The sequence below is a fragment of the Nicotiana tabacum genome, chromosome 10 (genome assembly GCF_000715075.1).
Source record: "Nicotiana tabacum cultivar K326 chromosome 10, ASM71507v2, whole genome shotgun sequence".
In the NCBI taxonomy this organism is placed as follows: Eukaryota; Viridiplantae; Streptophyta; class Magnoliopsida; order Solanales; family Solanaceae; genus Nicotiana; species Nicotiana tabacum.
The window spans coordinates 110,640,211-110,712,299 of record NC_134089.1 but is presented as its reverse complement, the minus strand read 5'-3'; the positions used below and the strand labels follow the sequence as shown (position 1 = coordinate 110,712,299).

At 38.7% G+C, this 72,089-nt stretch overlaps 1 long non-coding RNA gene across 1 annotated transcript; it reads left to right on the top strand.

Moving 5' to 3' along the window:
- The first annotated feature begins 22,396 nt into the window (after positions 1 to 22,396).
- LOC107767742 (uncharacterized) lies at positions 22,397 to 35,794 on the top strand. Its single transcript, XR_001643965.2, has 4 exons — positions 22,397 to 22,714; positions 23,566 to 23,698; positions 24,111 to 24,212; positions 35,560 to 35,794. It is a non-coding gene; the product is annotated as an uncharacterized LOC107767742 (long non-coding RNA).
- Positions 35,795 to 72,089: the final 36,295 nt, after the last annotated feature.

The window sequence follows — 72,089 nt, the reverse complement described above, 5'->3', positions numbered from 1 at the left end:
ACCTGGATGCTGAAATACAAAGAAGAAAATGGAAGCAGCAAGTCAGCAACAGACTCAGATGACAGCAATGATCACAACTATAAGCGATGAACAGCAGCAGTAGCAGCCAATAACAGCAACGACAAAGCAACACAGCAAAATGGCAATCCCAGGCAGAATAGACCAAAACAGTAATCCGATGATACAGTACTCATTGTTGATTCTTTCAAATACTCGAGGGAAAATCCTAAATCTTGACAGAATCAATATCAAACTAGATGCTGAACTTCAAACAAAAGAATGAGGAAAGAAGCAGTGTTTTCAGTTCCAGGCAAACAAAGATTTCTTTTCTAATCTCCCTCTCTGATTTCTGAAAATCTTTTGTCTCTTTTTTTTCAATTCTCTGAATCTATATCTGGTCCCTCTAATGGAGGTTCTGCCTCTTTTATAGCCTAGCATCAGACCTTTACAGTCTGTTAAACACATCAGAACCCCCCCCCCTTTTCTGCTGTTTTTCCACTCATCTTTTAAAAGTAGAACCCTCCCATCATATTCCCTGACAACCGCTTTTAATCCATTTATTAAACTAAACAAAGGTATGGGCAGGCTGGAAATGGTCTGACAGCCCATGCTGTCCCATTTGCTCTAATTATTAAAGCACTATAGTGCACATGCTATCAATTCAGAACTCAAGCTGAACTGAAACCACAAACTAAACTATAAATGTTTCTGATTCAAATCGAACAAACACAGACAACACTCAGTTTCTAATTTGACTCAAACAAAGTTTCAGCAGGAAATAAATCAAATTGTTATCATTCAAACACCTAAAACTATTCATGACACGTATCGAATCGACTATACGAATTATAACATATACAATCAACAACCAAGGATTGGAATCAAACAGTATTGAACAAGGGGTTCAGATTGCACTGTCAAAACAAAGATGACCTTGGGAACTAATTAATCGACCAATTTCAAATTCAATCGACTATACAATTTACACACACACACATTATCAGTGAATGAAGAAGGACTTGACCAAATACAGAGGTCCGGGCAAGGTGGACAGGACACAGTCGACAAACAATTCAAAAATAAAATCAACTAAACATTTTGGGGCAATAAACAAACATTTAACTACAACAAAAACTCATGAACTGATAAAAGAAAAGCAAAAATACCTGAAATCTTGAAAAATCAGCAAACCCTAGCTCGGATTTGAATCGATCTTTCTTAGGGTTGAACGGACTTTAATCGAAGTGTTCTCAACTGAGAACACTTCGATTAAGGTCCATTAGACCCTAATCATTTGGCTCAAACGGACACAGATCAGACATGAGGACTCCTAGGGTTCCTAAAGGTAGATTTGGGATTTATGCTTCCCTGGTTAGATTCGGACCAAACCAAACATGGTTTGGTCACGAGGGAGGTCAGAGGAGGGCCTGGTATAAACCTGGGGTGGTTTGGTGTGGATCGAGTCTTTGTTCGAATCTTCAAAGGAAGATTCGAGACCCTAGGAGTTGATTCGAGGCAGAGAGACAACAGATCCATGTTCAGGGTGGTGAGGCGGTCCTATGGTGTTAAGGTGGGGGTCACCGGCGTCCATGCCGCCGGGTTTTTGGTGAGGGGAAAGGGGGGCGGCTCTAGGGTTCCGGGGTTTGGGTCTATGAAGGGGATGAGGACGAAGGAGGGGTATTTGGATAGGGGTGGGGTATGAGTGGAAAGCTTATATATGGGGTGGATGGCTTGATCTCAGCCGTTAGATCAATCGAGATCAACGGCCTGGATCTGAAGGTTTAAATGAAACGGTGTCGTTTGGCTTAGTAAGGGTCAAGGTTGGTTCGGGTAGAATGGGTCGGGTTTGTTTGTGGATATGGGGGATGTGATCTTGGCCGTTGATCATTCTGAGATCAACGGCCCAGATCAGGCATGACCCAAACGACGTCGTTGGGATACCCCTGGGGCCGAACTGATCTGGACCGGATAATTTGGTTTGGGCTTGTTTTTTATTTGATTTGGACTGGCCCAATCCGAAAATCTCTTTTCCTCTTTAATCTCTTAATTAAATTAAACAATACTAATAAAGACATTAAACAACAATTAATCACACAATTAACAAAAAATAACATCACTTTATATTTTTTACACACGACACATATTATTTTTTTCTATATTTTGTTTGATAAAAATACAAAAGGGGAAGATCACAAATAACTACCAAAAATGCTATGTAAAATCCGAAAAATTGTACAGCAAGACCAATTGCTATTATTTTTGTTTCTTTTGGAGTGACTGTCGCGAAAACAAAAATCACGTGCTCACAACTACTCTTTTTTCTTAAATCCACTATGTTAATCTCTTCTTCCCAATCTTTTAAAGATGTTCACACTTTTCTTAACTCTTATTTCTTTAACCTCACCCCGGCCATGGTTAAACACTTATACACTTCTTAATTGTTTTCGGGTTTTACTTAACCAGTTTCTCTTAGGAATTTACAGGTTAATCCATCATAATTGTTAAGAAATTGGGAAGCTAACCATATACTAAGAGTGATATCTAATTATCGATCATATGAACATGAAACATAAAATTATACAGAATAACAAAATTTTTTAAAATAAACAGGGGTAATATCTAGCAGAAACATAATTTAGATAAAGATGAGTAACTTACATGCTTATAGGAGAGAGTTTTCCCTTTCGGAAAACCCGAAAACGTCTACTGAGCTTTGGGAATTAAAAACGATCACACATAAGCATAAGGACTTATTTATTTTACAAGCTTAGAGGAGGAACTACTAAGGTATTCATAAGGAAATATTTTACAAAGTATTTTGGAAGGGGGTTGATGATGAAAAGGTTGGTTGGATGGGTTTTCTTTAGAGTGTTTTTCTTCTTCTTGCATCTTGTTTTTCTTCTGCTTTCTTCTCCTTTTTGTAGCTAAATTTTGGAACGGATTTGAAAAATGGATTCCAAACTCTTCCGAAATCTATCTTGTCCAGCCTTGCAGGGTACTTCATTGGGCCCCATCTTCACATGGCTTTGTCGGAGATTCCTTCCGTGTTTGTAACTTTTTCTTCCACTCAAAATTTTAACTTGTCTTTTAGCGCAACTAACATTACCTTTTGTCACATCTTCTCTACTTTATGTCACTTGTCAGTTTTATCTTTTAGCACAACTAGCATTTCTTCCTGTCACATCTTTTTTACCTTCTTGTTTTTCTCATTGGTACGCTAACATTATTGCTCTGTATACCAGCCTTGTTACTTTTCCTTTGTCTTTGGTGTTCTTTAATTGCTGTTTAACTGGGACTTTATTTTTATGTGTCTAAATTATGTATATATATTGAATCAAAACTCATTTCTGGCTCATCTTCATATGGATCTTGAGCATCTTGATAATTTAGGTTATCTTCATAGCTATCATCTTCTCCTGAACTTTGGGTCCTTTTTGGATTTGGACTTGGATTTGGACTTGGACTTGGATTGTTAACCATGTATTTGTCTTGTTCTTCCTTTTCTTGAAAAAAATTTTCTAATGTTTGTTTGATTATATTTTCTATTTTTTCATTTTTTTTCTTTTTTGAAATTATACCCTTCTTTTTTAACGCTTCTCCCTGTGTTAATGTTCTGGGTAGTCTTCTTCCCAATGGACCTTCATCTTCACTTTTTCGCAAAGTGACAACCATAAACGGATTTGATATGTCTTTACCGGTTACCGTTTGAACCGGACTAGCTGTATCATTATCCGATACAGTGGATCTTGCTGCATTCATTGGGGAATGCACACCCTTCTCATCCATTTTTGTTTGAGATGGAGAACTTTGTTTTGGGCTGTTCATCTCTGTGTCTTGCTGAGAAATAACTTGAGTCTGGGATAATTCAAATCTCAACGCTTGTACCCTGTGTTCTAATACCTTTACCTGCTCCATAAGCTTTGTCTTCTCTTGTGTCAGGGTTTCATTTTTCTGGTTTATTCGTTTAAAGGCTTCTGTCATTGATGAGCAATGATCACAGAATATTATCTTCTCATTGTCTTTTCAGATGTTGTATTGAGGGGTTTTTTCTGGGTTTTGTCTGAGTGCTGGGGAGATATAGTAGTTTGGTCCTAGTATTCCTCTTGCGTAATTTAATGCTTCAGTAAATCATTAAAACCTTTGAAAAGTGGTTTTTCTATATCCTTAATGGAATCTAGTACTTCTAACCATGTCTGAAAAATACCATTTGTCTTACCATGTATAACCACGTAATACTTAAATCTTTTGTCTTGGTTTTTATCTGTAAAATATTATCCGAAGGCATTAAGAGACGCTATAAAATATTTAGTATCTTTCTTGTTATATGCTATCCATAAGTTATCAATTAAACACCGTTGATGTCTGTCTATGACACATTCTAGTAGGACTCTAAATGACATGTTTGATGGTGGAAAAAATATTAAATTATGTTTTTCAAAATTTATTCTTTCCATATTAGTCTGTTCTCCCAAAGGATGTGGCTTAAAATGAAGATTACCTAATACTGTCTGCAAGTATCTGTCTGAGGGTGAGGCTTGAATGCCATTCCCTTTGTCTTCAGTCTTGGAAACTGTTGGTCTCATGATGTACATGTAAAATACTTGTTTATTAATTGACAGTAATTTTAAGCCTACTTAACTGATCTGCTAAATTATTATCTTTTCCTTTAATATGTTCAAAAACCAGATTATATATTGATATACTATTAATAAAATTTAACCATCTTCTTCTACTACTATTCTTTGCGTTTATCTTCTGGTGAAATTTAACTATGGCTTCACAATCAATTCTAATTATTACTTCTTGTTTATTTAATGTATATAATTTAAAATTATTTAATCCGTAGATTACAACTAATATCTCTGCATCTATACTACTCATATTTTCTTTTTCTTTATATTTATCACTTTGATAAGCACATATTTTTTCTGTGCTCTTATCACTATATTTATTTGGTTTTGCTTTTAGAACTGCTCCCCATCCTTCAAAACTACCGCCTGTTTCTATTATCAAGTAGTCTATTTCTAGTGGCATATTTAAATCAGGAATATTTTTTATTCTTTCTTTAATATTTTGTACTAATTTAATATCTTTTGTGTTAAAATGTTTTTGTCCTGTAGATCCTGTCTTAGTATATAATGGTCCTGCTATTTTTCCTAAGTCTTTTATAAAATTTCTCGCATAATTTACTATACCCAATAACTTTTGTAGTTCTTTGGTATTATCTAATTTATCTGGCATTTCTAGGGCCTTTTTAACTATATGGGGTTGTAATTTAATTTTTCCATCCCCTAAGATTACTCCTAGAAAATTTATATAATTTTTACATAGTTCCATCTTCTTTTTACTAATTATTATTCCATTATCAACAATAATCTAAATATTGTCTGTAAATGTCCTAAATGTTCTTTAATATCTTTACTAAATACTAATATACCATCTACATATACTAAAACAAATCTCTTATATTCTCCAAATATACTATCCATTTTTCGTTGAAAAATTGGTGGATCCACTATTCTTCACATTCTTTCGTGAAGAATGTTTTGTTGGCAAACAATACCGATCTCAATTCCCGAAAGGCAAATCATGGCAAGCAAAGTATGTATATATAAATTTATATATATAGACCCTCTGATCTCTTTATTGGAAGAAGAGAATACTACACTAAATATAAATTTTCGATAAGGGAGAATACTGTAACTTATAACACTAGGATAATGTATATAAATTCATGAGTATGAACTTCTCTTTATGTCTCGTGATTAACGCATGTAGTTACAAGATCATGCCAAAATGAAGGAAGGGTATGGCCTTAACATACCTTATCACAATCTTGCCAATAACCACGTTGAACTTGTCTCTTCTCACCATAATCTACAACAACGATAATAATACTATCATTAAGTTACGAAAGGTACAACTATCGCATGATGAACGACAAACGTATTTTATAGTAAAACGGGCAACATCTCCACTATAATCTTTACTTCCTCCCAATTCGAGATCACACAAACAACGCAAGAACACAACAAAAACAACATATATACATTATTTTCCAACCTTATACACACCATAAAATACTACAAAATAGCCCAACATGCCCCTATCTCTTCATACATAAAACGACCACCTTAGTAATGTCAAACAGACCGAAAATATTACGACGAATGACTGACCCACCACCCTGCATTTATGTGGTATTTTTCCACACCCTTTCTCCTTCAAAACTCCCTAAAACATTAGCAAAACACGGAATCCAACAACAACACGAAACATCCCACAAAATAGTCTGTTACAAGTTGAATAACTCGAACTCAAGGCTTCCGATCACCGTCACATGAGTTCTTACAATTACAGAACGACTTTTCATACATTTCCAGAAGAAAAAAATGAATAAAAGAGAGCAGTAAACTTACCTTATTTGTTGAATATCTCAGCTCCTATCTTGGTTCTTCAAACTCAAGATTTTCCTCTAACTAGAACTTGAAAAGGAGAGAAAATCAATAGGGCTTGTGTTCAATTTTTGGGAGGATTTTTTCAGGGGCTTATGTCTGGTTATTTTGCTATATAATGAATGTTATATTTGCAGGAGATAAGACCTTAAAAGGGCTCTTTGGCCGACCCAAAATAGCCCCGTTTTGGACAAATTTAATTCTCTCATTTAAGCAAGCAGGTGACACACCTACTTGTCACCTAGCAGCCTGCGCAGTCTTGCAAAAATGCATATATATCTCTACTCCTATGTCGTATAGACAAACGATTTAATGTGATAGAAAATAGACTCATAGTTCTTCAATTTGATGGGTGGATCACCCGTAACTCTAAGTATATTGGAAGAAAATCGCAGTGACATTTGACCCAAATTTTAGTAAAACTTATGAACGTAACTTGTGATGACTTTCATCGACTTTTGTTCCGCAACTCGCTTGACTTCAAAACATAACACATCAATATTATGATATTAAAATAAATCTTAATGTAACCCTCTTATCATGTTAATAGCCCTAGTCTTACCCCAAAGATACGGGTTATAACATTTCCTACTTGTCGACTTACGACGAAACATTATTTTCTTCAATTCATTTAGCTTCTGAACCTTCCAACCCTCATTGTACTTGATGTTTATGATCTTAATTATTTGTAACCTCCAAGGTAACATGATAACTTACTCGATATACTTTCAATTATGATCTCATTTTTGGTCTTACATTATTTGCTTACGACACACTTTTACGTACGAAAATATGGGGTGTAACATGGTAAAATATATTATGTGACTTTTATTGATAATTTTTCTAGATATACTAAGTTGTATTTGCTTAGAAATAAAGATGATGCTTTTAATACTTTTATTTTTTACTCCCTCTGTTCCAATTTTTGTGAACCTATTTGACTGAGCACGGAGTTTAAGAAAAAATGAAGACTTTTTGAATTTGTGGTCCTAAACAAGTCAAAAAGGGGCCCAGAGTATTTGTGTGGTTATAAAAGCTTCTCATTAAGGGTAGAATTGTAAGTTTAAGCTAAATTGTTATCAAATTTAGAAAGGGGTCATTCTTTTTGGAACGGACCAAAAAGAAAATAGGTTCACATAAATTGAAACAGAGGGAGTATAAAACTGAGGTTAAAAATCAACTTCATAGAAAAATCATGAGAATTATATCCGATAGAGGTGGAGAATATTTATCTTTAAATATTTCTTATGAGAAGAATGGAATAATTCATGAAGCAACTCCCCGTTATTCGTGTGAGTCAAATGGAGTAGCTGAAACAAAAAAAATAGAACATTGAAAGAGATGATGAACTCCATGTTAGTTAGTTCTTATGCTCCTGATAATTTGTGGGGTGAAGTTATATTATCTGCATTTCACTTCCAAAATAGAATACCACTTAGAAGAACTGACAAAACTCTGCATGAATTGTGGAAGGGTTATAAACCTAACTTGAAATATTTAAAAGTGTGGGGATGCCTTGCTAAAGTTCTTTTTCCTGAACCTAAAAAGAGAAAAATAGGTTCTAAAACTATTGATTACATCCTTATTGGATTTGCTTAACATAGTGTTGCATACAGATTTCTTATTTTAAAAAGTGATGTGCTTGATTGCAATACTGTAATTGAAACAAAGAATGCTGAGTTTTTTGAATATATTTATCCATTGTCTAATAAATTTTATCATACACATGTTAAAACAAATAATGAAATTACCTCTAACGAGGAACTGAGAAGGAGCAAACGGCCTAGGAAGAAATATTTTTCTTGTGGAAATGAATTTCAAACCTTTCTTGTTGGTAATGAATCATCAAATTAATTTGAAGCCATATTTCTTCATAAGCTGATTATTGGAAAGAGGTAATAAAAGTTAAAATTGATTCTATCATGAAAAATAATATATAAATTTTAACTGATTTACCTCCTGGTGCAAAACCTATTGGTTATAAATGGATTTTCAAAAAGAAATTTAATCATGATGGATCCTTAGATAAATATAAAGCCCGGTTAGTAGCAAATGAATTTTCTCAAAAACAAAATATAGATTATTTTGGTATATTTGCACCCGTGACTAGAATTTATTCTATTCGAGTTTTAATTGCTTTAGCTTCAATTCATAAGCTTTTTATCCATCAAATGGATGTCAAAACGGCTTTTTTAAATGGCGATTTAGAAGAAGAAATTTATATGGTTCAACCTGAAGGCTGTGTCATTCCTGGATAAGAAAATAAAGTTTGTAAATTAATTAAATCTATTTATAGCCTTAAACAAGCTCCTAAGCAGTGATATGAAAATTTTAAATAAGTCTTACTAAGGGACGATTCTTTTTTAGTGGAGGTGAATAAACGTGTTTATACTAAAGTGGTAGAGAATGGTTATGTTATAATATGCCTGTATATTGATGACATGCGTAGATTTGGTACAAGTTTAAATATTGTGCGAAGTATTAAATTATTTCTGTCTGCTAATTTTGATATGAAAGATCTGGGTGAAGTAAATACAATATTAGGAGTTAAAGTTATAAGAAGTGAAGATGACATAATCAAAAGAATATTATGTTGGGAGACTTCTTAAGAAGTTCGAATATTTTAATATCACATATGTGACCCTTTTGATGCTAACTCTCAATTGAAAAAGAATAATGGTCACCCAATTGCTTAGTCTAAATATGCTCAGATTATTGAAAGTCAGATGCATTTAATGAATTTTACAAGGCCTGATATATCCTATGCTTTATGACATCATGTCTTATTGGTTCATAAAAATATTATATTTCACCAGTAATTCTATGAGTTAAGTTTTATTGGTCTAAGTTTGGTTAATAGTACTATAGATACCAAACCCAATACATTTGGACCATGCAAATCCAGCAAGTCAATTCTTCCATTCCTCTATCCTTCTCCTATAAATTTTGAAAATATGTGGGGATTGTGGGAGTATTTTCAAAATTTTAAAATACTCACGTGTCTTTCCATTTTGCAATGTCCTATCTATTTCCAAGTGGCTTCTTGCATGAAGCCTTAAAGCCAAGTGTTGAAGGGCTTCGACAAGTAGCTATGCAAATCTACCATGTGTCTTTATGCATGGAAGACTGGGTACACTTGTTAATATTAAAGCCAAGGGACTAATATATTTGGAAAAGTGTTAAAAGACTCTTCACACTTGTCATACATGTTATCTCCCTAATTACATGTAAATAAGTTATGAATTATCCATCATACTCACTCAATTCTCAACGTGCTTCTTCCTTCTTTATAGTTAGCTAATAATTACTTTCTTCCCACAATCATTACCTATTATTATCAATTATTCTATCCAATTTTCTAAACCACTAGATTTATTATTTAATTTTGCTGATTCATGTTTCCTCTAAATAAATAGAGGTAAGCTTGTTTAATCCTGAACAAATATTTCACATTGCTAAAATAGTTTCTTAAGGCAATGTTCAGCACAACTCAAGCCAATTCGTGTATCTGCTCACAAATAATATTATTGCAGTATTATCATTATTTCCTCATGTTATTTTCCTACAAATATCACTTTGAAATTTGAGCAGTTATTCGATCTTATGAATGTCGAGCTTCACTACTACGAAAAAGTCGTATATGACGGGGGAGAAATGGTGGATCACTTATACACCATGGTAAAAGCAAGGACGATATTTAATCGAATATTGTCGCTAATAGTCCGTTCTATACATGATGGCTTAATTCTATCGAGTTACATTATTTTTTTAAATTTGATTGAGGTTGCATGATTGAGTGAGTAAATAATCACAAAAATTTTCCCACATCAAATTAAATGATATATTTACTTTCTCATCAATTCTAATTTTTCTTTCCTCTATGTTTACTCATTTTTTCTTCATGCTTTTGATAATTTCACTTTCTACTTTCAACTTAGATTCTTTGAATTAGCTTTTTTAGTCATATTTGATTGATCCATACATCAGAAAGCAAGTTCTTTTGTGTCTTTTTTTTAACTAAGAAATTCTCTAGGGTAGTGGCACAAAATTCGAAGTAGATGGACAATGAGCCCACCCCATTACCCTTTTCCACTTAATTATCCTGTTTCTGTGAGAGATTCAAAATAGTGATGTGAGCCTAATCTCATCATGCGTTTCGCTCTTACCACAAGTCCAAAGTCGCATGGGTTTCTTTTTTGTCTCATTATGATATGAGATTTTACGAAAATTTAAAGGGCTTTTAATATATATTGGCTTTAGACCATATTCTTTGAGCTGCCCCTGAAACTTCCACCTGATATTGACAAGCAATGTAACAACTAACAACTACTACAAAATATTTCTAATTTTACCTTTAATGTCTTAAATTTATAATCATAAAAATTGTCTATGGCATATTTTGTACGACATATTTTAAGACTCTTTATATTTTTTCTTAAAGTACATGACAGTGAAATTAACACCCCTCAAATAAAATGGGGAGGAAGGGGTATATAACAAACACTATGTGTATCTCTACAAGAAATCTAGTATATATCCAAAAACATTTATATAGTGACAATATTGGAGATAAATATCGGGGGAAAATTATTTATTTCTTGACTTTTTAAATAAAATTTCGTTAAACATTGAATTTTGATGAAAAATGTAAAAAAATGTTTTGACTTCTAACATTAACGTTATATTATTAGTTGGCAATTAATGCCACTTACAGCTTGTTTGGTGTCACGACCCAATTTCCGAACCCGATCGTGATGACACCTCTCGCGAAGACAAGGCCAGCCAAAACAAACGAAACACCTCTTTTAACAATTAACATAAACAAGACTAAAACATGATTAATATAGCCATAATTGCGGAAATAGCGATAATAACAAAAGGAAAACCATCCCGACACAGCCCAAACTGGGGTGTCACAAGTCATGAGCAACTAAGAAATTCGGATACAAGTCTAATGAACACTAATTCCGATACAATAGTTCTAAAAACATGAAAATGATAAGATAAGGGAGGCACGGGGCTGCGAACGCCAACATCTACCTCGTAGTCTCCGAATCACTGCCTGAACTGGGAGAATCACCACTTAGGAGCGGACTCTGCGATGCCTGAATCTGCACACATAGTCCAGGGAGTAATGTGAGTACTCCGACTCAGTGAGTAATAATTATAAATAATGGCTGAAAGTATGAAAACACGTAAAGGCACAAAGCAATTCCATATCAAGCAGTAAAATCACTTAAAGCAGTAAATCAGTAAAGAAATCAAATGATATTCCTGTTTAAAACAAGTAAAACAGGTAATTTAACAGGTAAATAACAAGTAGAAAATCCGCCCCTCGGGCACAGTATCAATCGCTCAGAACAGTATCTGCCCCTCGGGCTCACTCTCAGTACAGTATCAACCCCTCGGGCTCAATATCAATCACTCATAATAGTATCAGCCCCTCGGGCTCACTCTCAGATCATAATGGGTACCCGCGTTTACTGTGGGTGTGCAGACTCCAGAGGGGCCCCTTACGGCCCAAGCGCTATATCAAGCCACCTCGTGGCATCATCTCTCGACACTCGGCCTCACATCACTCGGCACTCGGAATCACATCACTCAAGCCACCCCGTGGCATATGAAGTATCTCAGGCCCTCGGCCTCATATCACTCAGCATGTCCTCACATATGACCCTCGGCCTCACTCAGTCCAAAAATCATCACAAGCCCCTCGGGCATTAGTAAAACAGTAATTCTCAGCCCAAAACATCTTTTAAAAATATCATTTAAGTTTCAAATATGGGTAAAAGTGGTTGAGTTTGTAAAACAGTAAATATCAATAGGACTGAGTTCAAGTAATAAATCAATATAGTGAGGAAATAGTGATAAAAATCCCTGGAGGGTTCAAATAGTTGGCGCGAAGCCCAATCATGGGAATCAGCCCAAATCATGATGATAACAAACAAGTTTCAGTCAAATACGCGATAAAATCATCAATTGGGACGGACCAAGTCACAATCTCCAGTAGTAAAAAACCCCACGCTCATCATCCACCGCGTGTCTCACCTCAATATAGCACTACGATGTGCAATCCGGGGTTTCAAACCCTCAGGACATCATTTACAATCACTACTTACCTCAAGCCGGCCAAAATTCTAGCTCGCTATGTCCTTGCCTCTCAAATCGCCTCCTCGCGCGTCGAATCTGACCAAAACCACAACGAATACGTCACAATAGGCTAAGGGAACAATACCCAATCGAAAACAATCGAAAACATATCAAAAATCCCGAAATTGACAAAACCCGAGCCCCGGACTCACTTCTCGAAACTTAAAAATTTTCACATAAATGAGTTCCTTATCTCTCCCCGAGCCTATACATATCAAGAACTCTAAAATCCGAGCTCAAATGGCCCATCAAATCCCAATTTAAAATTTCCACTTTCCAAGCCCTAGTTCTTCTCCCTTTTTTTTTGCTAAGTTTTCATGGATTTTCAGGTAAATTTCACAATTAAATCATATTTTTAGTTCATAGAACTTACCTCCAATCAACACTCTTTGAAACCCTCTTCAATTTCTCCCAAATAGCTCTCAAAATGCCCAACAATGGAGGAAAATACGACTTAGCTCGCGGAGGAAATGTTTTAAAAACTATTCTACCCAGCTCTTATTTCTTCTATGCGAACGTGAGGGCCTTCTCACGTTCGCGGTGCACAAAATTTCCCTTGACCAATTTTACCCTTCGCGAATGCGGTGCCCTATACGCGAACGTGAAGCTCTGGACCTCTGACCCTACGCGAACGTGACACTCGTCACGCGAACGCGATGCACACTCCACGGACCTTCCGCGAACGCGAAGCACAAAGACTCAGGGACCCAACTTTCTTCTACGCGAACGCGGGCTCCTCACCGCGAACGTGAAGCTCCAGAACTTTACCTTCCGCGAACGCGGACCTGTCTTCACGAACGCGAAGGCCAAATCAAGCTTGCACCTGCTGCTGTATTTTCTGCAATATTTTCCAAGTTTAAAACTTCCCGTTAGCCATCCGAAATCACCCCGAGGCCCCCGAGACCTCAACCAAAAGTGCCAACCCATCCTAAAACATCATCCAAACTCGCTCCAATCATCAAAATACCTCAAACAACACTAAAACCATCAATTCGCATCGAATTCAAGCCTAAGTTCTTCAAAAACTTCTGAAACACGCATTCAATCAAAAACCTAACCAAATCTCCTCTGAATGACTTGAAATTTTTCACACACATCCCAAATCATCTAAACAAGCTACTGCAACTCTTGGAATTCCATTTCGACCCTCGGGTCAAAATCTCACCTACCAACCGAAAATCGGCGAAATACTAACTTCGCCAAAACAAGCTAATTTCTACACCGGACCTCCAAAACCACTCCCGATCACGCTTGTAAGTCACAAATCATCCCCCGAAACTAACCGAAACACCGAAAATTGCATCCGAGCCCTCTAACCCATAAGTCAACATCCGGTTGACTTTTCCAAACCAAACCTTCCTTAAAGAGACTAAGTGTCTCATTTCCTACGAAAACCTCTCCAAACCAACTCGATCACATAAGACACGGATAATGAAGCATAAGGAAGCTGAAAATGGGAGAAACGAAGCGGTAACTCATGAGACGACGAGTCGGGTCGTCACATTTGGACTGTGGTGTTTTTTACATGTTATATTGTATCATATCGTTACTTTAATTTTTGTTTTAATTTTTACTTAAATTTTATTGTATCATTTTAAATCGGTTGTTACGTAACGACAAAAAGTGTCAATTTATGGAACAACAAATTTGGTGTGGTTGCGTCGTTTTCTTATTTTTTTCCTCTCATTTTGTCCTTTTTTATTATTAAACAATCCCTTTTTTATCCTTTACCCTACCTTTTTATATAATAATATTACCTCGTACCTTATTTTTTCTTTATAATATTGCAAGTTTATTGTTCATATTATTGGTGCATGACATTATGAAACGACGGTAAACAATATAATTTATTCAAACATTATATACATCAAAATAATATTGTACAATACAATACAATATTGTACGATACATTATGAAACGATATATAACAACGATTCAAACAAGCCGTTAGAAGAAACGATCGTAATTTTCTTACATTTATTTTATGACCAGTCCTAATACTCAAACAAAACGTATCCACTGCAGTGATTTAAAATGTTTGAGATCCTACGACTTGGAATTGAGTTTTTTTCTTCAAGTTTATCGGTTAGATCATAACACTTTTTGCTTACTGGCTTTTGAATAGATTATTTATACTTATTAAGTGAATTTCTTAACACAAATATAAGGCTATTATCAAGAGACAATGAAACTTTAGGTCGGCTAAGGGTGTTTTTTGTTCGAGTACATAGAACTTTTTTTAAAAATAAAATAAATGTTGCTGGATTTTTTTGTTCTCTTATTGCTTCATCGAAAAAACGGATTGCTAGTGCATCAATGGATTTCTTCTCTTGCAACTGCTTGTTTACTTTTTTCTTTTACTGCGATGGTGTCCGGACCATCTTGGCGGCACCTCGTCTATTTCATCCTTACTTGCTACCTCCCTCTAGCAAAAGTACCGGGTAATTTTGCTTAGTAAGGTTTAGGCAGACTGAAAAAAGTCACCTAGTGTTCTTATCTTCACTAGAATTGAACCTGTCCGGACCAACACCTTGCGTGCACCTCTACTATTCCATCGGTTCTTGTTACCTCCCATCAGGTACCGAGTAACTCTATCCACCAATATTTAGGCAGATGAAAAGAAGTCACCTAGTGTTTTTGTCACCACTGGAAATTGAACTTGAGATGTCATGTACTGTCTTTACTTACGGTTGTCTTTCAATATTGGCTTAGCTTCAGACTGAAAATTCTTGTTTTTGAGTGGTTAGACTCATAGGTATAATATGCTTTGATTTCTTGGTTAGTTGATGTGTTTCACTTTCTCAAGCACATTTTTGCTATTTTGGCTATATTTGTGATCAAACCACTGTCTATTTTGGCCTCTGGCCTGCAAATTCATCTAGTGATCTGTTGATTTGGTGTTACTTTACTGGAATCTTCTTGATATCATTTTGGTTGAGATTCAGGTATTTCTTTATGAGGTGTCTCCTAGTCATCTATTTGCCGTATGAGACGTCTCTTAATCATTGTAGGTAAATTCTCAAGGCTACTTAGGGTTCAATATCAATAGCCAGAGGGTCACTTTTAGATGTACAATCACGACCTCCATTCTCCTCTCTATTAATTTGTTGACCCGCGACGATTTAGCAAATTAAGCAAGTTCAACTAGATGGAGACGAATTTCAGGAGCACCACAAGAAGTCTGAAACTTGTAAAAACAAAGTATATGGGGCTGGTTGATTTTGAGACTGGCTATATTCCAGATTGGTTCTTGGTGGAAGTCCTATCAAGATTGCCTTTGAAACGTGTTTTTAGGTTCAAATGTGTATCAAAGCAGTGGCTTTCGCTTATTTCGGCCCCTTCTTTTGTCAACTTGTACATTTCTCGAGTTTCTTTGTTACATAAGCCACGACCGTGACCGTTCTTAGTCACCGCCTGCATATTAAGGGCACAAAGCTCACTTATGATCCCCATTAATGCTTGAGCTGCAGAAGAAAATGATCTGATTGAGCTCCCGAGTTTCGCACGTCATCTTCATTTCCCTCGTACGGACGAATTGTGCATACGGAGAATTACGTCAATCACATGACAGATTATCACATCTATAACCCTATCACACAGCAGTGTGTTGCCCTTCCTGTATGACCCAAAATATATTGAAACTTTTTTGATTAAATCAATTAAAAAGATGGAGTAAATCTCAGCCAAATATAATAAACGCTAGAATGAAAGACATAAGAGATGAATAAGATAAATAATATTTATTGATCTCGTGGAACCGAATGATTAAGCATGAAAAAATGATCACCTAGAATGTAGAAAGATATTACAATGGGTGCTCTTAGTCAAAAGTCCTTCCCCCATACAAGGGTTTCTACTCACTATATATAAGGGACAATCCCCTCCTGAACCCCAAAAGACATGTCATAGAGAATATTTGATAGTTTATTCCTACTGCCTCCTGTTGGGCCTATACTACTGCAAAGGTCGTGCGTCCTTTAGCCGCTGTCGATCGTCGCCGTCTTCAACAGCCACAAGACGTCGTGTCGTGAAGACCTCGTCTCGTGTCGTGTTCGACAGTAGCCGTGGTCGTCCAAATTTGGACCTATATAGTTAGTTTCTCCGCTTGTCGATGTTGCGGCTTGGTGCGTCCTCGATAGGCGGACATCGCCTATACCTGTGTAGAAATTTGGTTTTACGAATCGCCATGGTTTGGCTAACAACGAAAGGTTAGTGTGCCCAACGATACCCTGGGTGGTGTGTCTTATTGGGAAATGACGTCACTTCCACGTGCGTCATCATTATGCGTGTTTTTGAGACAGAGGCTGATAGTTTGTCGCTTCGATTTCGGTGCCATTTTGCAGCCTTCCGCTCCAATTCTGGCGCCACCCAATCCTATAAATAGGTGGAGGGTTTGTTTTTTCGTAAACCTTGACCATTTCGTCTATAGTTATTCTTTCTCGTCCCTCCCGTGTTTGCTTCACCCATTTCTTTGCTTTCTCTCTTCCATTCTCCGTTAGTAATTAGCTTTTTGTATTGTATTAACATATCTTCCGCCATAGAGATGCCTAGAACATACCGATCTCGTGAGGGGGTTTCTGACGCCACCCCATTATTCATGGCGCTTCCCTATGGTGGTGAGGACATGACGGTGGAGGAAGGGGATAGCTTTCCCACCGTGGAGGAGTTACTGTCGAGGTGCCCCATGTCTCGAAGTGACTTTCTTAAAGATCCCCCTTCTACTCCCGCCTCAGTATTCTCTGAAACTGAGCAAGTCCATATCAATTCCCTTCGTGCAAAATATAACATTCCGCTCATATTGAGATGGTTCCAGCGGGAAGGGACTTTCGTGGAAGTCCATAGACCGGGGTACTGTGCTTTTTATGAGTACCCCTTCGTGATTGGTCATTCTTTCCCCCTTCTCCCATTGGCAGAAGAATTTTGTCAATTTTATCAGGTTTTTTCGGCGCAACTTTCCCCGTACACGCTCAAAATACTCCTATTGTTGACAAAATACGCGGAGTTGGCAGGGTGCGAAGTAATCGTTCACCACCTCCTACACTTGTTTTCACCTAGCTTTCATAGGGGTACTATAGTGTATCTGAGGCACCATGGGACAAAAGGCTGGTGGTCGGAACCTATGACTGGGAGAGTCGTAAATTTTGGCATAAGTACTTATTCTCCAGAACTAAACACATCGCGTCTGACCTCACTAGATTCCCGGAGCGGTGGAACGAGAATCGTAAGTGTCACCACTCATTTACTCTTTCTTTTCTACTTCATTCACCTTAGTGTTTATTTGTTGTTCTCCTTTGCAGCTATGGGGTGCCCACCCCATCCTATTGCAAGTATAAGGGATTGGGTAGCCCGTCTTCTGCCCCATACAGCGGAGACTCGAGACTGGCCCACTTTCGTGAAACGTTTTGGGCCGAAAGTTTCATTTGGCAAGTGTCTCCCATCACTCTTCGGCTATATAACATTGTCTATTGATATGACTCTTTATGATGACAGGTCGCAGAGTTTCTAGGTGGAGGGCCCCAGTCCCTGCATTTCATCAGGTTGTCACCTCCGTATGAATGCAATTCACTTTGGATGAGTCTGCCCGAGAGGGTCGTGCTCAGTTGGTGCAGGCGAGGGACCCCTCTGGGGATATGGTTGTGAGGGGGAAGATCCTTTCTTTACCAATCCATCATCTCGTGGATGAGTCCTCTAATAGGGACGAATCTTCGTTCAAAAAAAAGATGAGGATAGAGCTCGAGAAGAGTGTGTTCGTTGATACCGGTAAGAGTAGGATGGGTGCATCAGAGACGGCACTGGTACCCATGTTTATGGCCGATGCCATCTTGGCAGGGAGGTCTCCCCAAACAGAAGTGGTTTATCAAGGAGGGGGTATGCCCGCTCCGCTGAGGGTGGCGCATCATCCATTGTCAGCGGGGGTTTACGCGCTAAAGGCGATGGCTTGGGCTTTGACGTCGACCCAGGGGATGTTCAAGAGTTTTTGGAGCGTCATACTCGCGTAAAGGTCAGAATGGAGGGTTTTTACTGACATATAGTCGTTCGTGGGGACTACGACTTGCTGTCAGACTGTGATTAGGTGGCATCCGCTTTTCCCCCTTTGTGTGCTGCCCTGAGAGCGAGGTACTTAAAGCGATGAGTGATTTAGAGTAATCTTGGAGTGTTTCTGGCATGGCTCTACAGGTAACTGTCTTTTCTTTTTATTTCGTCGTTGGATCTGCGTTACTATTTTGGCTCATTTGTTCTAACTTTACCTCTCGTGCTAGACCCTCATCATGGAGATCGATTGTAAGCATGACCATCTATGGAAAGATGTCTTCCAAGTACCAAGAATATCGCACCAAGCATCGGGCGATGGCCGACATCTACAATCAAGATCGCGACTTCCAATTGTTCCGCAAAGGGCTCAAGTAGAGGGAGGATCAACTGGCGCGTAAGGTCGAGGAGTTAATAGAACGAGATGAGGACCTGATGAAGGCCGTTGTCTGTAGCAGTGACCTTGAGGCATCCATCAAAGCCAGGGAAGATGAGCTCAAGCTAAGTAGGGGAGTAGTGGTCGAAAATGCCAACCTTCAAGCAAAGGTAGCCAGTTTAACTGCCGAACTGGATATGAAGACGGCTGAGGTCGATGAACTTATGGGTAAGTTGAGTGTGAATGCTGATAGATTGGCCCGTGCTGAGAGGGAGAGGGCGACTGCCATCTCTGAGGTGGCGGTTTCACAAGATGCCCTCCGTGTTTGTAGGTTAGAGCGAACTAAGGAGATGGAGATGTCTGCGCTTAAGACATCGAAACTTGAGGGGCGTATTCAAGGGTTGGAGGCATAACTATCCGCATTGAACAAGCAAGTGGATTCTTTGAAAGCGTAGGACGTACGACGACAGTCACAACCTTTTACATCTTATGCTTCTACTGATCACGTTGTGCCTCGACATTTATATGAGTTGTGGGTTTACGCCGAGACTCAGCTTGATGTGTACAAGGCTCTTCATATTGATGGGAGGGCATCTCAAACGCATCTTCGGGATGTACGCGCCAAGGCTCGTGCAACTCGTAAGTCATGCAGGTATGATCATCTCTTGTCTGATAGAGATGATACTAATTCTGATGATGCGAACAGACTCGCCTCCGACTCTTGGTACGAAGATGTGTATGCCACTGGAAATGATGTGTAGTATTTGTTTTGTACTTACTTTTTGCTTCGCAATTTTTGTAAGCGCATATTTGAGCCCTTTGTAAAGACAAATATTTGTAACATATTACTGTAAATGAAGGTCGTTTTGCTCGCATATCTCTGAGTTGTTCCTTTCTTTGGTTTGTTTGACGATGACTTCTACCGCAGTCACATCACTCCGACGCTTTGTTGAAATTCTAAACTTATTGTATTGAGTTTAGTCGATCTCTTTTCGTTAGCAACGACCTTAGCCATGGGGATATTACATTCGAGTTGGTGCCGAAATAATGCCCCGTCGTGGTTTGAATGAAGTCGAACTATTTTTTCTGACGGTGGCCTTAACCATTGGGGTGTTACTTTAGAGTTGGTGCCGAAGTAATGCCTTGTCGTGGTTTGAATGAAGTCGAACTATTTTTTCCGGCGGTGGCCTTGACCATTGGGATGTTACTTTCGAGCTGGTGCCGAAGTAATATCCCATAGTGGTTCGAGTGATATTGAACTCATTTTTTGTCGATGGCCTTAGACATTGAGATGTTACTTTCGAGATGGCACTGAAGTAATATCCCGTCATGGTTCGAGTGATGTCGAACTCATTTTTTCGATGGCCTTAGCCATTGGGATGTCACTTTTGAGTTGGCGCCGAAGTAATATCCCGTAGTGGTTCGAGTGATGTCGAACTTATTTTGTGTCAATGGCCTTAGCCATTGGGATGTTACTTTCGAACTGGCGCCGAAGTAATATCCCGTTGTGGTTCGAGTGATATCGAACTCGTTTTTTGTCAATGGCCTTAGTCATTGGGATGTTACGTTCGAGCTGGCGCTGAAGTAATATCCTATCGTGGTTCGAGTGATATCGAACTCATTTTTTGTCGATGTCCTTAGCCATTGGGATGTTACTTTCGAGCTGTCGTTGAAGTAATATCCCGTCGTGGTTCGAGTGATGTTGAACTCATTTTTTTGTTGATGGCCTTAGCCATTGGGATGTTACTTTCGAGCTGGCACCGAAGTAATATCCCATCATGATGGTGGCATTCTATTTTATTTGTTGGAATATCGTGGATGCCAGTTTCATTCATACATTGGAGACGCGTGTTGATTTCGTATACATAATGGAGTGATTTTATTCATATGTCGGATATACATGTCGATTTCGTACATATAATGGAGATTCTTTATGTCTAGTCCCTTCATTGCTCGGTCTGGAGATGTAATCGGTAGGAAGGGCAATGAATAATACTTCGCACCTCGAGATGTACCCCTTGTTGCTTCATTGAAAACCTCCACAAGAAAACCCGATTGGGACAAAACCCGGGTAAGGGAAAAAGAGTACAACTCGGGCGGCGCCTTTTATCAGAAGTGGAAGTACTTGAGGTGGGCGACATTCCAGTTATTTTGTAATAGTTTTCCTTCAATTGTTTCTAGTTGGAATGCTCCTTTACTTGCTGCTGCTGTGATTTTGTACGGCCTGTCCCAATTTGTTCTCAATTTTCCTTCATTCGGGTCCTTCGCTGCTTGCGTTTTGGCCTTTAGTATATAGTCGCCGACTTTGAGTAGTCGTTCTTTGGCCTTTTTGTTATAGTACTTTTCTGCTTGTTATTTTTGGGCCACCATTCTTATGTGTGCCATATCCCTTCGTTCTTCGACCTCATCCAGGTCTTGTAACCTGCTTTTGTCGTTGCTTGATCCACTCTCATTGAAGTATCTCAGGCTAGGTTCCCCGACCTCAACAGGTATGACTGCATTGGTGCCGTAGACCAGTGAATACAGCGTCTCACCTGTGCTGGTCTTCGGCGCTGTGGGGTAGGCCCATAACACCTTTGGTAGCAGTTCCGGCCATAGGCCTTTTGCATCTTCGAGCTTTTTCTTTAATATGGATAATATTGTTTTATTGGAGGATTCCGCTTGACCGTTGTCGGCAGGATGATATGGCGTGGAGAGTATCCGTTTGATATGCCATTTTTCGAAAAACTCAGTCGTCTTTTTCCTGACAAACTGGGGTCCGTTGTCGCAACTGATTTCTTTGGGGATGCCGAAGCGGCATATGATGTTTTTCCAGATGAACGTGATGACTTCTTGTTCACGTATTTGAGCGAACGCACCTGCTTCCACCCATTTGGAAAAATAGTCAGTTAAAACCAAAATGAAGCGTATCTTACCTCGCCTTGCTGGGAGGGGCCCGATGATATCCATCCCCCATTTTATAAACACCCATGGAGAGGTGATGGAATGTAGGAGTTCCCCCGCCTGGTGTATCATAGAGGCGTATTTCTGGCATTGCTCACATTTCTTGACGTACTTCGCGGCCTCTTTTTTCATAGTGGGCCAGTAGTATCCTGCACAAATAAGACACCTAATGAGGGCCCGGTTGTCGGTATGGGCGCCGCAGTGGCCTTCGTGTACCTCTTCGAGCACACACCTTATCTGATTGGGTACGAGGCATTTGGCTAACGGGCCACCTAACGTTCTTTTGTAAAGGTCCACTACAAAAAAACAGGTAAATTGCGGAGGTTTATTTGCGGAGGGTATAAGTAACCTCCGCAATTTGCATAAATTTGCGACACTTTGTTATCCCCACAAAATTATACAATTTAAGGGGGTTATAAAATTCCGCAACCCTTAAAAAAAAACGCCCAATTTATTTCACACTCCCTCCTTTTTTCCCCCAAACCTAAAAACATCCGCCTTAATACTCCGCCTAATCGACTCCCCCTTAACTCTCTCTCCGCCTAACAGAGAAAAAGAAGAAGAAATTAAGTCCAAAATCACGTTAGATTGAAATCCAACGTTAACAGCAAACTGCTTCATAGATTGAAATCCAAAATCAATTCACGTTGAAATCCCTTAACACTTCCGCCTAATTGAAATCTCCCTAAATCTCCTTCCAGGTACTGCTGAAGTATCATCCATCTTCAAAGTTGGTTCTGATTCTCATCGTGTACAGAAGGTAAGCTTATTTCGAGATTCATTTCTTTTAATTGTTTTCTCACTATATGGGTTGTTCTTCGGCTTCTCTGGTATTGGGTATTGTTTTTTTCTTCTTAGTTTTTGAAATTTATTTTGAAGAACATGAGTAACATCTGTTAATTTATTTTTGGATAAGCTTTTATTTTTAGGAAGTTTTGCACTACTGTTTTTTTCGAAATATTTTTATTTAGTCTGAAATTTTTGCTAAACCAACATGCAATATAAAAAAGTCTCCTGAATAGAGATAACTATATTTGATTTTCCTATTGAAATGATTGACATAATTAAGAACTATAGAAATTGCAGGTGGTTATTGAGAGACCTCTTGAGTATAGAAATTACTAATCCAGCTAAAGTAACGATAAATACTAGGTAATAAAATAGATACTTCAGTATGTCATACTTCTGCAAAATAAGTCGAACACCTAATGGATTAAGAATTAGATAAAAGTCTTTCTAAGAGAATTCACATCGATTCATCAATTTAGGTAATAAACTTTGGAGTTTCAACAACTTCAAGAAATTCAATTGCAAAAGCTATTATTTAAAATGTAATTAGAATCAATTATTGTATATTTAACATAACTTTGTGTTTATACTAAGTGAGAAGGATCTCTCACGGATCAGACCTTTTGACATTTACCACTTGAATTCATAGACCATAAATCCATTGTTAATACTGGTTTTGGTCGGAGATGCCTAAGTCATACTTTAACGACTGCTTTAATAACATTATAAAGGTATAAGCTCTATATCTTTATAACTATATTTTTATTTTGTCTTTTGTTTTTTGTATATAAAAGATAAACTAACCAAAATTTATTTTTGAAGTCTCATTTCTGTTTTATGACCATTGAGGAAGTTGCACGGGAACCAAAGATGAGATTAAGGATAATGTTTCGGTAGTATTTCTCGGGATTAATGGACTTCCTTTGTGAACTACCGTTATAAAGAAGAAACTCAGGTATTTTTCTGAAATGTCACATTGAAATGCATAAAAATGTGATTATTCATTTATATAATTGATTGAAATGTATCTTATTGTTAGAACATGTGTAAAGACAAGAGGGGTTGCTCTGATGGTAAGCAACCTCCACTTCCAACCAAGAGGTTGTGAGTTTGAGTCACCCCAAGAGCATGGTAGGGAGTTGTTGTTGTTGTTTTGTTGTTGGAACATGTGTAAAAGAAATGCTGAAAATTGAAAAAAAACAAACAGTTCCACACACCAATGGCTCCAAACCTAATTCAGAAGAAGGGCTGAAATGGCGAAAGATGTCACATTATTTACCTTACTTTACTATTTAAATTTTAGATATTGTATCTATTTCTTTTTATTTAGTTAAACTATTCTGACTTATTTTTGTTTTCATACATAGATGACTGAGACAGGGAGAAAGCCTGGACGAGCACAACTTTATCTTGCTACACATTCGAGAAAAGATGGATCATATGTAAATGAGGAGGCGTAAGAAATATGTGTAAGTTACATTCATGATTGTTTCTGTTAATGTGCATCCTCTTTGTGCCAAATTATTTGTTAAGAAAAGGGATCATTTGTTTGGTTGAAAATCTTTCTTCTGCATGTTTACTGAAAATGGGGAAAAGTGAAAGAAGTTTTGATGTGTATTGTGTTTAGGAAAAGAAATGAGCTAGTTGTGAGTGAAAGTACAGTGGATGAGTCTGAAATTTCTCCAAATGAGGTTGTTGGTAAGATGCTAGGCAAAGAGCATCCTGGTAGGGTGAGATGTTTGGGATTAGGAGCTACTCCAAGCATGTCACGACCCAAAATCAAACTAGTCGTGATGGCACCTAACCCATCCCGCTAGGTAAGCCAACTCATCAAGTCCAATACAAATATAACATACTGAGGAAAAATAAATGATCTCTTATACACCTCCCAAGGACCGGTAGTACAAATCATGAGCTTCTAAGAGTAGAATTTACACAACTGATATGAAACATATGCATCTTCTATTAGAAAAGCTACATAAACAGAGTTTAATGAATCTAAGGCTATCATGAACAAGAGACAGCTACAACACGGATGTCGGTACATTTTCCAAGTTAGCTCCCATCGAACATAGCAACGTCGACATTCGAAATCTGTACGCAATGTGCAGGAAGTGTAGTATGAGTACAACCGACCCCATATACTCAAAAAGTAACAAACCTAAACTTAGGTTGAAAGTAGTGACGAGCTTGTACTAAGGTCATAGTCCACACCAATATCCAGTAATACTTCACAACAATATTCAAATGCAGCACAAAAGACAATTTAATAATAAAATGCTCAGCTCATTCACAGTTCATGAAAAATAAACCTTTTCTTTTCAAGTATAACAGTAAAACTGAATTTTTTTCACTGAAATTACCAAAATATAAGTAAGTCTAAAAACTGTGAATTTTTCCATAAAACCATTCAATAAGTAAAACAAGTAATTAACATGTAAGTAAACAAATAGAAATTCGCCCCTCGGGAACAATATCAACAAATCCGCCCCTCGGGCAACATCTTAGAACAGTACCATCCCCTCAGGCTCAATATCAAAATAGTACCAGCCCCTCGGACTCAATATCAGAACAGCACCAGCCCATCGGGCTCAATATCAGAATAGTACCAGCCCCTCGGGCTCAATATCAGAACAGTACCAGCACCTCGGGCTTAATATCAGAACAGTACCAGCCCCTCGGGCTCAATATCAGAACAGTACCAGCCCCTCGGGCTCAATATCACATCACAATGGGTACCCGCGCTCACTGGGGATGTACAGACTCCGGGGGAGGGGGCCTTACGGCCCAAGCAATATCAAGCCATCTCGCGACATCACATCTAGGCCCTCGGACTCATATCAATCAAGCCACCTCGAGGCGTATATATATGTATCTCAGGCCCTCGGCCTCATATCAATCAAGTCACCTTGTGGCGTATATATATGTATCTCAGGCCCTCGGCCTCATATCAGTACCAGTGTATCCTCACAAATTGGCCATCGACCTCATATCAGTACCAGTGTATCCTCACAAATTGTCCCTCGGCCTCATATCAGTACCAGTGTATCCTCACAAATTGGCCCTCGGCCTTACTCAGTCCGAAAATCATCACAAGCCCCTCGGGCAATAGTAAAACAGTATTTCTCAACCCAAAACATCATTTAAAATCTCATTTAAGTCTCAAAACTAAGTAAAAATGGCTGAATAGTAAAACAGTAGAAAACAACGGGACTGAGTTCAAATAATAATTCAAAATAGTGAGGAAATGGTAATAAAAATCCCCGAAAGGTTTAAATAGTTGGCTCGAAGCCCAAATATGGCGTTCAGCCCAAAATAAAGATGATATGATGTGTCAATAAATAATAATTGAGGTTGTGATATGAATGCATGAATGTGACTGAGTATGGTATATCAATGAATTCAATGAGATGACAGCAAGAAACGATCACTATGGGTCCCAACAATATCGGCATAAAGCCTAAACATGATATCTAGCATGATGTACAACTCAATTTACTTATCACATGGTGAAAACATAGATATCAACAAGGTAGGACCACTGCACAGTGTCCTGGAAATAACAAAGTCACCATTCACAGGGTGCACGCCCACACGTCCGTCACCTAGCATGTGCGTCACCTCAACATCCATCACACAATTCGGGGTTTATACCCTCAGCACTAAGTTTAAAAGAGTTAATTATCTTGAACAAGCCGACTTCAATGCCGAGCAAGATAAAAGTACTCCAGAAATTCCATTATATGCGTATCAACCTTTGAACGCCTTCCAATCTCCTCAATTCCAAGCCAAACGATTCAAAACTAGTCAAACAACGTATAAATTAATCAAAACATACTCCAATTCTTACAATTTAACAATTTATGAAAATTTCCAACACCGTTCAAAAATTTGATAGTGGGGTCCACGTCTCAAAATCCGACGAAACTTACAATATCTGATAACCTATTAGATTACGAGTCCAACCATACTAATTTTACTCAAATCCGACTCCGAATCGATGTTCAAATCTTGAAAATTAATTTTATGGAATTTTATAAAATTCCTCCATTTCTCTTGAAATATCAATAATCTAACCCCAAAAATAAAGATTAATTCATGGAATATAATCACAATGGAGTTAAGAACACTTACCCCAAGTTTTGTGGTGAAGTTTGCCTCTAAAAATCGCCCAAACCGAGCTCCATAGCTCCAAATGTGTAAAATGGCCGAAACCCCCGTTTTATAGCATTTTACCATTCGGGCGCCACAGGTGGCGCCGGGCGCTCGTCGTAATTCATCGTATGAAGCTATTCAAGACTTCAAATAGTAGAAAGGAGCATAAGTGCCCAAAACAACCGGTTGGGTCGTTACATTCTCCCCCACTTAAACATACGTCCGTCCTCAAACGTGCTAAGAATTGTTCCTAATCTTTTAAATTTCCATTCCATCTTATCACACACATATCTGGGGGTGATCGCATGTCACCCTATTGAATATAGGCCTAAAGACATCATATAACAGAAAGTCACTAATTTAACATTAGTCCATATACCTTGGAATCCAATTTCCACATCAAATAAATAAATTGTAAATCTTTTGAAGACCAAAATATCACATCTACACTTTGTATAAATCTTAACATGTTGTATTAAGCCTTAGCCATAACTCCAGATGCAATCATATGACATGCCACATAACCCACATACTCGCAGTAGTTTCTAATCATCGTAGCTACTTAAATACAAACCTGATACCGGTATTAAACCATATATTAAACAACACCTCATTACAAAACCTTTGTAAACTGTCAGCAATGAAAGAAACATGCGGAATAACCTAACCACCAAATAGATCAACATATCATAGAGCTTTTCCTCTTTCAACAACCACAACTATAATCACTTTCTAAGCCAACTTTCGATATCATCCTCCCACATATATCGTAATCAAATTCGATAGTACACATTCTAGGTCTGATGACCTTATATTATTAAACACCACTATTCCACATACAGTCCACACTAATATAACTCAAGACTGCACTATCCAGGTACCCAAAAGGGAAAGTATCTCAAGGAAGAGAACTATTTTGCAAGTTCAATAAGCACCACCACAACCACAATGCTATGAGCTCATCATTCGTACTAGAACCAAGACACACAAACCAAATAACAATAACCAGCTCTTCTAGAACTCACATTAACATCAACCGCAAGAGCAACTAGTACACAATCCACCTAGCATAGTCACAGGCCTCCAATCCAAGCATATCATACAGGAGTAATCCAGCAAGTACACACGTATATGTCAAATGAAATAAGATTCTCATGCTCCTAAATTGGCATAAATAACACGCTGCACTGTAGGCGTGAGTCAATTGCATTATCACAGCTCAAAATCGGCAAGTTAACACAAAATTAGTAACTACCAAGTTTATTCAGGAAATTAGCCTCATTGTAACCTCAAGTATAGACCAGATAGTTCTCAACAAAGGTACAAATTATGAGAACCATTATAAATTCAAGCTTAAAAGTCAACTCTAGGCATACCATAGCCTAAGCACATTCTCGAGCATGAATAATTGCCCCGATGTTCGCTCATAGGTTCAAGCCTCGCATATATGCGCACTCATAGTGCATAGTTATCACAATCAATTAGTGCAACTAGTGCCTCCACTGAGTTTAAATAAAATACTCACCTCAAACATTCCACAATCCCGAAATAGTATACTTTTTGAGAACTCCCAGTCCCCAAATTCATAAATCACATAAATCACCGTAACTGATCACAACCTCAACACTCAAATGACTAACACATCCATCAAGCACGATCATCCCATGATAAATATTTTCAAAACTCTCCCGTGCCATATAGAAATAATTTGTATATCAGTAGTCTATCAACCAAGTGAGTACTACAATACTAATGAGACATCTGTAAGTCAAAACACAATGTCCCTTCTGAAATGTACACCTTTTCTCGTGAAATACTAGGTTGTAATAACATTGATCTAAATATCTTAAATTGGACATGCTGTCCAAAATTTGTGTGTTTTCTTCAAAACTAAACTGGCACCTTATACATGAAACTCTCAATCCCACAAGACACACCACCTCTATTAGACCATTATACGAAAAGTACGAGCATTTCATATCAACTCTGAGTCACCAGTAGAATACATACCCGATTAGTTAGAAATATTCCATTTGATCCCTTCCAGAAGAAAATCACAATACACCATGTGTTCCTCACACCGATAGAAAATATCCGCCTCAAACATTTTGAAATCTGTTTGCACATAACCAAGATATCAAAAATGAATTCTTCTAACTCGACCAAGCCACATAGGTTACCAAACCCAAGAATATTGCCACCAAAACATCTGTAAAGCATCACTACATCATTATTATAGGAAAGAACTGATCATATTCATTATCGTGTTGATCCAACTTACTACCAAGCTATTTTATTTCTTTGATTCATTTTTGATTTACCCTCAAGTCGACACTCTTACTTGACGTACACCATGAACGTTACCCAAAGCTCACTACTAGAGTTCCCAGAATAAAACCACACGACCCTAATGCCCATAAGCCATTGTATTCTTCTTAAGCACCCCCGTAAGTATCGCAACTAAAACGCCTACTTTGAAAGTACCTTATGTGAGTTTAAAATTATTCCTTTGCCTCCCTTATACTGGAATACGAAATCCGTAGTCATACAGAATTATCGCAAGTTTGGATACCATCCAATGCAAATAATTGGTTCTAGTGGTATACGAATCCGAAAAATTTTCAATTGCTACATATACATTTTTGAATCCATTAGAACTCTATCAAGAGTCTCAAGAGTCATCTACTCTGCTTAAATCTAAATTGCACCACCCAAATAGGCCAAATGACACATGTCCCATTAGCACAATAACACTCAAAGAAGTAACCCTGCCTTAACAGCACCGGTCGATTTTATGTTCCATACGCACTACATTCTTCGCAATTAATAACTTACTCATTCTATGAATTTCGTATACTCATAAATCACAATATAATCCGAGTTCGGAAATTTCATTATTCTAGTATTTCTCGATCTCAACCTACGCAAGTCATAACTAATCCACAAGTATGTCTCAGGCCAAAACCTAAATTTAGCATAAAACCATGAAATTGAATTGTCAATAGCAGGCTCCCCCACTTGGCTCAAAGCCATATATCAAGACATTCAAAAAATAAATTGTCAATATCCATATTCATTTACTGTCATAACATCGTAGTGAGACTTAACTAAATTCTGCACAAGCTCATGCAACACAACCTATATGGTTTCTCAAATCGTCCACAAAGCTCACCTTCATTCTCGTAACAATCAGGTCAACTTTCTTGACTAATTCACATTCAAATCCCAATACCACTACCTTACCGGTAGTAAAGAAAAAATAATTCTCCACACAATATTGTAAGGATCACACATTTGTAGTTTACCTCGCAGGTGATAACCCACCTGTTTTTTTTGCTTCAAACTGGCATTTCTCTATGACCTTTCACAACCACAACTATTAGGCCATTAATTAATCTTTATGGGTTTGGACTCATCAACAAGACATGAATTTTTTTTAATTTGTCCCACAATTTCACAACATTAAAGATCCTTCAACACATTCATAACTCGAGACTCTACGTCAAAATCGAGACATGAGTCATATACTCAAAAGTTCCCCTTTTATTTTTTTTTCTTTCACTTTCAAACCATCTAAACACATCCCGCAGTCATCTCGTACTCATCATATCACCATTCAACCACTCACCGAGCCACATATTTCAACTCATAAGGACACTACCACACACATAAACTCAATACACATGTTGTTACAACTGAAACTACCGAGCGTAAGCTGCGGTCTACACCTGGCCTCAAGCCTCCAAACTGGACCATTACCGAAACACAAATTACACATCTCGAATCTAGTTCATGGAATTACAAGCCTTAAATGAACAACTGATACCGAGCGCTCACATGCACATACACATGCGTTTAAGGAAATCAAAGAGTTATAATTCAAAGCTAAATCAATTCTGCATGATAAGGAAAGAAAGATGGGAAGTTTATCCTAAATTCCCTATAGCCTCTCGAAGATAGGTATACACGTCATCATACCGATCCGCAAGCCTCTACTAGACACTTTTTCATGACTTGTAGAACATATGAACCTAGAGCTCTAATACCAATCTGTCACGACCCAAAATCAAACTAGTCGTGATGGCACCTAACCCATCCCGCTAGGTAAGCCAACTCATCAAGTCCAATACAAATATAACATCCTGAGGAAAAATAAATGATGTTTTATACACCTCCTAAGGACTGGTAGTACAAATCATGAGCTTCTAAGAGAGAAATTTACACAACTGATATGAAACACATGCATCTTCTGTTTGAAAAGTTACATAAACAGAGTTTAATGAATTTAAGGCTACCATGAACAAGAGGCAGCTACAATAGGGATGCCAGTACATTTTCCAAGTCAACTCCCATCGAACACAGCAACGTCGACATCCAAAATCTGCACGCAATGTGCATGAAGTGTAGTATGAGTACAACCGACCCCATGTACTCAAAAAGTAACAAACCTAAACTTAGGTTGAAAGTAGTGACGAGCTTGTACCAAGGTTAGAGTCCACACCAATATCCAGTAATACTTCACAACAATATTCATAAGCAGCACAAAGAATAATTTAATAATAAAATGCTCAGCTCGTTCCCAGTTCATGAAAAATAAACCTTTTCTTTTCAAGTATAACAGTAAAACTCAATTTTTTTCACTGAAATTACCAAAATATAAGCAAGTCTAAAGATTGTGAATTTTTCCATAATACCGTTCAATAAGTAAAACAAGTAATTAACAGGTAAGTAAATAAATAGAAATTTGCCCGTCGGGCACAGTATCAATAAATTCGCCCCTCGGGCAACATCTCAGAACAGTACCAGCCCCTCGGGCTCAATATCAGAATAGTACCAGCCCCTCGGGCACAATATCACAAATCCGCCCCTCGGGTAACATCTCAGAACAGTACCAGCCCCTCGGGCTAAATATCATAACAGCACCAGCCCCTCGGGCTAAATATCAGAACAGCACCAGCCCCTCGGGCTCAATATCAAAATAGCACCAGCCCCTCGGGCTTAATATCATAACAGCACCAGCCCCTCGGGCTCAATATCAGAACAGTACCAGCCCCTCGGGCTCATAATAGTACCAGCCCCTCGGGCTCAATATCACATCACAATGGGTACCTGCACTCACTGGGGGTGTACAGACTCTGGGAGGGGCCCCTTACGGCCCAAGCGCAATATCAAGCCATCTCGTGGCATCACATCTATGCCCTCGGCCTCATATCAATCAAGCCACCTCGTGGCGTATATATATGTATCTCAGGCCTTCGGCCTCATATCATCAAGCCACCTCGTGGCGTATATATATGTATCTTAGGCCCTCGGCCTTATATCAGTACTAGTGTATCCTCACAAATAGGCCCTTGGCCTTACTCAGTCCGAAAATCATCACAAGCCCTTCGGGCAATAGTAAAACAGTATTTCTCATCCCAAAACATCATTTAGAATCTCATTTAAGTCTCAAAACTGAGTAAAAATGGATGAGTAGTAAAACAGTGAAAAACAACGGGACTGAGTTCAAATAATAATTCAAAATAGTGAGGAAATGGTAATAAAAATCCCCGAAGGGTTTAAATAGTTGGCTCGAAGCCCAAATATGGCGTTCAACCCAAAATAAAGATGATATGATGTGTCAATAAATAATAATTGAGGTTGTGATATGATATGAATGCATGAATGTGACTGAGTATGGTATATCAATGAATTCAATGAGATGACAGCAAGAAACGATCACTATGGGTCCCAACAATATCGGCATAAAGCCTAGACATGATATCTAGCATGATGTACAACTCAATTTACTTATCACATGGTGAAAACATAGATATCAACAAGGTAGGACCACTACACAGTGTACTGGAAACAATAGAGTCACCATTCATAGAGTGTACGCCCACACGCCTGTCACCTAGCATGTACGTCACCTCAACATCCATCACATAACACATAATTCGGGGTTTATACCCTCAACACTAAGTTTAAAAGAGTTACTTATCTTGAACAAGCCGACTCCAATGCCGAGTAAGATAAAAGTACTCCGGAAATTCCATTATATGCGTATCAACCTTTGAACGCCTTCCAATCTCCTCAATTCCAAGCCACGTGATTCAAAACTAGTCAGACAACGTATAAATTAATCAAAACATACTCCAATTCTTACAATTTAACAATTTATGAAAATTCCCAACTCCGCTCAAAAATTTGATAGTGGGGCTGACGTCTCGAAATCCGACGAAACTAACAATATCCGTCAACCCATTTGATTACGAGTCCAACCATACTAATTTTACTCGAATTCGACTCCGGATCGATGATCAAATCTTGAAAATGCATTTTATGGAATTTTAGAAAACTCCATTTCTCTTGAAATATCAATAATCTAACCCCAAAAATGAAGATTAATTCATAGAATATAATCACAAGGGAGTTAAGAACACTTACCCCAAGTTTTGTGGTGAAGTTTGCCTCTGAAAATTGCCCAAACCGAGCTCTATAGCTCCAAATGTGTAAAAATGGCCGAAACTCCCGTTTTATAGTATTTTACCATTCGGGCGCCAAAGGTAGCACCGGGCACTGCCTGTGGCGCTGGTTCTAATATCTAAAAAAATCACGGTGCCAGGGATAGCGCCCAGCGCTACCCTGGGCGCTGGCGATGAGAAATTATTTCTTTTCGACACAAAAATGGGCATAACTCTCTCATACGATGTCTGAATTCGACGATTCTTTTTGCTATGGCTCCGAAATTTTGATACGGATCTAATGCTTTAATCAAAAAGGAATTTGGAGCTATTAGCTTAATGTTATACCACTTATTCTTTAAGAAACACGTTGAAATGTTCTTAATCACATTTCGTTAACCGTCCGGAATCCACCCGAGGCCCTCGGGACCTCAATCAAATATACTAAAAAGTCCTAAACCATAATACAAACTTAGTTGATGTCTCAAATCACACAAAACCACAATAAAATACAAATCACACCCCAATTCAAGCTTCGCGGAAACTAACGAATTCCAAATTCTACATTCTATGCTGAAGCCTATCAAATCAATCCAGAATGACTTCAAATTTTGCACTCAAGTCATAAATGGAATAATGAAGTTGTTCCAATTTCCGAAATTTAATTTCAACCCCGATATCAAAAAGTCAACTCTCGGTCAAATTTCTATATTCCATTTTTTCCACCTTTCGTCAAAATGCTTCAATTTATCCTACGGACTTCAAAATAAATATCCGAACATTCTCCTAACTCTAAAATTGTCATAAGGAGCTATTAAAACCATCAAAACTCCATTCTGATGTCGTTTGCACAAAAATCAAACTCTGGTCAACTCTTTAAACTTAAACTTTGAACCTTTACTTTCATTCCTCCAAACTAACTCCGAAATCATTGAAAAATCAAAGTTGACAATTCACACTAAGTCATAACATTGTATGAAGCTATTCAAGACTTAAAATAGTAGAAAGGAGATAAGTGCCCAAAACGACCGGTTGGGTCGTTACAAAGCAATACTTTCAGAGAGACAAATCTCCATCTTGGTAATATTAGAATTGTGTGTAATAATGTTGGATGTTCTTCTACGGGTGCCAAGAAAAGTACAATCAATTGATGAATACTCTAAAAGCATACATGATAATGAAGCAAGGCTCAATACCAGAACAATTTGCTGGGATCCTTGCTTCTCCTCCTATAATGGTAAATGCTAAGTTCTTTTATTTTTGGTGTATTTTGCAATTTTATTTTTCATACATGTTATTTGGAGTAAAATTTAGATAAGGAACTTGCTATTCTTCTCTCATACATGAGGCAACCTGTTCTTCTCTCGTACTATTTATTTTTTAGTCTTGTGTTTAATGCATTTTTGATTTGATTTGATCGTTCTACTTATTTATTCTGCTGGTTATTTCTAAGTAGATTTTCATACCATATCTTATATTGGTGCTTAATTTTATCTTGCATGTCTCAAGTTCTGTTAATCCTTCCTATTTAACTCAGATCCTTTATATAATCATTAAAGGTTTTATTGGATTCTTGTGGTAGTATAATTTGTTCAGATGTTTTTATAAAGTTAGATTTTCTTTTCTACAATGTTGTTTGGCACTTCATTTGATTTCTCTGTGAAATAGGTCTCAATTTTTAATATGATATACCAGAGTTATCGAATCATTAAAAATTGCAGTTTTCAAAATGGTGTGATTGTTTATATGACTATTTGTTGTTACTATTTGGATGATCTTGCTGAGAAAATTAGTAGGGGAATTGGCTACAATCTTTTAGTAGATTTAATTGCTCCAATTCTGATCCCAAGTGTTCATCTTACCTAACTTTTTATGTGGATGTACTATTGAGGTTAATGTGTGCATGCTTGGAAAGTACTATTGAGGTTATTGTGTGCATGCTTGAAGCTGGTTATTTCTACCTTCTTTCCCTTATAAACTTTTTATAGTATAGCCTGTGACTGATACTTTCCAAGATTCTCTTGTCTTGGCTGATACTGGACTTGCATTGCAATGCATCATCCTTGAAGTATTTCCTGCAATCTTTATGTTCCAATAAAACATTAATATTATTTATAGACTAGTTTGATGCTCAATCTTTTATTTAGAGACTAGTTTGATGCTCAATCCTGATACTCCTCTTAATAGTTGTATTTTTTTTTACTTATTGCTGCAGCCAAGTGATGCAGCTAGTGGACCCGTTTTACTGACGGATGCAAGATCTTCTGGCGCTAGTAATTCCAGTGACAACCATTGAGATTCATTTTAATTGAAGTGGATGTATTATGACAATGTAATAGCTGACTAATATAGACGGTTAACTATGTTCTAATTTAGCTTGATGACATATAATACTACTCTGTCATAGTATTTTTCACGGTTAATGAAATGTTGATGTTTCTTAATTTTAATGTTTTGGTTTAAGCATAAATATTTCAATTGATATTAGGGGAAAAGTATGGCAAACTGATGATAAAAAATTAATTCCATAATATATTTAAAAATAGATGGGGATAAAAGCCTCTAAGAAAAATTGAACAGATCACGACATAAGAAATTGCGGGGGTTTAAAAAAATCTATTTTCGCGCATGAAATTGCGGAGGCTAAAATTGAAATTTGCGGAGGTTAGAAACCTCCGCTATTTTCTGTCACGGCGGTTCGCGAAACCCCCGCATTTATCTGCCGCAAATTAATAGTGGCGATGCTTATTGTGGGGGCCTGGTCAACCACCGTGACAACAAATAACGGAGGTTTCTAACCTCCACAAATTGCAATTTTAACCTCTGCAATTTACCCGTTTTATTGTAGTGGTCTTGGTTTATGAGACTGTATCTGGCCGATTGTATTCGGAGCTTTTTGGCTTCTTTTTTATCTTGTGGGAGTGTTCCTTCCTGTAGATATGATATGATGCGATTACGCCAGTGCTAAGTTAAATTTATAGAATGTACCTTGACTTGGTCTATTGATGAGTGGAGAAGGGTGACCACGTTCTCCTTGGTGATATTTTTAGTTGTTGCTGCTAGCTTGGTGAGACCGTCTGCTTCGATGTTTTGTGCTCGGGGTATTTGGTCGAATCGGCATTCGTCGAATTCTGGCAGTAGTTTGTGGATTTTGGTCTGGTATTTCTGCAACATTTGTTCCTTAATTTGGAAAGTCCCAGTAACTTGGTTCACAACGAGTTGAGAGTCGCAACGGAGGATGACCCGCCGAGCACCATACTTGAGGGCCAATTTTAACCCTGCAATTGCGGCCTCATACTCGGCTTCATTGTTAGTCATTTCAGGACATCGTATAGATTGATGAATTACTTCTCTCGTTGGGACTTCGAGTACGAGTCGTAGTCCCAATCCTAACATGTTGGACGCCTCATCGGTGTAGAGGACCCAGAGGTCGGATGGCTCAGATGAAGTGTGAAATGCTTCTTGCTTGACTTCGGGCAGTATCTCTGTGCTGGAATCAGCAACGAAGTCGGCGAGCACTTGCGACTTTATTGCGGTCCGCGGTTGGTATGTTATATCGTGCTCGCTTAGTTCTATGGCCCATTTGGCCAGCCGAGCCGATAATTCAGGTTTGTGGAGGATACTCCTGAGAGGAAAGGTCGTCACCGCCTTTATAGGGTGGCACTGAAGATATGGTCTAAGCTTTCGTGAAGTTACGACTAGCGCCAGAGCCAATTTTTCAAGGTGGGGGTACCTTGTTTCAGCATCAATTAAGGTTTTGCTGACATAGTAAATTGGAGATTGCGTACCTTGGTTTTTCCGGACTAGAACTGCACTTACCGTGACTTCGAATACGGCTAGGTAGACTAGGAGGAACTCGCCTGGGTCTGCTTTGGCGAGTAAGAGTGGTGAAGACAAGTACACTTTTAGTTTCCTCAGGGCGTCAACGCATTCTGCATTCCACTAGAACCCGTTGTCCTTCCTTAATACGTTAAAGAATTTATGGCACCTATCCGATGACCGTGAGATAAACCTCGACAAGGTGGCTATCTGTCCCGTCAATTTTTGTACCTGGTTTTTGCTGTCGCGACCCCTTTTCCCTTGCGGGGTGCGGGTTTCGACATGGGGAAACAACTCGTTTCCTTTAGGGAATTGGGTATTTTAAGAGTCGCCACCTAACGAATTAAGGTGCGTTAGGGCACCTAGAGTGATTAACTCATGTAACTAGTTTGCATTACCAGATATTAGGGTAAGGGATCGGAATAACCTTGAGGGGACCAGATATTTGCAAAATAAAGTAGTTTTCACAATCTGAATACATATATGATCAAGAAAATTCAGATAATGAAAGTAAAAGAGGTTTGGACAGCTTAAACACACATATATGTAAAGAAAAAGGAAGTTTAGATAATTTAAACACATATAGGAATGGGGGAAGGGAAGTCCTAAGTTGATTAACCTACAGGATCAATCTATGCAATGCCCAGTAATCATCCTCAACTAGAGGGGTTACATGTGACATTAGCGCGCATGTCATCATATCTTTTTACTACCCATTACCCTCCCTGTAATGGTTATATAAGCGAGTTTGTTTAACGACCTCTTAGCGTGTTGTTACCCGTCCTTTCTTTGTGGCCCCGAACGAATTTAGGACCTCTAAATCTGGACAGTTCTAGACAAACCTAAGGTATTTAAAAGTCAAAAATCTTGGCAACAAACAAATAACATGTAGGACAAGCAAATAGAGAAAAAGCAGTTAAAAGGATCATGTTTACCTCCACATGTATATAGGCAAATAAACAGCACGTCTAAAATACAGATTTAGGTAATTTTTTAGAAAGAATCCTAAGACAGGATATCTAAGTGAACATTAAGACACAAATCTTGCACCGAGATTTAAAAACTTAATGGCAGGGTCCAAATCAGTTTGCCTACTGATCTTAAACCTGTAAGACTTAAGCTGTTTATACACAATTAAAATGCAATTTTCAATTTTATATAAGGACATTAATCACCTAAGGCTTGCCTAGGCATGGGGACTATGCGTAATCACAATTACAGGAATTGTTTGAATAGTTGAGACTGTTCAACCTATGAGCATGCTGATCTAGGTGACACAAGTTATAATAGGTTTCTTATTTGTATTTTAAGACATGATGCCTATATGTGAGGCTGTTTAAACCATTTGTAGATAGTGATCGGAATAAACATGATTCAACAGAAGCAAATAGAGTTCCTAGAAATATGGTATCTAATGCATATAAGAGATGACTATTTTTATTACGGCATGATTATTAACCTAATAGTAGGATCTCTAAGTGAAAGTACTTATGCAAAATCAAAGCTGGAATAACAATATATGACATGTAGTATGCTAAAGCAATATGCGTGAATATCCTAAGAACAGGTTATCTAATGCATAAGTTCAACATGGTTCAAATGCAAATAGACATAGCAATCCTAGAACATGGCTTATAATACAGATTTGCAGAATATAAAGCCTATAACATATTTTCTACCCAGTTTTACCCATTACAACTACCCTTCCATTTCACTAATTACCCCAATATCTGTTTATAAATAATTATTTCAGACCAAGATTGAATAAATTACATAAATACGATATAGATTAAACTATAGGGAGCCTGATGCAGGCCCAAAGCAAACCTGAGGTATCAGGCCTTTAGTAGTCTCAAATGCCCAAGATTTCATTGCCACATTTGTGTCTAGGTGTATCAGATTTCCCTAAGGACCTCAAGGATCTCGGGCAGTGCTTATACCCAGACTTTTCTCAAATAGAGACTGATTATGTGCAGTGTGGAAGAGCCAGCCCTGATATGCAAAGTTCAGAGAGATCTCCAGGATCTCTAAGCAGTACACATACTAGAGGGGCAGAACCTATTGACTTAAGAGTAAAGTGAGAGTGCTTGACATAGTTTTGATAAGTTTTTGATAAGAAAACAGATAGAAGTGACTCTAGGAGTGAAAAGGTTTTCTGAAAATAAACATGTTTGAGAAAGGTATTAAAATACTTTTTGAAATCACCCAACACAAACCACGGAACAACCAGATTCAGAACACTTGGCAAATAGACGCATAGAATACACATCAATGTATAATGGAGCACATAAACAACAGGATGCACAAAAATCTCAAGGGTTCTACAGCTATAAGGTAGGTGATTGAGACATAGAGCAAGGATTATAGTAAAGCCATAATGTAAACACATAAACACTGGACATGATCAAGAACACAACTAGAGTTACCCTGGAGAGACTAGATAACTTAGCATTATCTCAATAGCAAAGCAGAATAGGCAAGAACTTAAATGAATATGCTAGGCAAATGTCACACAAGTATTTATGGTGTAGACATGCTAATCACACAATAAACAAAATGAGATTTAGACATGATAGATAAAGCAGTAGACATGCAAGTATAGTTTAGACATGCTAAACATATATTGAACAAGATAGTGTTAGGCATGCTAAGCAAGACAGTGAACAGGAACAAGAATGAAACTCATAACTGATGAACTAAGGCAGTAATGAAACACATAGGGTTTGGGTTCTAAAATTTAATCAGGGACATACCAGTTAGGGAAAGAGAACACAAGATATTAAGTAGATGTTGTGCAATATCTAGCCTTGGCTTACAACTGGGAAGACTAATGAATATCACAAGTAGCAGAGAAGAACAGAGGGATTTTTAGAGTGAAAGTGTGTTTATGAACCAATGTCCGTGTCTTAGAAGTGAGAATAGGGGAAAGTATATATAGTGGTTAGGAGCACAGCAGAATAAAGTAATGGAGATCAATCATTCATCTATTAAGGAAGCCACAGAATCAATTACACACAAATTAGTGCATTTTTTCCTTAATTAGGGGTAATTACCCAATGGTAAAGGGCAGTTACATTTAAGGAAAGAAAATTAAGTGAGCAATTAAGGGTAAATAGACATGATTTCAATTAATGAAACAATCTTAAAGGATCAGTAAGTATCACAACTAATCACATAAGGTAAGAAACTAATTAAGGTCGTAAATAAGGGAAACAATCAAGAATCAACACATAAGTTTGACAGAGCAAATAAGTAAATTAGAAATTTGAAATAGTACTGATTAAGGGGGGAAGAATATAGGTTTCCACAAATAGGATGAACTAGGGTAAAAAGTCAAAAATAATGAATCTGACTAAGGGAAGCATGCGAATCAAACACAGAACGAAACACTGCACAAGTAACACGAAGAACTCAGAATCGAATCACAATATGGGAAAATTTGGGCTTTAGCATAAATCGACTAGGTTAAGGCAAACTCAACATAAATCGGTCAGAAGCACGTAAGATCAGAATATTAAACATTCAAAATCGGAAAGCTTTTAGAGATGATAATTTTCAGTAAACCCTAGTTTTTAGGAAAACGGAGAATCAATTGAAAAACCATAAAACTTTCATAAAAACAGGTGAGATAGGTTCGATTCATCTCAGATATGTACAGCTTTGAAAGGATCGGAGACCCAAAATTAGGGTTTTCGAAAGTAGAACAGAGACAGGATCATAGGCTTAGGAATCCATGAATTTAAAATGAAAATAAGAAGGATCTTACTCAAAGTCTAACCAAATAGCCTGAAACAGGCAAGAAAAATCCAAAGGTGTACACAGACCTGACTAGGTCCCTTGAGAATCTCCTCAAGGATCTTGGAGATGGAGGTACCATAGCATAGAAGATGCCATTAGAGGCCTGAGGTGGTGAAGAACCACCATAGGAAGGCAGTAGGTAAGTGACGGTGGGGGAATTAGGGTTAGAGTTAGAAAGCGTTTGAGAGACGGAGAGAAGAGTGACGGTGGGGGGAAGGGTGAAAATGATTAGGATTAGAGGGGGGTATATGGGTTTAATTGAGGTAGGGGGATCCTGGACCATTGATCAAGAATGATCAACGACCAGGATTGGCCAAAGGGTTTTGGGTAGGTCAGATAGGGTATTGGGCTTGGGTTTTTTGGGATAGTTTTATAAGGTATTGGGCTGGTAGATTTTAGGCTAAAATTTAAATAAAAAGGCTATTTGTTAAATAACCCAAACAATTTATTAAAAAATAATTTGTAAAATAATTACTAATTATAAAAAATGAATTTCATGCATAGAAATGTTTTAAAAATAGTTATTTAGTATTTAAAAATATAAAGGACTAATTTATGGTAAAATAATATAAAAATGTACGCATGGGCTAAGATTGCAAAGTTATTACAATTATAGCCAAAATGTGCCAATTTGGCTATTTATAAAATAATTTGGACTCAATAGAACCATAATAGTAATATTAAATCAAGCCATGTTCTAAATTCATTTATGATGCGATTTTACAATTATTTATTATAGGTAAAATACTAGCAAATTAATTTAACAAATGTAGAAATTGTGGAAAATACCAACTGATGCTAATGCATGATTTTGAAGATATATATGCATTTTAAAACTATTATAGGGAAAATTGGGTATTAACAGCTGCCCCTCTTTACCCGGGAAGGATGAAAGAGTTTTCGGGTAAAGAAATAATGGCCAATTCTGACCAAATGGGATGTTTTGAAAGATAGAGGCCGGACTCTGGTCTTTGAGCTGCCTACATATCCCTGATTTTACAAGAATCAGGCCATGTGTAGTTCCATCCATCGGCGGAATATGCCGATGAAGTCATTCAAGAACGGACACGAGATTTCGGGATGGGTAAAAGAGTGGTTATGGTGAACGGTCAAGTTTGACATAGTAAAGGAACTGGAGCGAGATTGCTCCTACTGGGATAGTAGTTGCTTACTGGTCACTTGTAGATAAAGAGATGATATGAACATGTATTTGTGCGAAAATTTAAACATGATGCAGATTCTTTTTGGACCATGAAAGTTGTCTTCAGACGGTTAAGGATGATGTCCTCATACCATGGTATCCTGGGCCATGAATTATTCAGTGGGGAATTCGCAGACCATAAAATGATGTTCTCGGGCCAAGAATATGGTTCCTCCGAACCATGACGCCTTTGAATAATGATATGCAAATTTGAGAGATCATCAGGCCATGGCATGGTGCCTTCCGGTTATGAGGATGATGCCTTTAGACTATGAAGCCTTAGGACAGATTGACGATATTTTAACCCTTGAAATGCGATAATAAGATGTCGACAAGACAAAGCTTAGTCTTGCGAAATAGAGGGCATAGCTTAGCCCGACAGAAGAGCAAATAGATAGTATCGGAATAGAGCAACATTTATGCAAGGAGGTATATGGCTTAGTCCCATGAAAATTAAAGCCAATGCTTAGCCTTATGAACATATAGAGGCAGCTTAGCCTCATGCAGGATTTGGGACAAGGCTTAGTCCCATGCAAATGGAAGGCAGTGCTTAGCCTTATGCAAGATGCGGGACAAGGCTTAGTCCCATGCAAATGGAAGGCAGTGCTTAGCCTTATGCAAATATGGAGGCATGGCTTAGCCTCATGCAGGATGCGGGACAGGGCTTAGTCCCATGAAAATGGAAGGCAGTGCTTAGCCTTATGCAAATATGAAGGTAGGGCTTAGCCTCATACAAGATGTGGGACATGGCTTAGTCCCACGCAAATAGAAGGCAGTGCTTAGCCTTATGCAAATATGGATGCAGGGCTTAGCCTCATGCAAGGTGCATGACAGGGCTTAGTCCCATGCAGATGGAAGGCAGTGCTTAGCATTATGCAAATATGAAGGTAGGGCTTAGCCTCATACAAGATGTGGGACATGGCTTAGTCCCACGCAAATAGAAGGCAGTGCTTAGCCTTATGCAAATATGGAGGTAGTGCTTAGCCTCATGCAAGATGCGGGACCGGGATTAGCCCCATGCAAATAGAAGGTAGTGCTTAGCCTTATGCCAATATGGAGGTAGGGCTTAGCCTCATGCAAGATGTGGGACAGGGCTTAGTCCCATGCAGATGGAAGGCAGTGCTTAGCATTATGCAAATATGGAGGCAGAGCTTAACCTCATGCAAGATACGGGACATGGCTTAGTCCTATGCAGATGGAAGGCGGTGCTTAGCCTTATGCAAATATGGAGGCAAGGCTTAGCCTCATGTAAGGTGTGGGACAGGGCTTAGTCCTATACAGATGGAATAGCAAATAATGGTAGAATATTTCTTAGCTGGGGATATATTCGGTATTTGGTGGCTCGATTGATAGTGATTTTGCCGCGTGTATATATTTGCGAATGCTATTGCTACATCAGATGTGTCTGCGTTCAAAGAAAAATTGTAAGTTTTGTAAGGGGAGGTTGGTTTGTACCTTCATCTGCTGGCTTTGTTTCTTCATGCTGGATGCCTTGTTTAAGTTTCCCTGGGTAACACCTAGCTATTACGGAAATAGATTTTTCGAAAATGTGCGATTATTGATAAAAATAGAGTTATTTTGGAAACATATTGAAATATCAAGTAATTTTAGATGAACTAGTGACTGTAACATATTTCAAAGACATTGCAGCTTTCTCGTGTTAGAATTTTGATGGTCCTCCTCAAAATTCTGCCCCAGTTTGGTGGATGATCCTTCGGTTGTTTGCGAGCAACGAACTCGCTAATCCTTCTTCGGAATTTTGAGAATCCTTCTCAAAATTCTACCCCAGTTTCTTAACCAATTTCTAATTTTCTGGCATGTAATGGCGCCGGTTGGACTTGCTTCGAAATTTTGAGGGTCCTTCTCAAAATTATACCCCAGTTTCTGATTCTGGGTGAAACAAAAATTTTATTATGATATGACCGAACCACAAGGCTTCCTACATATTCCCTCATAAGCGGGAATCAGGTCAAGCGTAGTTCAATTACATCATATGAAGAAATATAAATAGTCTAAGCATAGTATCTCTTGACAGCGTCTGAGTTGATTGGTTTTGGCCAGACTTCTCCATCCATTTCTGCAAGTATGAGCGCTCCTCTTGTTAGCACTCTGTGAACCATATAAGGACCTTGCTAGTTGGGAGAGAATTTCTTTTTGGCTTCATCTTGATGTGGTAAGATCTTCTTCAGTACCAGTTGTCCTAGTGAATACTGTCTTGGTTTGACCCTTTTGTTGAAAGCTCTGGACATTCTATTCTGGTAAAGCTGATCGTGACATATTGCGTTCATCCTTTTTCCATCTATAAGGTCCAATTGCTTATAGCGGCTCTTTATCCATTCTGTATCGCTGAGATCGTCTTCTTGTATAATCCTTAAAGAAGGAACCTCTACCTCGGCTGGGATGACAGTTTCGGTACCATAAACCAGCATGTAGGGAGTTTCCCCGATTGATGTGCGAACTGTAGTGCGGTATCCCAACAAAGCAAAGGGTAGTTTCCCATGTCATTGCTTGTGGTTTTCTACCATCTTCCTTAGTATCTTCTTGATGTTTTTGTTGGCGGCTTCTATGACTCCATTCATCTGAGGTCTATAGGCTGTGGAATTCTTATGCTTGATTTTGAAAGTCTCACTCATGGATTTCATCAGATTGCTATTGAGATTGGTGGCATTATCAGTAACAATGGACTCAGGGACTCCAAATTGGCAAACAATACGTTCTTTGACAAAGTTTGCGACGACTTTCTTGGTTATAGCTTTGTAAGATACAACCTCTACCTATTTTGTGAAGTAATCAATGGCTACTAGAATAAACCTGTGCCCGTTTGAAGTAGTGGGCTCGATAGGACCAATGACATCCATTCCCCAGGTGCAAAATGGCCAAGGTGAGCTTGTTGCATTGAGCTCATTCGGCGGTACCCTCATCATATCGGCATGCACTTGACATTGGTAGCATTTGCGGATATACTTGACGCAATCTGTCTCCATAGTCATCCACAAGGAACCGGCCCTAAGTATCTTCTTGGCCAGGGCAAAACCATTCATTTGTGGGCCACAGGCCCCAACATGTATATCTCCTCAAGTAGCTTAGAAGCCTCTTTTGCGTCAACACATCTTATCAATCCCAAATTAGGAGTTCTTCTATACAAGTTTCCTCTGTTGTGGAAAAAGTGATTGGTAAATCTCCGAAGTTTCCATTTCTGAGTGTGGTTCGCATGCTTCGGATATTCTCCTTTTGCAAAATACTCTTTGATGTCATGGAACCAAGGTTTTCCATCTGTTTCTTCTTCAACGTGGGCACAATACGCCGGTTGATTATGAATTCTTACTGGGATGGAATCAATGAAATTCTTGTCTAGATGTTGTATCATAGATGACAAGGTGGCCAATGCATCGGCAAACTCATTCTGAATTCTAGGCACATGCCGAAACTCTATCTTTGTGAACCTCTTTCTCAATTCCTGTCACATGGTGTAGATATGGTAATATCTTGAAATTCTCGGTGTCCCACTCTCCTTGTACCTGGTGCACAAGCAAATTTGAATCACCTATTACCAGCAGCTCCTAAATATTCATGTGGATTGCCATGCTGAGCCCTAGTATGCAGGCTTCATACTCTGCCATGTTGTTGGTGCACAAAAATCTGAGTTTAGCAGATATCGGATAATGTTGGCCTGTTTCTGATACCAAAACCGCCCAATGCCCACTCCTTTGAAATTTGCAGCTCCATCAAAGAACATCCTCCAATCGCCGTATGCTTCGGTAATGTCCTTTCCTACGAATGACACCTCTTCATCAGGAAAATATGTTTTTAGGGGTTCGTATTCTCCTCCCACAGGATTTTCGGCAAGATGGTTTGCCAATGATTATCCTTTGACTGCTTTTTGAGTTACGTAGACGATATCGAACTAACTCAACAGTATCTGCCACTTGGCTAACTTCCCAGTTGGCATGAGTTTCTGAAATATGTACTTCAAAGGGTCCATCCTAGATATGAGGTATGTGGTATAGCCACAAAAGTAATGCCTCAACTTCTGGGCCATCCAGGTCAAAGCACAGCAAATGCGTTCCAACAGAGAGTATCGTGCTTCATAAGGCATGAATTTCTTACTTAGGTAGTATATGACTTGCTCCTTTCTCCCTGTCTCGTCATATTGTCCCAAAACACATCTGAAGGCTCCATCTAATACAGATAGATAGAGTAGCAAAGGTCCTCCTAGATCTGGCGAGACCAAAACCGGTGGTGTGGACAGGTACTCCTTGATTTTGTCGAAAGCTTTCTGACAATCCTTGGTCCAGCTTGTTTCAGCATCTTTCCTCAACATCTTGAAAATGGGTTCACATATGACTGTGGACTGTGCTATGAAGCGACTGATATAGTTGAGACGTCCTAGGAAGCTCATCACGTCTTTTTTGCTCCTAGGAGGCGGTAACTCCTGAATAGCCTTAACTTTAGATGGGTCCAGCTCGCTCCCTCGATGACTAACAATGAATCCCAGTAACTTTCCTGCGGGAACCCTGAATGCACACTTTGCGAGGTTCAGTTTCAAGTTGTACCTTCTTAACCTGTCAAAGAACCTTCTCAAGTCTGCTATGTAATCCGCGACCCTCTTGGATTTGATAATGACGTCATCCACATACACCTCTATTTCTTTATGTACCATATCATGGAAGATGGTTGTCATGGCTCTCATTTAAGTAGCCCCAGCATTTTTTAGACCAAATGACATCATCTTTTAGTAGTATACCCCCCATGGCGTAATAAAAGTTGTTTTCTCTTCGTCTTCTTCATCCATCCAGATCTGGTGATAACCCGCGAAGCAATCTACAAAGGATTGGAGTTTATGCTTGGCGCAATTGTCGATCAGGATGTTTATATTTGGCATTGGAAAGTCATCCTTGGGACTTGCTCTATTTAAGTCTCGGTAGTCAACACAAACTTTAACTTTCCCATCTTTCTTCGGAACTGACACAATGTTGGCTAACCAGGTTGGGTACTCAACCACCCTGAGGACTTTGGCTTTGATCTGCTTACTAACTTCCTCCTTGATTTTTAGACTCATATCTGGTTTGAATTTTCTAAGTTTCTGCTTCACCGACGGACACATGGGAGTGGTAGGCAACTTGTAACCACTATGGACGTGCTCAAATCGGTCATGTCATCATATGACCATGCAAAAATATCCTCATACTACGTTAAGAAATGAATGTACTCCTTTTTCTCTGTCAGCGATAAGTGAATGTTGATGCGAGTCTCCTTGACGACCTCAGTGTCCCCAAAATTTATTGCTTCAGTTTCGTCCAGGTTGGACTTGGGCTTATTCTTAAAGTTTTCAACCTCCCTGAGTACTTCCTCAGCTATCTCATCTTCTTCATCGAATCACTATCCTCATATTGCGTTGCCTCATTACATGTCACAGTCACCGGTTCATCAGAAAAAGTAATAATAACGCTGTAGAAAGAAAAATGTGGAAGATAATAATGAATAATAAAGAGTAATGCATTTGATTAAGACTTAAAACATCCAAACAAGTATGGCTCGATGAATCGAGCATTTATTTTGAAACAAGTGAGTATTTAAAACAAAATTACTGAAAATCTTAGATGCCTAGAATGGCTATAGAAATAAAATCTGCCAAGCTACCCAGGGACTCGGCGGGCCCGGGATGGTGTGGCAGTCCAGTTCCTGAGAACAGCTCCCTTCTCTACAATCTTAATAGTGAGGCCTTCTTCTTCCTCCTCCTCATCCTCAATTATTGCACTACAGTCCATGTCCCCATCCTCCAGAAATAGATTCCTCAGCCCATCTAATGATTCTTCTTTTGCAGTTCCCCATATTATTTCAGACCAAGATTGAATAAATTACATAAATACGATATAGATTAAACTATAGGGAGCCTGATGCAGGCCCAAAGCAAACCTGAGGTATCAGGCCTTTAGTAGTCTCAAATGCCCAAGATTTCATTGCCACATTTGTGTCTAGGTGTATCAGATTTACCTAAGGACCTCAAGGATCTCGGGCAGTGCTTATACTCAGACTTTTCTCAAATAGAGACTGATTATGTGCAGTGTGGAAGAGCCAGCCCTGATATGCAAAGTTCAGATAGATCTCCAGGATCTCTAAGCAGTACACATACTAGAGGGCAGAACCTATTGACTTAAGAGTAAAGTGAGAGTGCTTGACATAGTTTTGATAAGTTTTTGATAAGAAAACAGATAGAAGTGACTCTAGGAGTGAAAAGGTTTTCTGAAAATAAACATGTTTGAGAAAGGTATTAAAATACTTTTTGAAATCACCCAACACAAACCACGGAACAACCAGATTCAGAACACTTGGCAAATAGACGCATAGAATACACATCAATGTATAATGGAGCACATAAACAACAGGATGCACAAAAATCTCAAGGGTTCTACAGCTATAAGGTAGGTGATTGAGACATAGAGCAAGGATTACAGTAAAGCCATATTGTAAACACATAAACACTTGACAGGATCAAGAAAAAAATTAGACTTACCCTGGAGAGACTAGATAACTTAGCATGATCTCATTAGCAAAGTAGAATAGGCAAGAACTTAAATGAACAGGCTAGGCAAATGTCACACAAGTATTCATAGTGTAGACACGCTAATCACACACTGAACAAGATGAGATCTAGACATGCTTGATAAAGCAGTAGACATGCAAGTATAATTTAGACATGCTAATCATATATTGAACAAGACATTGTTAGGCATGCTGGGCAAGATAGTAAACAGGAACAAGAATGGAACTCATAACTGATGAACTAAGGCAGTAATGAAACATATAGGGTTTGGGTTCTAAAATTTAATCAGGGACATACCGGTTAGGGAAAGAGAACACAATATGTAAAGCAGATGTTGTGCAATATATAGCCTTGGCTTACAGCTGGCAAGACTAATGAATATCACAAGTAGCAGAGAAGAACAGAGGGATTTTTAGAGTGAAAATGTGTTTGTGAACCAATGTTCATGTCTTAGAAGTGAGAATAGAGGAGAGTATATATAGTGTTTAGGAGCAAAGAAGAATAAGGTAAAGGAGATCAATCATTCAACAATTAAGGAAGCCACAAAATCAATTGCACACAAATCAATGGCAGGATACATTTAAGGAAAGAAAATCAAGTAAGCAATTAGAGGTAAATAGACAGGAGTTCAGTTAATGAAACAATCTTGAAGGATCAGTAAGTATCACAACTAATCACATAAGGTAAGAAAACTAATTAAGGTCGTAAATAAGGGAAACAATCAAAAATCAGCACATAAGTTTGACAGAGCAAATCAGTAAATCAGAAATTTGAAATAGTACTGATTAAAGGGGGGAAGAATATAGGTTTCCACAAATAGAAAAATAGGCTAAAATACAATTTCATAAACACACAGAAATCAATCGAGAAGTTGAACCAGAAACCCTAATAAAGATGAACTAGGGTAAAAAGTCAAAAACACTGAATCTGACTAAGGGAAGCATGTGAATCAAACACAGAATGAAACATTGCACAAGTAACATGAAGAACTCAGAATCGAATCACAATATGGGAAAATTAGGGCTTTAGAGTAAATCGACTAGGTTAAGGCAAACTCAACATAAACCGATCAGAAGCACGTAAGAACAAAAGATTAAACATTCAAAATCGGAAAGCTTTTAGAGAAGATAATTTTCAGTAAACCCTAGTTTTTAGGAAAAACGGAGAATCAATTGAAAAACCATAAAACTTTCATATAAATAGGTGAGATAGGTTCGATTCGTCTCATATCTGTACAGATCCGAAATGATCGGAGACCCCAAATTATGGTTTTTGAAAGTAGAACAGAGACGGGATCATAGGCTTAGGAATCCATGAATTTAAGATGAAAATAAGAAGGATCTTACTCGAAGTCTAACCAAATGGCCTGAAACAGGCGAGAAAAACCCAAAGGTGTACACAGACCTGCCTAGTTCCTTTGAGAATCTCCTCAAGGATCTTGGAGATGGAGGTACTGTCACACTTCCTTTTTACATGCGCCCGGATGGGGGCGTAAAGGGAGTTTTTCCAATTAAAGGACAATCGAAACGGGATTTGTTTATTTAATTCAAAGTCGTCACTTGGGAAATTTATGGTGTCCCAAGTCACCGGTTTAATCCTGAAACGAGGAAAAGAATAACTCTGTATTACAGTCCGCGAACCAGAAATCCGGATAATGAATTTTGTTAACCCGGGAGAAGGTGTTAGGCATTCCCGAGTTCCGTGGTTCTAGCACGGTCGCTCAACTGTCATATTCGGCTTATTTATCTAATTTTTATACATGTTGAACCTGTGTGCAAATTTTACTTTTACTGCTTTTATTATTATTATTTTTAACGAGAATTGCAACGTCGTGAAAACACATCTTGAACCACGTTACATAAACGCACCCGTGGTTATTGAAACATTTTGACTCTGTTGAGATTTGGATTTGGGTTACATAAATGTGCACCCGAGTTTAAGAAAGTAAATTATTAAAAGCGCGCCTAAAGTGGCTAGGACGTTATTATTTTGGGGAAAACCGTGAAATTTGCTAAACAGCCCGTCCCGAAATCTGAGTATTTTAATATATACATTTAATGAGGACCCCGCGATCTTTGTATTTTTTATTTGGCGAGGCTCGTCTCGTTTTATTATTAAAGGAAAACCTAAAGTAAACTACGATTTTCTATTTAGTTTTATTGTCTCTAAATAATAAAAAAAAACTTAGTTAATTCATGAACTACTATATTTAAAAACCTGTGTGTTAAAGAAAATGCCCAATTTTTGGGGCCTTTGATCAAAGCATTGGGATAGCAAGCATATTAGTGGCCTAAAGGGAGGTGGGCTTGTTACCAAATTTGAATGATCCATACAATTGGGCAACGGTGTAGCCCAGACTGCTCATATTAACTTAAACGATCCTGAATGAAGTTTCTAAGCCCCTAGTTTAATACCAATTCACTAATTTATTACCTATTATAATTAAAATGAATTAATAATGCACTGAAAGCAGGTAAGCAACTCGCAGAATGACTTTGTATTTCCAAAACATGCAATTGATACTCCAACTCTATTTTTTAACTAATGGATCAGCCAACGTCTTATGCCACTGCCATACTAACATGTAGTTCGACATTTACATGACTGCTATTACCAATTTGAACAATGGCCATTAATGCAAGCACAATATCACAGGTTCCAAAAATAGAATGCTAACTCCAGCTATTTTCTAGCTTTAAGTGTTTAAACTGAACAAACACACTAAACTAACTATAGCTAATGCCTACAGTCAATGCTTTAACCAAATTCCAATACTATTTACATTTTTACACTTTCCTTTTCCTTTCAATTGATGTAGTACTTTCCTGAATTAGCAATTGGCATAAAAATTGATATTCAGAACTAGTCGAACATAATCCAACAATCCAGTAATCTAACAGTCACAGTCCAGATTAATTTAACAGTCCAACAAGCTCATTTTTAACTACGGGAATCAGTTACCAGATGCTAACATGTTTTAGTATGAACTATATTAAAAAAAATCTCTCATACAACTCCATTTCAGTCCACTTACTACATACTAACAGGGATCTACCTATCACCAGTGACTGAAGAATTTAAATACACAAATCATTTAGAAACCAAAGCGGAATTTCAACTCTTCGCGTATATTCAAACTTCATGTTTTCAGCTTACAAATGCCAAAGTTACAGCTGTGTACCTGGAAGTTGAAATACGGGTAAGAAGGAAAGGAGGTCAGCTACAGGAGATAATAGTAACATCAGCAGGTTGACAACCAACAACAACAAATAGAGCCAAGTTCAAGACCAAACCACACTCAAAATGCACAAGAAGTAAGAAGCTTAACCAAAACACTGAATCTACTAGAAATTAGACTAGACAGTCATATAACACCTTTCAGCAATCAGATAATACCCAGCAACCCTCAAATAAATCACCAAATACCTTCAAGTGCCCTGGACATCCAAGTACAGAACAGAAACAGAGAGATTTCAACTGTTTCTGCTCTTAAAACCAATATAACAGTGTGAGCTGATTGTCTAAAGCACTCTCTCAAAACTCTTGAGGTTTCAAAGTGTGGAAGAATTCAGCTTTAAAAGCTTTTTTTTAGAAAACTGATCCTCAAACTCTCAACACTCTGTTTTCGTATTCAAACTTTGAACTCTTTAACTCTCTCTTTTTAGATTGCTTTTTCAATCCCCCTTCAACTCTGTCCTAAGTCCCTCCACTTATACCCAAACACTGACCTTGCCAGCTCTCCAGAGCACTCAGGCAGAATTTTTTCAAACTAATTCTGCCCATGATCTTCTTTAGTACCCCACTAGAGTATGTTTTTTTCCATTATCCCTTGTCTTTTCCTTATTTAATGTTCAAGCAAGTATGGGCAACATATTTTAATCAATCCCTTTTAAGACTCCCCATACCATTATATTTTGTTTCCCACTAACTTATTAGATTAATGGTTAATTAAGTACTTTACTGACAACCTACTAGCAAGGCCATTTGCCAAACTTTTAAAACCCCAAATTACCCCTGAAATTACTGTGATTTACTGTCCTAGTCCAATCACTTTGAACATGTATGACACCTCAACTATAGCCAATTTAAGCCTATCAATTGGCTAATTAGATACATGAAACTAACTTCCAATTAGGACAATTCAACAAGGTTAGATTCATTCCAGAACAAACTTAACAGAACAAACAAATAGATTCGAATCATTAAACTTAATCATCAATTGAACTCAAATAAAATCCAACAATATTTCAACCAAGATGGGGGTTCAATGATTCAGGACAATAGTCAGACTGGACTATTAAGGTCAAGAAACGGATTCATACATATGCATGAGAGTAAGCTATCTATATTGGGAACAAATACAACTCTAAATTAACCTCGAACAAAATGCTGGAACAACAAGTATACTAGCTATGAGCCCTGAGGCTGAAAATACAAAGGTCAGAAGGTAAAACAACATCCAATAACTTGAGGAGAACAACTGAACTACAGACATGAACGGGTCAATCGACGAGACCATTTAATTGATTCAACATATGCCAATCGACTAAGATGAGAAAAATTGGACCAGAAAAAGGTCTGAAAGAGGAGGAGGATTAATTGACCTAAATGACGAACTAATCAGTCAGAAATAAAACAACAACAAAAGAAAAAGGCAAACAAAAGAAATACCTCGAAACTTCAGACCAAACCCAATCTATTTCAGTCTGAACTTCTTCTTGAAACTTTGAAGCCAAAACGGACCTTAATCGAGTGTTCTCGACTGAGAACACTCGGCTAAAGTCGGCTAAAACCTCAAATTTCCCTTTTACTCGGACAGGTTCCAGGTTTTGGCTCTCTAGGGTTCTTCATTAGATTTAAAATTCGACCAGTTCTAGCAAGATTCGAGCCAAAGTAGGGGTGGTTTGGGAACGAGGGAGGTCAGGTGGAGCTGGGGTGTGAACTTGGGATTGGTTGGGTAGGTTTAGGGTTTTTCTCGAATCTTCGATTGAAGATTCGAAACAAACCGGGATGATTCGAGGTTAAAGGGGTAGGGATTTGTGTTGAGGGTGGTTAGAAGGTTCAGGGGTGTGAATTTCGTGGTCACCGGCATCGTTGCCGCCGACTTTCAGGCGAAGGGGTATGAGGGAGGCTAGGGTTTGGTTGGTTCATTTGGTTCGTCTCTAAAAGAGACGAAAGAGTGAAAATGAGGCGGGTGAAAGGGGTTTGGGTGTTTTGATATATTGAAAACAAGTTGATTAATCTGGGTCGTTGGATGATGGGAACCCACGGTCCAGATTAATTCCCTTAAGCCAAACGGGGTCGTTTAGTAGCAACGGGGTCGGGGTGGGTATAGGAACGGGTACGGGGAATGGGTCAAAACGGGTTATGGGAGGGGTGATCTGGACCGTTGGATCAAGTCATATCAACGGCCAGATTGGGCGTCAGATAACGATTTCATTTTGGCCGTCTCTGAGACCAGCCGGTTTGGGCCTGGGTTGGGGTGTGACATTGGGCCTGAACCTTTCTTTTAAAACTAGCCCAGTCCGATTTAACTCTTCTTCTCATGTTTCTTCTTTTTCTTTTATTTTCTTTTTGATTCCTAATTACCAAAATTCAAAATTAACTTAGAAAATACTAATTAACCCTTAATAATAATTATCACACAAAATTAAATACAAAGATAATCACACAATTTGACATTAAACCCTAAAATTGCGAAGTACGTTATTATTTTTCGATTTTCGTGAAACAAATTGCTATTTATTTAATCCTAAATTGTAAATGCAAATGCAACACATATATTTTTGTATTTTTTATTAATTAAAATAGAATAAACATTCATAGACAAAAATCCAAAAAATGCCACGAGAATTCTCCAAATTGCACACAAAGGAAAATTATTTTATTTTGAATTTTTGGGAGTAGTTCTCATAGGGCAAAAATCTCGTGCTCACAGCTGCCCCTCTTTGTCCGGAAACACGAAGAGTTTTCGTGCAAAGATAAAGTGAGCGGATATGAGCGATTTTTGCCCGTTTGGTTACTCTGTTTGAAACATCTTTGAAAGATTTGACCGAACCTCTGCTTCAAAGGTTTCCTACATATCCCTGGCTAAAAGGGAATCAGGTCAATGTAGTTCGGGAAGTTTCGGTAGCTGGGACTATCATGAAGCTGTGGTTTTGTTGTCACTGCTATTGTTGCTGCTGTTATCTGTTTATTGACCTCCTTATTACACCATGCTAAAAGAAAACAAGAATCTAAACTAAACTTAGGAATTACAAAATCTTATCTAGATCTTCAAACTTTCTCTTGTTTCCCTGCTTTCTTGTTGGCTTATGTTTCCCCTGATGTTTTTTTCTTTCTTGTGAAATTCAAATTGTTTCTCCTTCGACACGCGAATTATCTTTTTTTGACCATTGTTGCCTCTCTTTTGACTTCTACACTTGAGTTTATGCTGGGGGTTTTTGTTGTAACCCTCCGCTCTCTGGGCGGGCTCCTGACTTCTACTGTGACTTAAAAAGATAATACCTTCATTCTCCAGGCGGGCTCCTGACTTCAACAACAAAATAAAACGACATTCCTCTCTTCAGGCGGGCTCCTGACTTCAACAACGACTTCGAAAATAAAACGTCATTCCTCTCTTCAGGCGGGCTCCTGACTTCAACAATAACTTAGAAAATAAAATGCCATTCCTCTCTTCAGGCGGGCTCCTGACTTCAACAACAAAATAAAACGTCATTCCTCTCTTTAGGCAGGCTCTTGATTTCAACAACAACTTAGAAAATAAAACACCATTCCTCTCTTCAGGCGGGCTCCTGACTTCAATAACAAAATAAAACGCCATTCCTCTCTTCAGGCGGACTCCTGACTTCAACAACAACTTCGAAAATAAAACGTCATTCCTCTCTTCAGGCGGGCTCCTGACTTCAACAACAACTTAGAAAATAAAACGACATTCCTCTCTTCAGGCGGGTTCCTGACTTCAACAACAACTTAGAAAATAAAACGCCATTCCTCTCTTCAGGCGGGCTCCTAACTTCAACAACAACTTAGAACTGCATTCGTATTGCCATTGTTCCCCCTTGCCTCCTGAACCATTTTCCTTCTAACTTGAATTATCTTTCTTCAGAACTGCTTCCCTCAAAACTTGTATTGTCTTCCTTCTTCAAAACTACTTTCCTCAAAACTGGTGTTTCATTCCTCTGCAAACTACTGGGGATAACAATAGTTTTTTTTTCAAAATATGTTATCTTCCTCCTTCAAAGACTACCTCCCTTAAAACTTGTGTTATCTTCCTTCCTCCTCAAGTGGGTACCTGACTTCAGGAAAATTTTTCTGCCCCAGTTTGATAACTTTCGTTAGATCATACCTTTCCATCATCAATAACATTTTCTGCCCCTATTTCAAATCAAAGAAAGAATTTGGTCAGTTTAAAACGTGGTGGTTGGTTGTGATACTCCTGCTGGGGATAGTTTCCCCCTTTTTTTTCTTTCATGCTATGCGTTGACTGACCATCTTGAAACTTGGCTGATACCTTCCGACCTTCTTGATGATTCCTTATTCACAAACCTCTCAACCATTTTCCCAGTCTTCTTATCTGACCCCATGTATTTTCTATGATAGCCGATCTCACTTGAAGATTTTGCATGTTTATTGATTAACCACTTTCTCCATCGTCTGTGTTACTGAAATACCTTTTTCCCGTCCGGACCCAATATCTTCTTTGTGGTACTGTTCATGAACTGGCATTTCCCCGACCTTTGAGTCTCCTATGAATTTCCAAATTATGTCTATCGCTCTTCGCGCTGTTATTTCTTGATTGTTCCACTAGCCTTGGCCTTATAACCTTCGATTTATGCAGGGGATATCCTTCTTGACACTGGTCCACCCTTTTGTCAATCTTATCATTGAATATACCATTGGTTCAATCACCCTGGCCCTCCTTTTGTTGCATTGTCCATGAATTGATATGGACCAATCTTGGGTATTTTGCACGAACCTCAAAGCATGTTGACTATTACCGGCTCATTGCGCTTGTTCTTTCCTGACTTATACCACTTTGATGTACTAGTCAGATCTCGTCTTGCATAATTGGAAAGCTGATGGCAAATTTTGAAATCATTTCTCACTTGTTCTGACCAAAGAGACTCAAGAAGAGGAAATGACAAAGGTAAGAGGAACGGAGTAAAAGACAAAAGAAAGAGATGACCCCTAAAAAGAAAAACAACAAAGTAAAACCTATCAGATGTGGATACCAACTCTATTGGCCATGACATGTACACGTGGCCTATCCTCCGTCGTTAATCGCCTTTCACAATCTTCGTCTGGTGCTTTCCTATCTGATTCTTAATCTTTATTCGATTTGTAGTGCCCGAAGGGTTTTCACTATCAAGCCTCTCTCATTTGGTTTTTCTCTCAACTTATAGCCGCATCAAGGTGCCCGTGAAGGTTTTCACCGATAAGACTCTCTCATTTTATTACTTTTCTGCCGGGGATCAGAGTGTTATTCTCGACTTCCATTCGCATGACTTGGCATCTTTCGAAGACTGGTCAAAAGGTCTTTCTTTGGACCGTAACGTGGGATTTTGGATAGGGCTAGAAAGAAAGGGTATTAGCGGCTCAAAACGAATCAATTTGGGTTCAAAATTTACAACCTTCGGAACCATATTTCTTTACATCAAACATAACTTCTGCCCCAGTTTCTTGCATGGGGATTTTTTATTTTGTTACACTATGACCGATCCGTGAAGCGCCTACGTATCCTCTTTGAGGAATCAGGTCAAACGTAGTTCCCAATTCCTTTTTTGTTTTCCTTTTCACTTATTTATTATTTTCTTTTCTTTTTCTTTTCTTTCTGTTTTCTCATTTCTCCTTTCTCCTTTCTCTTTTGTTGTTTTGTTGTTTTGTTGTTTTCTTTTCCTTTTTCTTTTTCTTTTACTTTATCTTCCATGCTTGTGTTTTCTAATCTTTGCTACTGATTCCGAACGAGGGGTATGAAAAAAAAACAATAATGCTCAAAGGGTTAACGAAGGATAAAGTGTTTAGATAGAAGAATAAAATGCCTTCGTCATTCCAATCTTCAAAACATGTCAAGCACAAACAACACAATTAAACATTCGCCACATCTTCTGATTGTGCCAGACTTTGATAATCATATCCACACATTTGCCTTTTCATTTGTCATTTTTAAAGCACCGTTGGGCAACACTCTCACTTTCGTTACCATGAATGACCCCCTTGTCAATATGGTTGACTTGCTTTTATGGTTTTCTTTATGTTTTACTTGCCCCAGTTTCACGTGACTCGGGCTTCAAATGATCTCAAGTTGTTCCTATTTCCCTTAAGTGTCCCGATCATCTCCCAATGGCTTTATAATTAACTTTTAAGATTAGGCCTAAACTGTGCGCGCATGTCATGTCACTAGAATCAACGTTTGAACAAAAGAAAACACAAAAGGATAAAAAAAGAACTAAACAAAGAAGATGACTGGAGGTAACAAAAGACCAGAATTTGCATTAGACAATCGGTGAAATGTTTCGCACAACAAGACAAGTAAAGCAACTAGAGTACAATCTTGGAACAAACCTGAAACAAACCTGGACAAAACTAAGCAAACCGCTATGACAAAATGGAAGGATAAGAGGGTTTGACACAAGACAATATCCGTATCACAACCCTAGAGTAACCCAGATAACATAAATGACAACAAAATAAACCACCAAAAGCTCTACTCCGGCTGACCAAGGAATGGAGCGTCTTCCCAATTACCAAGCACGACATCTTAGCCACTGAGATTCGCATCAATATTGCCAAGACCACTATCCGCTTCAACATCTTCAGCTTTAGTCAATATCCTAAGAGGGTTCATATGCTTTTTATTACTATCATCGATCGCAATCACTCCTTCGTGAATCATTCTTTCTATTTCCCTTTTCAACGAACGACAACTCTCAATGCTATGCCCTGGGACATTGGAGTGGTATGCGCATCGTGCAGTAGGATCAAAGCTTCTTGCACGTGGATCTGGAGTATATCCGGGGAGCGGCTCAATCAGGCCAGCATGCTTTAACCTTTCAAACAGACTTGCATAAGATTCTCCGATAGGGGTGAGAGCCTTTTCTCGTTTCAACAACCTCTCGTTCGTAAATGCCTGATTTGGCCTAAAACCTGATCTAGGGGGTTTCTGGTATGCTCGTGGGGGTGGATGGGCATTTTGTGGAGCTGGGTACTTGGAGAGTGAAGCATGTCTTTGGGAGTCCCGTGGAGAGAAGTAGCGTTGGGGAGGGGAGTAGCATTGGAAAAATATAGTTGGACGACGAGTGATGGAGCTACTCGGGTGACTGGGAAAGCTGTCATAAGTGGGTAGATATGGAGAGTATGGAGGATCATCCGTTATTGTGTTAGGTATTTGGGTAAGGACAGAGTTCAGGAAGCTAGGCGGTGGCGGGGGTGGTGCTTTCCCAGTCATCCATGCCCGATACATGTCTACCACATGCTGTCTCAACATTTTTACCTCTTCTACCAACCCATAGTCCTGTTCAACCAGTTGTTTTCGGGCATTGGTACCAACCCACTCAGTTCTATTGTTCTCTGCCATTGTCTTTTGCCTTTGTGTTGTAGGGAAATGTTACTTTAGAACCACAACCAACTATCTTTCTAAATGGGAGCAACCTGTTAGCGTTAGTGTTTTTAACAGATAGGAAAACACACATTGAGGATGCAATGCAACTAGGCAGTTAACCCTTTCTATCATGCATTTGCTTCAGTTACGTGCGTCATTCCGGCTTCTTATAATTGTACTCCTTTTGAACGCCTTATTATCCTTTATTTTCTTTGTTTTCTCCTTTTTTCTCTTTTCTATATATATATTTCTTTTTGATGGTGGTCGAATCTTATGTGGATTGCCTACGTATCATGTCCTCGCATGAATCAAACCGTGCGTAGTTCTGACAAAATAAGTGTGAAAAACAAAGAGATAATTTTTTGGAAATTTTCGATTTTTCAGTAATAAACATTCTATCACAAACTAGACGTTTTTGGAAAGAAAATAACAGACTCGATACCAAACCAAGTACAAACTTAAGAACTCCTGACAGACCTTGATGCGAAAGGAAAAACGGACTCTATCAGACAACAGACTCTACGAATACATTAAAGTTTTTAATTTGGGTGCTTGCGGGGCATCATTAGGCCTCGCCGCGGTCTTAGGTGTAAGACCTCTTTCCAGCTGTCCCAATTCACACATGATTTGCTTCACAAATATCATCACTGCCGAGAAGAAAGTAGTACGGGTCATGTTTTCATACACCCGACATTTCTGGTAATAGCATGAGCAATAGTCAAAATTTTGTCCCTGGTTTGGTATTTTTCTAGGAGTAGGCGTTCTATATGATCCCCTTTAGCCTTCAAAACTCGAGAATCTTGCAGACGTTGTTTCTGTAACTGATGTATTTCCTCATCCATCAAGGCCATTAGATCATAGCAGTGTTCACTTTCAGTTTCAAACGCCTTGGCTCGTTTAGCTGCCTCATTCTCTAGGGTGGTCACCTTCCTTTTTAGATTGGTAATGGTCTTTTCATGATCCTTCCTTGCCTGTTGTAAGTACTGTGTGCGCTCTTTTGTTCTTTTTGCCCATTGTGCCTAGAGTTGTGCTATGGTACCCTCAGATTTTTTCAAATCATTCCGGCACTCACTGATTTCTTTTTTCAACCCTTTTATTAACCGCTCATTCGATCGACTTCTTTGTTGGTTGTCAGCATCTATCCTCATTTGCCGGATTTGGGCTTTTAGCGCTTCATTCTCTTGGGCCAATTTGTTCTTTTCTCCCTGATCGGCGTCAACTTGCAGACTATTTTCAAATTCCAGGTCTCTAATCTGTTGCTTCAGCTTGCCTATTTATGCCTTGTAACTCTCTTCTTTTGCTAACCAACCCCATTGCTCTTGTGAATCATTAGTAAATTGTTGGACATGGGCTCTTTTGGTGGGCCTTTGGAGAATCTGGAACCTTTTCCCAAACCACGCATTATACTTCTGGACCACCTCACCTTTAGCCAGATCTCGGACCATAGCCTTAGGCCCGAGGAACCGGCACTCGTTCCATAATTTGCGAATTTTATCTTCCGGGAATGCGGCTCCTGGACTTAACTCAATGACGTGCTTGCTCAAGTCTTAATCTTTGGGGATGACTTGAAACCTTCCCAGATGGCGTAGTACCCGATGGGGAGCTTACGGTTGAATACTCCAAACACCCATTAAAAGGATATGACATTCCCCTGCTGACATACATAGCACCTCCGTAACGGGCAACCACCCAAACGCCCATTCAATTTGATCGACAGTCAATGACCTCAGTCGTATGAGCCAAGCTTCGGTACCCTCAGGAAATGCAATACCCCTTACTCGCTTTTCAAGTTCTACGATACAGCTTGACCCAGTCAGCCCATAGTTCATGTACCCCGCCCGGTGGCACAGATGTTCTTGCATCCACAACTGAAGTAATAAATTGCAACCTTGGAAAAAATGTCCTCCTTTCCTGCAAACAGTAAATGCTCGGTAAATTTCGGACAAAATCAGTGGAACTATAGTGTTATCTGGCCTTTTAATTGCAACATCAACCATTCCCCCAAGACCTGTCTCTATTTTCTTATCTTCTCGTGGACAAATCACAATTCCCAAGAATATCGTTATGAACGCCAAGGTTCGTCTTGTTTCCCATTTACTTCTGTTCCCAGCATGGGTTAGTCCCAGATTTGGCTCTTCGAAACCCCGAGGATTACCATAACGCTGATACAGGAACTAAAGAGTGCAACACCCTCCCGACAAATCATCATTCTGAACGCTCCGGCTGATGTTTAGAAAATCCAAAAATTTGTGCGGAGATACCGGTCTTGGTGACAGCAAATATTGACCCCTCAGATTTCCATTCAGACCTGCATAACCCGCGACTTCCTCCAGCGTGGGCGCAAGCTCAAAATCCCCAAAGTGAAATACATTGCGGGTCGGGTCCCAAAATGATATTAAGGCCTCGATGACATTCGACTTTGGCTTGACATTCAGTAGACCAACAAGACCTCCCAGGGCTCTAGCCACTATTTCTTTGTTGCCTTCTCCCAGATCATTCCACCACATGTGGAGCTGGAGGGGGACCTCATTAAGTATGGTGAAAGATTCATTTGCATTTGTGCTCATTTATTAAGGTGATTAAGAAAAAGGTAAATTTATTTGATTCAAAACAAAACTACAATTTTTTTCAAACTAAAATGAAAGACCCGATTTTTCAAACACGGCCTTTCAGCACTTCGGAGACGAAGATTTTAAGGCTATGTGGATTAACCGATCGAAATCTTAAAAATGATCAAAGGTGGCTATTTATGCAAAATCGGCCTTCCGGTGTCCCTTTTGGGGACAATCGGCTATTTTTTGAAGAAAAAAACGGCATCACCCGACTTATTTATGACGAAAACTAAAATTTGACATTTTTGGCTATTTTTGCAAAAGGGGAAGTTGAACCCGATGAGGGTTGCCTATCTATCTCACATCCGGTGAGAATCAAACCTGCGTAGTTCGGGCAGAGAAACTAGCAATTTTTGAAAACAAAATTCTTTTTCCTTTATTCCTTTTATAACAAACAAACAAACAAACTATTTTTCTTCTCCGTTTTTGAAAACAAAACAAACTAAAATAAAGGACTCTTTTTCACGCATTTTTTTTTGAGTAAAACAAACAATTTTAAAAACATAAAATATTTTATTTTTATTTTCTCAAAATTCCGGCAGAGTTTCGACAGTTTTTGGGCATCTAAAAATGGGTAATATTTTTTTTTTCTTTTTCAAATTTCTGATATTCCCGAGATTCATAAGCCGGTCAGCATGTAAGTTCGAATAAATAAATGCACAGAAAACAAGTTGGATCCATCAGGATGGTCTTTTCCATTTCAGGTTGCTTGTCCTAGACGGACCCAACCCCTGTGTTGAGTCCCCTAAGTCAAGTGCACATGATGCAAATAAGCGTTCCTACTAGGGATCTGGCATGAAGTTGAGTTATTCTATCTTCAGAACCTGGGTGTTTGTTCTAGACTGTGTACTCGAGCGGACAACTCGAGTCGAGGAGTACGTACCGAGAACCAAAAGGTCATCCGACTTAGTAACTTGTCCGAGCCTCTTTCTTATTTCAAGGTATGACACTAACAGAATAGAGAGTCTCGACCAGCGAGCACATCCCCGAAGATGAGAAGAGAAGGGTTTCGTAGCAGTTTATATGCAGTTCAGATAATATCAAAGCGGTAAAAAGCATCACTTAGCACATTAGGCCCAAACATGTAAAAAATCAGATAAAACAAGCCAATTATAACAATTATTTAAAGCTCGAATTCTGAACCCAGAACCAGAGATTCTGGGTTCGGTCCCCAGCAGAGTCGCCAGAGCTGTCACACCTCCTTTTTACCTGCGCCCGGATGGGGGCATAAAGGGAGTTTTTCCAATTAAAGGACAATCGAAATGGGATTAGTTTATTTAATTTAGAGTCGCTACTTGGGAGATTTATGGTGTCCCAAGTCACCGGTTTAATCCCGAATCGAGGAAAAGAATGACTCTGTATTACAGTCCGCGAACCAGAAATTCGGATAAGGAATTATGTTAACCCGAGAGAAGGTTTAGGCATTCTCGAGTTCCGTGGTTCTAGCACGGTCGCTCAACTGTCATATTCGGCTTATTTATCTGATTTTTATACATGTTGAACCTGTGTGCAAATTTTACTTTTACTGCTTTTATTATTATTATTTTTAACGAGAATTGCAACGTCGTGAAAACACATCTCGAACCACGTTACATCAACGTACCCGTGGTTATTGACACATTTTGGCTCCGTTGAGATTTGGATTTGGGTCACATAAATGTGCACCCGAGTTTAAGAAAATAAATTATTAAAAGCGCGCCTAAAGTGGCTAGCACGTTATTATTTTGGGGAAAACTGTGAAATTTGCTAAACAGCCCATCCCGAAATCTAAGTATTTTAATATATACATTTAACAAGGGCCCCACGATCTTTGTATTTTTTATTTGGCGAGACTCGTCTCGTTTTATTATTAAAGGAAAACCTAAAGTAAACTACGATTTTCTATTTAGTTTTATTGTCTCTAAATAATAAAAAAACACTTAGTTAATTTATGAACTACTATATTTAAAAAAACCTACGTGTTAAAGAAAATGCCCAATTTTTGGGGCCTTTGATCAAAGCATCGGGCTAGCAAGCATATTAGTGGCCTAAAGTGAGGTGGGCTTGTTACCAAATTTGAATGATCCATACAATTGGGCAATGGTGTAGCCCAGACTGCTCATATTAACTTAAACGATCCTGAATGAAGTTTCTAAGCCCCTAATTTAATACCAATTCACTAATTCATTACCTATTGTATTTAAAACGAATTAATAATGCACTGAAAGCAGGTAAGCAACTCGCAAAATGACTTTGTATTTCCAAAACATGCAATTGATACTCCAACTCTATTTTTTAACTAATGGATCAGCCAACATCTTATGCCACTGCCATACTAACATTTAGTTCGACATTTACATGAATGCTATTACCAATTTGAACAACGGCTATTAATGCAAACACAATATCACAGGTTCCAAAAATAGAATGCTAACTCCAGCTATTTTCTAGCTTTAAGTGTTTAAACTGAACAAACACACTAAACTAACTATAGCTAATGCCTACAGTCAATGCTTTAACCAAATTCCAATACTATTTATATTTTTACACTTTCCTTTTCCTTTCAATTGATGTAGTACTTTCCTGAATTAGCAATTGGCATAAAAACTGATATTCAGAACTAGTCGAACATAATCCAACGATCCAGTAATCTAACAATCACAGTCCAGATTAATTTAACAGTCCAACAAGCTCATTTTTAACTACGGGAATCAGTTACCAGATGCTAACATGTTTCAGTATGAAGTATATTAAAAAAATCTCTCATACAACTCTATTTCAGTCCACTTACTACATACTAACAGGGATCTACCTATCACCAGTGACTGAAGAATTTAAATACACAAATCATATAGAAACCAAAGCGGAATTTCAACTCTCCACGTATATTCAAACTTCATGTTTTCAGCTTACAAATGCCAAAGTTACAGCTGTGTACCTAGAAGTTGAAATACGGGTAAGAAGGAAAGAAGGTCAGCTACAGTAGATAACAGTAACATCAGCAGGTTGACAAACAACAACAACAAACAAAGCCAAGTTCAAGACCAAACCACAGTCAAAATGCCCAGGAAGTAAGAAGCTTAACCAAAACACTGAATCTACTAGAAATTAGACTAGACAGTCATAGAACACCTTTTAGCAATCAGATAATACCCAGCAACCCTCAAATAAATCACCAAATACCTTCAAGTGCCCTGGACACCCAAGTACAGAACAGAAACAGAGAGATTTCAACTGTTTCTGCTTTTAAAATCAATATAACAGTGTGAGCTGATTGTCTAAAGCACTCTCTCAAAACTCTTGAGGTTTCAAAGTGTGGAAGAATTCAGCTTTAAAAGCTTTTTTTTAGAAAACTGATCCTCAAACTCTCAACACTCTGTTTTCGTATTCAAACTTTGAACTCTTTAACTCTCTCTTTTTAGATTGCTTTTTCAATCCCCCTTCAACTCTGTCCTAAGTCCCTCCACTTATACCCAAACACTGACCTTGCCAGCTCTCCAGAGCACTCAGGCAGAATTTTTTCAAACTAATTCTGCCCATGATCTTCTTTAGTACCCCACTAGAGTATGTTTTTTTCCATTATCCCTTGTCTTTTCCTTATTTAATGTTCAAGCAAGTATGGGCAACATATTTTAATCAATCCCTTTTAAGACTCCCCATACCATTATATTTTGTTTCCCACTAACTTATTAGATTAATGGTTAATTAAGTACTTTACTGACAACCTACTAGCAAGGCCATTTGCCAAACTTTTAAAACCCCAAATTACCCCTGAAATTACTGTGATTTACTGTCCTAGTCCAATCACTTTGAACATGTATGACACCTCAACTATAGCCAATTTAAGCCTATCAATTGGCTAATTAGATACATGAAACTAACTTCCAATTAGGACAATTCAACAAGGTTAGATTCATTCCAGAACAAACTTAACAGAACAAACAAATAGATTCGAATCATTAAACTTAATCATCAATTGAACTCAAATAAAATCCAACAATATTTCAACCAAGATGGGGGTTCAATGATTCAGGACAATAGTCAGACTGGACTATTAAGGTCAAGAAACGGATTCATACATATGCATGAGAGTAAGCTATCTATATTGGGAACAAATACAACTCTAAATTAACCTCGAACAAAATGCTGGAACAACAAGTATACTAGCTATGAGCCCTGAGGCTGAAAATACAAAGGTCAGAAGGTAAAACAACATCCAATAACTTGAGGAGAACAACTGAACTACAGACATGAATGGGTCAATCGACGAGACCATTTAATTGATTCAACATATGCCAATCGACTAAGATGAGAAAAATTGGACCAGAAAAAGGTCTGAAAGAGGAGGAGGATTAATTGACCTAAATGACGAACTAATCAGTCAGAAATAAAACAACAACAAAAGAAAAAGGCAAACAAAAGAAATACCTCGAAACTTCAGACCAAACCCAATCTATTTCAGTCTGAACTTCTTCTTGAAACTTTGAAGCCAAAACGGACCTTAATCGAGTGTTCTCGACTGAGAACACTCGGCTAAAGTCGGCTAAAACCTCAAATTTCCCTTTTACTCGGACAGGTTCCAGGTTTTGGCTCTCTAGGGTTCTTCATTAGATTTAAAATTCGACCAGTTCTAGCAAGATTCGAGCCAAAGTAGGGGTGGTTTGGGAACGAGGGAGGTCAGGTGGAGCTGGGGTGTGAACTTGGGATTGGTTGGGTAGGTTTAGGGTTTTTCTCGAATCTTCGATTGAAGATTCGAAACAAACCGGGATGATTCGAGGTTAAAGGGGTAGGGATTTGTGTTGAGGGTGGTTAGAAGGTTCAGGGGTGTGAATTTCGTGGTCACCGGCATCGTTGCCGCCGACTTTCAGGCGAAGGGGTATGAGGGAGGCTAGGGTTTGGTTGGTTCATTTGGTTCGTCTCTAAAAGAGACGAAAGAGTGAAAATGAGGCGGGTGAAAGGGGTTTGGGTGTTTTGATATATTGAAAACAAGTTGATTAATCTGGGTCGTTGGATGATGGGAACCCACGGTCCAGATTAATTCCCTTAAGCCAAACGGGGTCGTTTAGTAGCAACGGGGTCGGGGTGGGTATAGGAACGGGTACGGGGAATGGGTCAAAACGGGTTATGGGAGGGGTGATCTGGACCGTTGGATCAAGTCATATCAACGGCCAGATTGGGCGTCAGATAACGATTTCATTTTGGCCGTCTCTGAGACCAGCCGGTTTGGGCCTGGGTTGGGGTGTGACATTGGGCCTAAACCTTTCTTTTAAAACCAGCCCAGTCCGATTTAACTCTTCTTCTCATGTTTCTTCTTTTTCTTTTATTTTCTTTTTGATTCCTAATTACCAAAATTCAAAATTAACTTAGAAAATACTAATTAACCCTTAATAATAATTATCACACAAAATTAAATACAAAGATAATCACACAATTTGACATTAAACCCTAAAAATGCAAAGTACGTTATTATTTTTTCGATTTTCATGAAACAAATTACTGTTTATTTAATCCTAAATTGTAAATGCAAATGCAAATGCAACACATATATTTTTGTATTTTTTATTAATTAAAATAGAATAAACATTCATAGACAAAAATCCAAAAAATGCCACGAGAATTCTCCAAATTGCACACAAAGGAAAATTATTTTATTTTGAATTTTTGGGAGTAGTTCTCATAGGGAAAAAATCACGTGCTCACAGGTACCATAGCATAGAAGAGGCCATTAGAGGCCTGAGGTGGTAAAGAACCAACATAGGAATGTAGTAGGTGAGTGATAGTAGGGGAATTAGGGTTAGAGTTAGAGAGCGTTTGAGAGACGGAGAGATGGGTGACAGCGGGGGGAAGGGTGAAAATGATTTGGGTTAGAGGGGGTATATAGGTTTAATTAAGGTAGGGGGATCCTGGACCGTTTATCAAGAATGATCAATGGCCAGGATTGGCCAAAGGGTTTTAGGTCGGCCAGATAGGGTATTGGGCCTAGGTTTTTTGGGCAAATTTATAAAGTAGTGGGCTAGTAGATTTTAGGCTAAAATTGAGCTAAAGAGGCTATTTATTAACTACCCCAAACAATTGATTAAAAAATAATTTGCAAAATAATTACTAATTATAAAAAATGAATTTCATGCAAAGAAATATTTTAAAAATAGTTATTTAGTATTTTAAAATACAAAGGACTAATTTTTGGTAAAATAATACAAAATGTACGCATGAGCTATAATTGCAAAGTTATTGCAACTATAGCCAAAAGATGCCAATTTGGTTATTTATGAAATAATTTGGACTCAATAGGACCATAATAGTAATATTAAATTAAGACATATTCTAAATTCATTTATGATGCAATTTTACAATTATTTATTAAAGGTAAATAACTAGGCAAATTAATTTAACAAATGTAGAAATTGTGGAAAATGCCAACTGATGCTAATGCATGATTTTGAATATATATATGCATTTTAAAACTATTATAGGAAAAATTTGGGTATCAATATTTGTTGGTCAGTGTTTCGGGTATTCTTTCGATGGCCTTAATCTGTTCTGGGTTGACCTCGATGCCTCTTTGTGACACTAGGAAACCGAGGAACTTTCCCGAGCTTATGCCGAAAGTGCATTTTTCGGGGTTTAGTTTCATGTTGTACCATCTTAATATGTCGAAGGCTTCCTTCAGATGACCGATATGATCTTCTTTCCTTTTCGACTTAACCAGTATATCGTCGATGTAGACTTCCATAGTTTTGCCGAGTTGGTTTTTGAACATTTTGGTGATCAATCTCTGATATGTCACCCCTACATTATTTAGTCCGAATGGCATCACTTTATAGCAGTATGTTCCCTGGTGAGTGATGAAAGTGGTTTTCTCCTGGCCTTCTTCTTTCATGAGGATCTAACTATAACTCGAATAGGCATCCAAGAAGCTTAGCAACTTGTGTCCTGCTGTTGCATCGATGAGCTGGTTGATATGTGGCAATGAAAAAGAGTCTTTCGGACATGCCTTGTTTAGGTCCGTGAAATCTACACACATCCGCCATTTTCTGTTTTTCTTTTTCACCATGACCACATTGGCGACCCATTGAGGATATTTCAATTCCCGAACATAGCCATTTGCGAGCAGCTTATCAACCTCTTCACTGACAGCTTCGTTAATTGCAACATTGAACTTCCTTTTCATTTTCTGCACCGGCGAATATCGGGGGTCGACTTTTAACTTGTAGGTGGCGATATCTTTTGGGATGCCTGGCATATCTGCATAGGAGAAGGCAAACAAATCGGCATGGTCAGTCAAGAACTTATGAAATTTACCTGGTTCTGAGAGGTTGTGCCCGATATAAGCCTTTTTTGTGCTGTCGTTGCCGTCTAGTAGGACGGGATCAAGATTTTCTATCATTGATTCGGATGCTTCCACGATGTCGGGGTCCTTGATAACGTCTGTCCGCACGTTAAGTTTGGCTCCTGACATCGCTGATTGCTATGCTTGTGCATTTGCTCCTTTGAGTTGTTGGGTGTGTGCACAATCTTGGGCGATGCGATAGCATTCTTGTGCAGTGCGTTTCTCCCCTCAAATGTTGAATATTCCCCATAGTGTAGGAAACTTGATCACTTGAAAGAGACTAGAAAGGACCGCTCGCATGTCGTGTATCCACGGGCGCCCTATGATGGCGTTGTAAGATGTTTCTTGGTTCATGACGTGAAATGTCGTTTCTAGGGTGACTCCTCCGGCTAGGACAAGTAGCACTATCTCTCCAGAAGTCCATTTAACTGCATTATTAAAACCTGTTAGCGTTATACAATGCGGTATTATATTATCTTCGAGTCTCATCTGCACGAGGACTCGAGGATGGATAATACATGCGCCGCTCCCATCATCTACCATTATTCTTTTTAAATCATTATCTGCAATACGTAAAGTGATAACAAGAGCATCATAGTGAGGAAAGACGAACCACCGACATCCGACTTATCAAAGATGATACTGTCTACGAGGTCATCATACCGTTCGTGGGTGATTGATCGTTTGAGTTTATGTGTGGTGGTGAACTTGACATGATTGATCGCTGCGCCATCACCCCCGCCGATGATCATCTGTATGGTGCGAGTTGGAGAAGGTGGTTTTGGAGGTCCTTGGGGTTATTCGCGTCCGCAGGCAAAATTAGTCCATCCTCGATCGCTCAACAGCTCCTTCAGGTGACCATGGTTTAGCATTCGTACTACTTCCTGTCGCAGTCCTATGCAATCTTCGGTTTTATGATCCCTTTCTTGGTGAAATTTACAGAAAGTGCTTGACTTCCGAGTGCTGGGGTCTGACCTCATCTTTTGCGGCCATTGCACCTTTGGACTGAGTTTCTTTAGGGCGTACACTATTTCTAAAGGATAAACACAAAAATTGTGAGCGGATAGGAGTGAAGGCCTACCTTTCTCGTATTGATATGGTGTCGTATGTCGAGAGGAGCATCCATATGTCGTGGTGGAGGTGGGGCAGACATCCTGATGTAGGGTTGATGCCTTTCCCAATCGGGGCAGGACCCTAACTAATCTCTTCGACCGTCATTGCGACAATCTATCCTTGCTTCGGTTTGGAGTGACATCAATTGTTGGGTCGGGCCGTTCAGATCATCCTCATCGGCTCGTACCTCGGTGCAGTAGGCATTATGGATTTTTTTCCAAGTAGTTGGAGGGTATTTTATAAGCCTGCTTAGCAATTTTCTGGTCACTCTCGACCCGTTTGTGTTTAATCCGTTTTGGAAGGCTTCTACTGCCATTCCTTCTGACACATTCAGCAAGATCATTCTCACCCTGTTAAACCGAGCTAAGAAGTCCCTAAGTCCCTCGCCGTGCATCTGTCTTATAGCAAATATATCATTTACCCTAGCCTCTGCCTTTTTGGCTCCTACATGGGCGATGACAAATTTTTCTGCCATTCCCTCGAATGTTGCTATCGAGCGTGCTGGTAGTTCAGAGTACCATGTCAAGGCTCCCCCTATTAAGGTTTCACTGAACTTTTTCAACAGCACCGATGGTACCTACTCTTTTGAGATATCATTGCCTTTTATGGCTGTAATGTAGTGAATGATGTGGTCTTCTAGATCGGTAGTACCATTATATCTTTAAGTGGGGTGGCATTTTGAAGGTCATTGGAATGGTGTAGGGGGCCGCTTCTTCACTGTATGGTTGCTCGATGAATCGACCAACATCGCATTTTGGCAGCAACTTTGGAGCGCCTGGTATTTTGTTAACTCTCTCTTGGTGTTCTTTCATTTGGTCACAGAGTGCCTTATTCTCATTTTCCATCTCCTCCATTTTCTTGAAAACGGATGCAAGTGTATCATTGCCTACGTTATTAGCAACATAAGTGTTACTTGTACGGAGGGCGTCTTGTTCACCCTCGTTTATCGTGACATCTGCATCTGCCACATTCCCATCATTCCTTTGGGAGGGTTTATAAAGGATGGTGTTCAGAGCACTTGTTAGCCATTCTTCCATCAGTCTTCTTACTACAGATTGTGCCTCTCCTGTTACAGATGTGGAGTCTTCACTTTCGCATGAAGTAGTCATGCTTCCGTGCGGGGTAGGTGAAGTGTCTCCCCTGTCACGACCCAAACCGATGGGCCGGGTGCGGATGGGGATTCCCCAATAGATTCTACAGATTCGGATTTGGATGCCCCTGTGCATAAACATATGGATAGGGATGCCGATTCAGATGCGGCTAGAAAGGCTTGTTTGAGTGATTCATAAACCCTAGTCGGGATAAACAAGCAAGGGTTTCATCCTCTACTTATGGGAATGCTACTTCGAGAAATGCTGCTTCAGGATAAACTAGATATGTTGCGAGAGAAACTGGATATTTTCCTATGGCTTGGACCCTTTCACTCGAGAACTCAAAGGGGGGAAAGAATTCTTCGACATAGTCACAAGAAGGTGGTCTACGACCATTAGATCCCTAGAAAGAGGAGCAACTAAGAAGAGAGGGGTATAAAATAATGAAAGGAATGTCTTCGATCTGGCTCTTGTTCCCTGTAGGTTTCTAGCACGCTAGGCTAGCTAAGAAAGGTATTCTATCTTTCTCTTTTTGTTGTTCGGTGCGATGAGTGCCTGAGTCCTACCTGTCAAACACCCCTAAGCATGCGTTTAAGATATGAACCTGAATAACATCTGATGCATTATGAAAATAACATACGTGAAGGGAACCTGTCAT